Source organism: Ursus arctos, unplaced genomic scaffold (assembly GCF_023065955.2).
Source record: "Ursus arctos isolate Adak ecotype North America unplaced genomic scaffold, UrsArc2.0 scaffold_9, whole genome shotgun sequence".
NCBI classification, from domain to species: domain Eukaryota; kingdom Metazoa; phylum Chordata; class Mammalia; order Carnivora; family Ursidae; genus Ursus; species Ursus arctos.
Window position 1 is genome coordinate 2,719,688 of NW_026623111.1, and position 70,341 is coordinate 2,790,028.

Below are 70,341 nucleotides of genomic sequence, written 5' to 3' on the forward strand. Positions count from 1 at the left end.
GTGCTCTGCTTAGCGACAGTAGCTGACGCTGAGATTCACACTGAAGGGGGGGTCGCACATCTGTCCCCCCCCCCCAGATCCCACAGCCCTTGAAAAGGAAGTCCCCTGGCCGGATGCGCCTCCCCCACAGCGGCCCTGCCAACCTCGCCAGATTAAATGCTCTCCGCCCCTCCCCGGCTACAGCCCCTCCAGCCCCTTCTGCAGACAGGCGCTGGCCCAGCCCCCGGTGTCCCCAGCCAGCTTTTGGGACACACGTTGTTTCCCACGCGAGTCCTCGTGTGCTCTTCCTCCTGTTTTATACCACACAGTTATGTCAGTTAGATCGTCACCACAGAATCGTTTGGGAACAACTGGCAATAGAAGTCAGCAGAAGAAGTTCATGAATAATGAATCCTCCTGAAACGCAGTAGAGCCACACTTGGCTATTTTTCCCTCGACCAGTATTTGTCTTGTGAAACTAGGTTAGCTGAGTGTGCAAGGCAAGGGTACCCACGCACACGACTCCCTCCATGGTTGGGACCTGCCAGAGGGGCCCTGGAGACGCGAGGGGCAGGAGCCACCGTCCGTCGTCTTCGGGTTTGGCGGCTCCGTTGTTTGAAGCACACACATTCGGGTTTGCTACCGCTGCCTGGGGAGGGATCATGGCCTCGTCGGGACGTCCTGTGCCTCCCTGTCCCTGGTTCTGTCCTTGTTCTGAGGTCTGCTTTACCCGCCATCAACGCCGCGTGCACAATATTGTGTGAAGGAGGCTCAGACCCTCTTGCTTTCTTCCGACCCAAGTCCGCATGGTGCGCATCTCCCTTCGTTGAATTTCCACCTGACTTTTCATTCTACGGGAAGTGCGTTTCTTGTACACGGCACACCCTGGGGCTGTGTTTTCTGTCCACGCTGCCGGTCTCTGTCATCCCGTTGGTATATTTAGACCGTTTGCATTTAGTGTAGCTCTAAATGTGTGCACGCTGCCATATCATTTTTTGTTTTGTTTGTTTTCTCGGTTTTTTTCTTTCTCTGGTTTTTCCCCTACTTTCCTTTGGGTTACTTGCACGTTTTTTTTTTTTTTTTTTTTTTAGTTCCTTTGTGACTTATCTGTAGTGACTGTATCTTTTTGAGAGTGTCTACTCATATGGGTTTTCAAATGCTTGCTCTATTATTACATCATATGCCTCCCCTACCCAGGCCACTGCCATCACCATTTTACCCGCTTTGGTGAAGTACGAACACAGTGCCCCCTTTAGGTCCGTTTGCTCTTCCCCATTTATCATCTAGTTGTCTTCAATGTCTCCTCCACATACGCTGAGAATCACATCAGTGTTTACTTTCTGCTTCAGCTGTCAAACATGATTTAAAAATTCGGGAGCAGAAGGAAGGTCTGTCGTATTTACACATACTTTTGCTTATCATGTTTTTCCTTCCTTCCTAATGTCCCAAGGTCCCTGATTTTATAATTTCCTTCTGTTTAGAGAATTTCCTTTACCAACTCTATTAGGCTAGCTCTGCCAATGACAGGCACCCGTAGTTTTCCTTCATCTCAGAACGTCTTGACTGTCCCTTGATTCCTGCAGAGTATTTTTTCTGGGTATAGAATTCTGAGTTGGTGATTCTTTTCCTTCAGCATGGTTTTTGATGAGAAATCTGCTATCTTTCAAATTATGTTCTCCCTGTAGGTAAGCTATCATTCTTCTCTGGTCGCTTTCAAGATTTTTTTTCTTTGCCTTTAATTTTCCGAAGTTTGATGAGGATGTGTCTTGGCATGCCTTTATTTGGGATCCTGTTCTGGGTTCACCTGTCTTGAATCTGGGAGTTTATGTTTTTGCCAAGTCTGGGAGCAGAGCCTCACCTTGGAGATTGTGCCCTTCACCGCAATCCTGCTTCCCCCTCCTTGACTCACATATGACATGCAGAGCCCACCAGGGATCTGTGGCTGTCGCCCCACCTCCTTTCATTTTGGAGGCTGAGAGGTGGCAGTGTCAGGCATGAGGCAGAGGGCAGCCCCACACTAGACAGCACCCCAGCTCACACAGGTGCAGAAGAGTGATAGGCAGGCGGGTGTGCCAGATCAGGCAGCCCGGTTGGGATGGGCTCCCACTGCCTGAGCCGTTCTATCACAGCGTGTCTGCCTGTCTCGCTCTGGCCATGCCTGTGTCATCCTTCCACCAGCCTCCAAATAGGGAAACGAGGGCAGAGAAAACCCTGACTGAGCTCAAGGCCCCTGGCATACTCAGCAAATGTTCAGTGAAGGAGTGATTATGTGCACGAATGAATGGGGAGGAGCAAGCAGACAGACAAACCAATAAAACTAGACCCTAGGAAGGAGGAGCCTCAGGACGCAGGAGGCAGAGGCGTGGTCAGGGCTCCTGACCCGCAGTGCTGTTCCCTCAGCAGTGCCTGGCACATGGCAGGTGTCCAGTGACTATTCACTGAGCAAACCAAATCTCAAGCATTGACTCAGATTGTCAGTTCAGTGACAGTGGGTCCCCCTCCCAGCTCCACCACATACTACGTTAACCATATAGCATCCCTGCCCTGGGCCTCTCAAGGGGAGGATGATTTGCTCATTTGCTATGAGCATAAAACAGTCATGTAGCTGAAGCGTTTAGGACAGAGCTGGGCCCCTGGAGGAAACTTCACGACACGCGCCATTGTCAACAGCCTCCCGTGTAACACGGAGCAAGCTCATTCTACAGATGAGGAAACTGAGGCTCAGAGAGGCTAAGCCACCCTTCTGAGGTCACACAGGAATAAACATTGGCCAAGCACCTGCCATGTGCCAGGCCCCGTGCTGGGACTGGTGCTGCAAGAGTGAACCAGGCCGTCTCCCGCAGGAGTGTACTTTCCTGCCCCTGTCAGTCCCTCTAGCAAGGGGACCAAGGAACTAGCACTCAGGGGTAATATGTGCCCAGCAGTGGGCCAGGGCATTGCAAATGGTGACTCACGTGACCCTCTGCAGTTCCTCTGTGTTTGAAATGTGCTGGAATCTGCTCACCTTTCAGCCTGTTTGCAGCTGCCTGCTGCTTGGACCTGCTGTCCACTGGGACGGCGTGTGAGAGGAAGAGACCTGAGTGGGACCTGCCCTCACCTCCTGATGAGGAGCAGACTTGGAACTCTGCCATCAGAAGAGCCCCTGGGAAACTCTGGGTCTCGTGTGCCCGCCGCTGGGGGCAGGCTTCCGGCTTCTGTGCTCTGACCTTGCTCTGTGTGGAGCCAGGTTACTCCTGCGATGCTCAGAAATTGGCCAGGTTAGCTGGAACCGTGCTCAGCAAACTCTGTTGAAGTCCTAAATCAATTTGAAGTCTGCGGAGTGAATCCAATGGGGTGCCTGTAACTTAGTTAACTGAGGAAGAAAATATGCATTAGTGCCCCCTCGGCCCTAATAGAATGTACACAGACCTTCTCAAATGAGTTATCTGGATCGGAAACGTGGTGCAGGAAAATGCCTTCCACACTCCGGGGAGAAGCAGGCACACAGGCAGCTGTGATAAAGTTTGCATAACGGAAAAGAGAGAGGAGGAGCCCTTGTTGGTGCTGAGCGTGGGTCAGATCGTCCTAAAACTAGCAGGAGCGCTCCCAAGGCAGCCGGCACTCCCGGGCACTCTCCTAGGGTCCTGTGAGGTGCGTGTTCTTTGAATTCAAAGGAAAGGAGATCTCGAGCAGATGTGAGAGTCCCTGGCTGGAGCATGAGAGCAGAAGCGTGGGATGCCTGCTGGTGATGAGGCTTTCTGGAGGCTGGGCCCTCTCAGAGTCTTTTGTTGACCCTCCCGCCGTGACCAAGTGTCTCCTGGGATGGTCACCAGGGATGGCAATGTGGCCCTGCGATCATGGTGCTGCAGGCTGCGGATGATGGAGGGGATGACGGGCTTGCTGTGTCAGCCCTCTGCCACCGACTGCATGCAACCCCCCAAATTCCTCTGCTGAAGCCCTGCAGCAGGGGGGCATTTGGAGGTGGGACAATTGGGAGGGGATTAGGATGAGATGAGGTTATGAGGGTGGGGCCCATGTGACGGGATTCGAGTCCTTACATGGAGAGGACGAGCGCTCTCTCTCTCCAGGGACGCACACCAAGGGGAGGCCCCGTGAGGCCACGGTGAGAGCCTGGCCATCTGCAGCCAGGAGGAGGCCTCCCCAGACCTCATCTGTGCAGTGGCCTGATCTGGGGCTTCTAGTCTCCAGGACGGTGACAGGCAGACGCCTGTTGTGCAGGGCCCCTGCTCTGCGGGATCTTGTTATGGCAGCCCAAGCAGACTGAGATCCTGCCTCAGCTGAGCACCTGCTGTATGCAGGGGCTGGCACTGCATGCTCTGGGCCTGCTGTCTCAGCCAGGTGACTCTGCCACCTTCCAGGCGGTGGGGACACTATTTGTCCCTCTTTACTGAAGAGGACATAGAGGCTGAGGGAGGCCGGACCAGCTGGACACAGGGTCACACAGTCAGTACAAGCAGGGCTGGGATTCCGAGTCACAAAGGGTGTGACTTGGAGTCCTGATTTTCCTGGACCCCAAACACCGGGACCTGGGTGCAATGGGGAGGCAGGAGGAGGCTTCAGGTTCTTCTGCTGTGACCAGGAGGCCCAGGGAACGGTGGCTGGGACCATCACAGGCAAAGGCTGTTCCCTGGGAAATAAGGACATGCTAGTTGGCGGGAACAGTGTTTGCTGTAAAGTGGGAACAGATAACGAGGGGACAAGGGATGTTGTGCCTGGGACCTTGCTGGACATCTGCACTAGTGAGGCAAAGGGGACTGTGGAGGGAGAGCAATCCCAGAGAGGAGCGGAGGCCAGGTGGAGTCACAGGGATGGGGGGTGGAGAGCAGTGTGGAACTTGCACTGTTGTCCTGTAGGCGAGGGGAACCGCCACTGTGTGGCTCTGCTCCCTCCTTGGCCTCAGACTCGTATGCTCGACCTCGTCTCTTAGGACCCTCCTGTCCACCACTTCTCTCCACCTCCATGACGGCTGGTCCATCCCATCACTGCCTCCACACCCCCCCCTCTGATTTGCATGTAACCCTCCCTACACCAGCACCAAGTGGGGTTCTACCAAATTCACATGTGACCTTGAACCTTTGTGTCAATCCCTTCACTCGCTTCCCACTATTCCTGGACAGATCCCAAATACCTCCAGCCCCAGGTGGGGGCCCCTGCCACCCCCCTGAGCCTCTCTCCCACTCCTTGGGCCCGGCTGCCCTGATTTTCCCCCTGTAATGTACCACAGGACCTTTGCACATGCTCTTTCCTGTGACTCAAGTGTGTTTCTCTCTTCCCGCCCAGCCCCACCCTCCAGGAAAACAATGCTCCTAAATTTTGGCTAAAGCCTCCCAACTGGCCTCTCCCCTGCCCCACTCCTGCCCCATCTATTCCTTCTCTACAGCCCACATGACCACTGGAGATCTGACCCTCCCTCATTCTTCTGCACAGAACACAAGGCCCTGCTCTATCAGCTTGTCCCCTGAGATGACCCCATACTGACACCGTTGATAGTTCCCTCAGAGCTGGCCCTCTGCCCTGCTATTGCTGGTGGGAGAAGGGAAGAGACATAGTGCCAGGCTGGGCCTCAGCCTCCAGCCAGCAGGGTACTGCCACCCCGGGGAGCCACGATCCACAGGTAAGAAGTCCCCCCACCCTGCTGGAGAGACCCCGTGGCAGGAGCCCATGGAGAGACCCCAGCCCCTAGTTGTCCCCCAAGGCTCCAGGTGAGGTCACCATGACATCCGCAAGGGACCTCTGTGAGGCTGGCACGGGGACCGCCCGCTGAGCTCTGTCTGCCCTCGGCTCACGGGCGCTGTTGTTGAAGCCGCGAGGTCTAAGCTACGTCTCAGCGATCGGCCGGCGGGCGGGGCAGCCATCGCCTCCTCCCCTGCTCTTGGGCCCAAAGCCCAACCGCAGCCCTGGCTTTCCACGAGCTCCTCACACCCGAGTCCAGGCTGGGGTAGTGGGCTGTCCATCCCAAGCACCTGCTGCCTTCAGGGCACAGTGGACCCCACTGCCCCCACCAGAGAGCCTGCCCTTCCCTAGGGTGGTGGTGGGGTCAGGAGGACCAAGACCGCGTGGCTGGCCCTCCCAGGGCTGCAGGTGGTGCGGCCTCTCCGTCCCGCTCCCCCTTCCACGTGGGAATCGACCGCACTGGGGTCCAGACCCAGCGTCCAGCCTCACACCTGCAGTCTGCTCACCCTTCAAAGCCCGGTGTTTGAATTTCATTTGTTCATGGATTGATTCGTTCATTCGTTGATTCACCCGCTGATTTATTCATATGTTGATTGGTCAACCCTTCATTCATCCATTGATTTATTGATTAATTCATTGATTTGTTCATCCGCCCACGCATTGATTCATTCATCCATTCATTGGTTAATTCACTGATTCACTGGTTCATAGATTCATGGTTGATTCCATCAGTCAGTCACCAGCACTCCCTAGGTGCTCCATGCACCGCGAGCCCGGAGACGCTTCCCTGCGGTCTCTGCCCCTGGAGTGCTCCTCCCCAGGCGGGATGCGCAGCAGGCGGCCCCATCCTCCACGTAGGACCACACAGCACCTGCGCCTCGGGGGCGGGGGGGGGGGGTTCCCAGGGAGGGAGCACGTGGCGGCCCCGGCTTCCTCGTGTCCAGACAAGACCCTCCCTCCCGCCCCGCGACCTCTCGTCCGCAGGCCCACAGTGCGGGGTGTACGCTCCCAGAAGGCTCATCTCTGTGACCCTCTGTGCCCCCAGGCCCACCCAGAGTGGGCAGGAGGGGACGAGAGAGCGAATGATGCTCATTCCTGACACAGTGTGGTTCAGGGGTCACCCAGGGATGCCTCTCTCCCCCCTGGTGTCCAGGGGCCCCTCACGGGGCGGGTGGGTAGGGATGGGAGGCGGGGGGATATGACTGTCCAGGCAACCTGGATCTCACCAGGCTCTCAGGCTGTGACCCAAGGGGGGACACACAGCCCTGCTGAGCCTTCCAGCTGTGTCTGGAAGAGCCCAGGATGGCTGTGGGAATAGGGAGACCCCCAAACAGCCTCGTGAGCAGCTGGGGTGGCATTGGCCAGGCGGGGCCATCCTTTCTGTCCCTCCCAAGAGCTGCAAGGGACGGGCTCGTGTGTCCTCTCGTCTCCTGCACAGACCAGCCTGCCTCCATGAAGGGAATGCTTGGGTGCCTCAGAGTCCAAACCGGAGGGGGCTGGGGGGGGCATGGTTCTCCACCTGCCCCTGGGGAGCGCTCCGCCCACCTGCACCACGTCCGAGCTGCCCTGGCTGGGAGCCCACACGGGGCACAGAAGCCGGGGGGCCCCGCACCCACTCTTCCCCACAGTCTGGAATGGTGTTGTCCTCTGCAGCCACCGAGGCTGGGGTCCCACACCCACAGGTGTCACAAGAACAGCTGCAGAGCATGCTGGGTACTGACCTTCCCAGAGGAGTCGGGCAGGATTCCAAAACAACCCCAAACTGTCCTTAAGGAAAGGGGTCAAATTTTTCAGATACGGAATTTTTAGGGGACTGAAATGAACCTTTCCGGCGTGCTGGGCTGGGCAGGAGAGTGTGTTGGATTTTGGGGGATGCACGGTGTCCTCACCGGGTACTCAAGCTAGAGGCAGCAGGCGTGGCGCGGTTCACCGCCGGTCCGTTAACCGTGAGCGAATCGGGGTGAGACGTACAGGGTGGGCGCTGCTTCTCCTCCCTCCGTTGTTCGGGAGGCTCGAAAGTTTTCAAAATAGAAGTTTGGATCAAAAGAAGCCAGGCTTCCCGTTTGCTCTGTGGTTTGTGGTTCCTTCTTTCTTTTCTTTTTTTTTTTTTAAGACTTTTTTATTTATTTATTCGACACAGATAGAGACAGCCATCGAGAGAGGGAACACAAGCAGGGGGAGTGGGAGAGGAAGAAGCAGGCTCACAGCAGAAGAGCCTGATGTGGGGCTCGATCCCATAACGCCGGGATCATGCCCTGAGCCGAAGGCAGATGCTTGACCGCTGTGCCACCCAGGCGCCCCATGTGGATCCTTCTTTCGCCTGCCCCTGGGCCTTGTGGGACGGCCCGCCGTGACCTTTCTCCCTTGTCAGGCACGTGGGGCAGCCCAGGGGTGCGGGAGGCGGGCTCCAGCCAGTGGGGCTGGCAGGAGGGGGCTGCAGGGACGCGGACGGGAGTCGGCCTGGCTCAGGGACACAGGGCTAGAAAGAACCCCCGGGGAAACTCACGTGGGCCCTTCAGGCCGACCTACGACTGACCCGGCCCAGGTCAGCACAATAAAGCTGCATTTGTGCCCCTGAGGTTTGCGGCTTGCTGGTTATGCTGCATGGGGATGCCCACGGCTAACTGAGGCGGGGTCCCTCTGCTCCCCCAGGACGCGGACCCTGCCCCTGCCGCAGCCCCGCAGCTCCCGAGCACCTTCTCTGGGCCCCGCAGGTGCCCAAGCTTCCCTCCACACCGCCTCACTTGCCACCTGGCCGGCCTTGGAGGGAGCTCATCACCTCCGTGGTGAGCTGTGAGCGCTGGAGGTGGGGGCGTGTCTCTCTCCGGGGGATGGCCGCAGCGTGATGACCACCATCGTGGGGGCCCCGCTGGAGAGAGCCCCACGTGCTCCCTCCTCTGAACCTGGAGGGTCTCGGGCACCACAGCCGGCTCGGGTCCCCACGCGGCATCGTGCTCAGGCCGAGCGTGGGCCGCGGAGCCACAGGATCCCCCGTCTGCTGGTTCCCGTGCAGACACGTGCGTGGGCGTTTGTCTCATCCACGCGCGCCTCTGACGAGGTTGGGCTGGGCGTTACAGGCTCAAACGAGAACAGAAGGCTTCTCCAGAGGTGGACCTACTGAAGATTTTTACTCTGTTCCTCATATTCTTATGTGTAACCAGTGGCCTCTACAGTAAGCACGCTACTTCCTAATCAGAAGAGAGAAAACGGTTCTGGAGACGGAGGGGCGGGGTTGCACAGAAGCGCCCTTGCCGCAGGCCCCTGGGGACACTCCAGCGGGGGCAGCGCCCAAGGCCAGTGTGTCTGTGTGTCAGCGTCTGGTCACAGCACCCCTAGCTTGGGGGAGGAGAAGCTTTGGAAAAGACCCAGCAAGTTGGGGCTTCAGTTCTGGCTCCGTCCCGGCCGAGGGGTGACCCCGGGCAGGTCCCCGCACATCCTCAGCCTCGGATGCCCTGAACGCCCCCACCGGGGTCGTGAGGACCCCCGGAGGTGCCAAACGGGGGCAGCACCGTCCAGCCCCCTGCCTCTGCTATCTGTGTCCAACCTCATCGGGCAGGGGTGTGGCCATCCCTCACCGCACAGCTGCCCGGTGACGGCGAAGCCGGTCTGCAGTCTGTCCATCAACCTCGCTCTGGTGGAGCAGAGAGACCTGGCCCTCACTGCTGAGACACCACAGTGCAGCGCGTCCCGGACTCATGAGACCAGGTCAGGCCTGAGTTAATGAACAAATAAAATAAAAACCGAAATAGAAACATGTGCACAGTCGGGAATCAGGGACAGCCCCTTACCCGGGTGCCACGTGCACAGCTGGGAATCAGGGACAGCCCCTTACCTGGGTGCCGTGTGCACAGTCGGGAATCAGGGACAGCCCCTTACCCGGGTGCCACGTGCACAGTTGGGAATCAGGGACAACCCTCTCACCTGGGTGCCGCGTGCACAGTCGGGAATCAGGGACAACCCCCTCACCTGGGTGCCGCGTGCACAGTTGGGAATCAGAGACAGCGCCATTACCTCGGTGCTATGAAGCTACCTTGAAATCTTCCAGGCTTGCAAGGCCTCAGATCTGTAGCCACAGGTTTGCATTTTAATCGTGTATAATTACAGGTGGGATGGCTGCTCCCCCAGCACAGGGTAGGAAGAGAAACTGATTACCCGGCTTTTATTCCTTCTTCCTATGAACTAGTTACGTTCTTTTGCTGCCAGAGGCTAGGGGACCCCAGGGAGTATCTGGCCCAACCTCCTATTATAGACGGGAAACTGAGGCCTCTCCCTGCACGGTGGGTGAGGGCAGGAGAGGGGCAGGTGCAGGAGTCAGCCTGAGCTGGTTTGAATTAGACCCCGCGTGACCCTGACCTAGCCACTCAACCTCCGGGAGCCCAGATGGTGAGTCATCAGGATGACCACCCCCCCGGCCCCGGGGAGGGGGGTTGAGATTAGGATCAGCAGACCTCTCCAGTGCCCCGCGCTCTGCCCTATGGGTGCTCATGACCTCCCCTGGCCCTCTTCCCAGGTCAAGGAGCCTCAGGTCCTGACCCTCCCAGCAAGGCAGGCCCTCCCTGTCTCGCCCTGAGTCCTGAGTCCCGAGTCCCTCTGGAAGGGGCGTTTTCCAAGCAGGCACCAGCCGCTGTCAAGGAAGGGAGCTGGAAAACCCGATCGGAGGCCCAGCTAAACCTGCCCAGCAGGGAACATGCCGCCAAACCCCGCCGACCACGGGGACCAGGACAGGGAGGCAGCAAACCTTCCCCGGGCACAGCGGGTGGGTGGGTGGGGGAAGGTGCTCAATTGGGGTCCCTCGAGAGTTTGCAGTCGGATGTCCAACGGGGCTGCGGTCAGCTGCAGGCTTGCCCCGGCCCAATGCACGTGATGGCTCTGTCACAGGCTGGCGGCGGCTGCGAGGTCGGCAGGACCGTCTGTTGGAGCGTCTGCAGCTGGCTGGACGGAACGTCCCGGAAAGGACCATTCTGAGTGTGTTCCCAAAGACTAAGACAGGAGCTTTCTAGGCTTCATCGGACCCAGGCTGGGAGCCAACTGGCATCCCCCTGCTGTGTTCCACTGCATCAGGGAGAGCTGGGAGCCAGCTTGGGTTCGGGGGGGACGGGAATCAGACCCCACCTGTCAATGGGAGGAGAACCTGGACATTCACAGCTGCTCTCGGAGGCTGTGGCCATATTCCAGGACAGGGGGTGCCGACGGGAGCCGGGGAAGTGGCCGTGCAGGTCGCAAGACGGGGCTTGGGGTCCAGATTCACAGTGTTCCCCCTTCACCCGTGGGGGAGACGTCCGAGACCCCCAGAGAATGTCTGAAACCACAGACAGTACCGGATCCCATACTCTGTGTGGTTTCCTCTGTGGGTATCCCTAATGTATAAACTGGATGCAGGAAGGGATAAACCCACGATAACTACTAATAAACTAGAATGAGCGTAACAACACAGGGTAATAAAGGTCGCATGAATGTGGTCTCTCTCTCAGAACGTCCTACTGTCCCGCACTCTCCCTTCTTCTTGCGATGACGTGAGGTGATAAAGCCCCAGGCGAGATGGAGGTCAGCGACATGGCATGGCCGAGCGTCAGGCTGACTTCGGACCACCGGCTTCCGGACGACATTGACCGTGGGAAACTGAGACCACAGAAAACAGGACCACAGGTCGGGGGGCCCCTGTATTTTGAAGACAAAGCCGATGGGCTCTGCTGATGACCAGCAGTTTATGTGTGACCCGTGAGGTCCTGCGGCCCAACTCCCACCACGACCGCGTTGCCAGTCCCCGGCACCCAGCCAGGCCACCACGGAGCGAAAGACAGAGAGGGTCTGGCCTGTCCCCACACAGAGACGGTCCTCGGTAAGGTTGTCCACTTGTGGGACAGGCAGGCCCGCCTGGGGTTGGTGCTTAGGGGAGCCCTGGGGGCCGTGTGCATGTCCGGGTGCCCCTCCTGCAAGCCTGGGCAGCCACGCACTGGGTTCACGGCTCCACGTTCACATGTGAGAATGGGAAGACAGGAAATCACAGTCAAGGAAAGGGCTTTGTGCCCCGGCTGTCAGTCTGTGCGTGGGGACTGGTCACCGCTCGGGGACCTCTGCTACCTGTCCATCTGCGGCAGGCCCTGCAGGGCACAGGTCCCAGCTACTGTCTCCAGCTCAGCCTAGTAAACTGAGGCAGCCCAGAGCCCCACTCATACTAGGTGCTCACAGCTGTTGGCTCAGCAGGCTGACCCCAGCACCTAGCCCACACCCTGTACCCAACAGGTGCCCAGGCAGAGGGATCCTCGGACCCAGACCGCAGCAGTATGGGTGGCCGAGAGCCTCCCTCCCTTACGAGGGGCGGGGTGTGGCTGCGCCCTAGTGGTGGGCCGCGTGGCTGGGGCCAGGCCAGGCTGCTGCCCAGCACCCCCTGAGCTCCTCTGGTCTGAGCGCCGGGCTCTGTCTCCACAATGGTGCTGGGGCCGGTGCCAGCGAGGCGCCCCAGAGCAAGGCAGGAGGGGCTCGGGGGCTCGGGGGACCCCAGCCTCCGACGGAGCCAGTGCTCTGCTGCCTCTGTCCCCTTTTGGCTTCCTCTGCCTCGGTCTCCTGTCCCTCCCTCCCCACATGCTGGGGTGCTAATTGAGCTGGTCACCAGCAAGCCCCCTGCTCCCCTTGATGCCCGTCCCTGCCCAGCAAGCCCACGGGACTGAGGAGGGTCAGGTGGGGGGCAGAGGGGGTGAACGTCTCAAACGCATCTGTAGGCACAGGGGCCTCCCTCCGGCCCCGACCGAGTCCAAGCCACCCCGCACACGTTCCTGCAGCCCTTGCCACCCAGGCCAGGTGTAGCCTCAAGGAGGGGGCGCACATGTGGGGAGAGGGAGCCACACATGCAAACAAGACACACTCAGGAAAGGCTGTCCCCGCAGCAGCAACCTGGAGGGCTTCCTGGACGTGACACTCTTTGGCAGAAGGAGAAGAGCTAGGACAGCCGAGGGAACTGCACACGCACAGGCATGAAGGGGGAGTCTGGGGCCCAGGGAACCACGGAAGAGCCGGTGCAGACCCTGGATAACATAGAACGTGACGTTCCCCCGGGGGCACCGGAGCAGGACAGGGCGCAGGTCTTGCAGCGCCTGAAGCAGGGGCTCCTACACGCCTCCGGCCCCTGCGGCCCAGGCTGGCTCCTCCACCCCAGGCAGTCTTGCTTGTCCCCCCCACCCTCCATCTTCCATTTCGTTCGCGACACTGAGGTTGTGCTGATTTAACAAATTAATCCCCCAAATTACTGAATCGATACCTAATTACGGGCACACGCAGTTCTGAGAGCCTCGCGAGCTGGGGCCTGCTGTCACCATCTGCATGGCGAGAAGCCTGGTTCAGGAGGGGACGCGGCCAGCTCTGCGCACGGCTGCTGCGGTAATGCGGGCCGGCGCGGCCGCATGCTGTGGAGGGGCCAGGGCTGGCCGCAAGGAGCCGGCCTACTCCAGGCTGTTTGTGCCCTGCCCCCGGCAGGTGTGCCCGAATCAGTCCTGTCTGTGTCCCCTTCCATCTGGGGACAATTGTGACCCAGCTCGGCAGGGTGACTCAGACAGACATCACTCTGAGGTCACAGCCTGGCCAGGGCCTCTCTGGGCTCTGAACCTACTTGGTGACCAGCTGCCTTGTGATGGAGGGAGCTCAAAGGAAGACCCCCAGCAGAGGCCCTCCTGGGGCTGCCGCCTCTGGGGAGTGGTGGGGCCCCTCCCGGCCCCAGGATGTGCCCTCCGAGGGGAACGGATCCAGTAGGCTGGCCTGCTGCGGGAGTCACGGGGCTGAGTCAGGCAGCTCACTCAGCCTCCGGCGGCTGCCGGCGGCCGCCACAGGTCTGGGGCAGGCCCGGGGCCCCTCCGCCAGAGCTCTGGCAGCGAGGGGAGAGTCCCAGCAGGCTTGGGGAGAGCGGCCTCACCATGAACTCTTGCCTGAGGCTGGCCGCTCTGGGGTGGGTCCTCCCTTACCCCCGAGGTCTGCAGCTGACCAGCAGAGGTCTCAGACTGCAGCCAGGCCTCAGGAGCCCCCGTCCCACGTGAGCGATGATGGTGGCCCGCGCCACGGGGCTCGGGGCGCTTCTCGCATGCAGACCTGGTTCAGGCCTCCCGCGGGCCCCGAGAGAGGGGCTGTGCTCACCCACTGTGCCGACGAGGAGGCAGAGTCATGGGTAAGTTGCCCCGCACACGGACGTGGAGTGAGCAGGGATGTGAACCCAGGCCCGCGGCTGACGGCCGACCGCTGGCCGGAGCAGGGCTTGCGGGACATCCCGCACCCCTCTGGGCTGCAGTGAGGACTTTCGCTTTTGCTCAGGGGGACAAGGGCACTTGAGCAGGGAGGGGCCACGGTGGGGCTTATTTCCCTGAGGGGGCGGGGGGAGCGCTGTGGCCAGCAGGACGAGGCCTGCAGGGGGGCAGGGCCTTCTGCCGTGATCCAGGAGAGAGGCCACGGTGGCTCGGGCTGGTGGGCACCGTGCGCCAGGAGAGGGGCCCAGGCAGGATGGCTGACGGCTTGGATTCCGGGTGTGAGGAAGGGGGTTGCTGAAGACTGTGCTGGAAGGACCACGGGGCAGAGCGGTCACTAGGGTGACCCACAGATGAGAGGCTGCAGGGAGCTGGAGGGTCACAGGAGGCCCGGGACCGTGGAGGGGGCTCGGCCCACCTTGGGGACACGGTCTGGAAGTCCCGGCAGCACTACCACCCAGCTGGGGCACCCAGATGGAGCCGGAGCCCCGTCACGCTGCCGGAGTGAGGGCCTTCTGCTCCCCAGCTCTTTCCGCCCCGCCTGTTGTGACTGGAAAAGGCCTCAGGTGGGTGAGGGGTCTGGGCGCTCCGCCGGCGGAGCGCTGGGCCCAGGGTCAGGGACAGGGGGGTGCAGGGCAGGTTTGGAACTGTGTGAGGCAACAGCCCGGACCAGCCCAGATGCCCACCCCACCCCACGGCACCAGAGAGACCTTCCTCAAGTCCTCGGGGTAAAGCCCTCCCCCTGGCAGAGCACTGGCGGCCTTGACACTGTCATCCCCCAGCCAGGCCCCGCCATGTCCCCTGGTGCTGGCCGTGAGCTGGTCAGTGTCTCTGACTCTGCTTCTGCTTCTGGAATCGGCTCCTCCTCCTACTCCAGGAAGCCTTCCACCTGGCTCTTGGCTCAGCCTGAGCCTTCTCTGTGTGTCCCCCGGCCTCCGTACTGGTCACAATTGGCCCTCACGCTCCGGCCCCACCAGCTGAGAGCCCTGTGGATACGGTATCCATGTGACCCCACTTGGCATCCCCGGGGCCGGGCTGGACGCACAGCAGGAGCTCCTACCCAGCCCTGTGGGGGTGGGGCCGGGGCTGACGCTGGCCTGGGGAGTGCATGCAGTGACCCCTCCATCCGTGTGGGCTGCAGGACCTCTCTGGGCCTCCACTGGCCCGGCTGGCAGAGTCAGCTGGTGGGGAGCCCTGTCCGGGACGATGCCCTCTGCTGACAGCACGTGACGGGGCTTTGGCTGTGGTAACCCAGACGCGCCCAGGGTCAGGCTCACATGTCCTGCGTCCAGGAGGATTGCTGCAGTATTCGGCGGCTCCCTCCGTCTCCCCGTGTGGCACCCACCCTGTGAGGCCCGCAGGGACCCCCAGACACACACAGCCACCCTCCCGCACCTCACCCACCACACACGCTGCGCCTCCACGACCTGAAAGGCCTGTCCCTGCAAAGATGGGCCTGTCTTGTCTGACACGGCTGTGTCCCAGCAGCAGGACAAGAACGGCCCCTGCGTAGCCCTGTCCCTGTCTGTTGCTGCCTGGATGAACGTGGGCAGCAGGTGGACAGACCCAGGATGGACCGGAGCCTGGTGGGGAGACGGGCTGCTGGATTCAGGGGCCGCAAACAACCCCAACTTCCTCCTGGGAGATGCGACGCAGGTGCAAGTCTCAAGACCACGTTTGTGACAAGGCTGAGTGGAGACCGCGGCCGAGAACGGACCAGCTGCCCACCAGCCCTGCCCCTCTGGGTGGATCTTGGCCCAAAGCCAGCAAAGCACAGGGAAAATGGATCCAACCTCCAGCCCCACTGCAGACCCCTGAGCTTTAAACTCAAAACCTCACCTGGCCAAGGACAGGGACCGGCCCAGCTACACACTCTTCCAGCAGTGGGGACTCAGAGGGAGGGGAGAGAGTCTTCTCCCTGCCCTCGGGTCTCAGGCCTGGGTCTTCCCGTGCCCCTTGTGCCCCCACAGGCGTGTGCTCAGAGCGGGACACTGCTGGAGGCTACAGGTGGGGGCCTCGCTGCCTCCCTGACTGTTGGTACCCCCATTTCACAGAGGAGGAAACTGAGTCCCCGGCAGCCAGCCCCCAGCTGGGCCGTCACTACGATCCGTGACTGCCATCCACGCCTGCCGTCCACGCCTGCCGTCCACACCCCCCTCCCGCTCCCGCCGCGGCTCGACCCAGTCCTACTCCTGCCTGATCTGGGGTTTGATCCGCTCGCCATTGTCTGGGAGAGGAAAACAGGTCGAGTCTCATTTCCTGCCCATTGTGGGAGGACGCACACCCTTCGCCAGCCAGCAGGGACGGCCTCCCGCTCCCCTCGCCGGGGTTCTCGATATGAAACCACCACCGTCTGGGCTGGAAATACACCGGTGAGAACATTTCCTCTGACGAGTCCAGCACCGGAGAGCAGCCCAGGCTGTGCTCTCCGTGGGCCTAGGGCAGCTGGAGCCGCGGGGAGCCAGCCTCCCGACCCTGGGCCCAATCCCAACACACCCTGCACACTGCAGATAGGAGCCTGTGGGCCAGGTCTGAATGCCGCCCCCCCACAGACACTGGGCACAGGGTGTGTGACCTCCCTGGCGCCAATGTCCCCAGAGCCTCCACCCTCTTGCTTGTCAGCAGGGCCAGATTTTGCTGGGTGTTCCCCGACCCCCTGCCAAGGCCTTTGGGAAGGGTGGGTGAGCCTGTCCCTGCTCTGGTGAGGGTGGCCACTGTTCTGGGCGCTGAGACTACTGGGGGCTTCGGGAGTATTTCCTTGCTCCTAAGGAGGCCGGGAAAGGTGGTCTTCCCTCTCACTAAGCAAGGCCGTGTCTGCTGTGATCTCTGGAGCAGTGGCAGCCCCCTTGTAGCCATGAGAGGTTGTGTCTGAGGCCTGAGCAGAGAGCTGGGCAGGACCCGGGTCTCGTGCTCTTTCTGCGCTGCTGGAGCCCACCGCCCTCCTGACCTCCCATTCAGCGACCCTGGACGCAGTCTGTCATTTGCAACATTTCAAGATGGGCTTTCTGCTGTTTGCCGCCAAAAGCATTCTGACATCCTCACGACCCTTCCCTATAAACAGAGATAACAATCCACCAAAAACGTCTCCTTCCCGAATAAAATAAAACCCAGAGCTTCCCAGGGCGGGAGACACATTCATCCATCCATCTGTCTGTCTGTCATCCCTCTGTCACCGGGTGTCTGTGTGTCAGTCTCATCATCCGCGAGTCTTCATCTGCCACCTGCATTCTTCATGTGTCCAAGTGTCTGTGTGCGTGTCTCACTCCCCGCGGCTGGTCCTTTCCCGCTCTGCCGCCGTGCTCCCTTCCGCGCCGCCCTGCTTGGCGGGCTCTGTAGTGCACTGGCTCCCAGGTCGCACTGCCGACACCTCCCTCCCTGGAAGGCCCGCTGGGAAGCCGGCTCTTGGAGAGGGCCGCCCCGCGGCCTCACGTGTGCTGTGGGCTCCGCTCTGCCGGAGACGCCCGCCTCACCCGGTCCCCTCCCGTGATGGCCAGGTGTCTGGGCTCTGGGGCAGAGGGGCCCCCTTGACTTCCAGGGTGCAGACTCCGAGGTAGCGTTTCGGATCAGGAAGCCTGTCGGGGGTGAACTTGGGGTCTAGACCAAAGAGCGGGGGCGTGGCTGAGTGGTGCCCCCCGCAAAATGTTGTCCACATCCTCAACCCAGAACCTTCGAGCAGGACCTTCTGTGGAAATAAGGGCTTTGCAGGTGGGATTAGGGAAAGGCCGCGTTGGGTTACCAGGTGGGCTCTACATCCAGTGACATGCATCCTTACAACACAAGACGAGAAGGCACCAAGAGGCCATGTGACGGCGGAGGCAGAGGTCCCTGGATGTGACCACGAGTCCAGGGACGAACCCCTGGCACTAACCCAGGGGAGGGGGAAGGCACACAGAGGCTGACCCCCAGGGTCTGGAGCTGCAGAGAGCCGTCAGAGAGCCCGAGACGCCCTCCTGCCCTCAGGTGTGGTCACGGTCACGGGGCAGGTGCAGCCAGCACAGTCTCTCTCTTGACATCTTAAAAGCTTGAGGGTCTCCCAGCTGGTCTTTTAAAGGAAAATGTCCCCGGAGGCCACACTGCAGGCTTGTGTCCTGCTGCCCGCTCACGAACGTCCTGTTGCCTGTGAGCACCTGGGCAGGTGTGGGGTGCGGTGGGTGGTGTGTGGGGCCAGAAGAGCCCTGGAGGGGGCAGGAGGGAGAACAGAGGAGGATACGGAGGCTGGGTCTGCACCTGCCGCGCCCTAGGCAGCCCTCGTGTCCCTCAGGCCCTCCGCTCGCTTCGGGAAGACTACCTCCCGAAGGGGCGCGTCCTGCCCAGGGAAGAACATGGCGGCTTCCGAGGCTGTGCCCTGCGGTCCGGTTCACCTCCCCAGGGGCGAGACGGCCAGCCCAGCCTTCCTGCCACCTGCCCTCTGTGACGGCCATCAGGCCACGGGCTGCAGGGGGCAGTCACGTCCTGCCCAGGGCGGAGGCGGCATCGATCTGCCCCAAATTGAACAAGACAGAGAACACACCAGACCAGTCGACCTTTACAAATGGCCAGTAATTCAATGATCCCGCCTCCCGGTGCCCCGAGAGCAGCCGTTGATGTAATTAGCAGGAATCGGGGGCGCAGCGGAGCAGGCCGAGGCTGGCAGGAGCCTCGCTAGGGTGGTTGGGGGGGCTGGAGGACAGCCTCCTACGGGCCTCCCTGCCTCCTCCTGGCCTGACCACATCCACCCCTAACCTGGCAGGCAAGTGGAACTTTCCAATTCAAAGTGCAATGTGTCACCCCCACCCCAGCTTGCCCCAGACGAAATCCTGATCTAAAAGGCCCCTCAGTGTGACCACTGCCCACCGGGACCCTTTGCTAGTGGAGGATGACCACGCACCACAGAAGCCAGGGAGAGTGTTGTGGGTCCCGCCGGCTGTGCTTTGCGAGGGGAACCGCAGAGAGAGACTCCCTGCCTAAGGGACTCCCCCACCCACACCCCTCCTCCAGGCCCCTTGATCAGACTCCCTCGACAACCCTAAAGCCCACCCACCTCCCGCCATCCCTATGGCCACCCCAATGCCTGGACCACTGTGGCCTTTCCCACGACCAGAGCAGTGGCTTGTCCCTGGCCTCCAGCCTCACCTGCCCCTCCCGCCCCCGCTTCCTGTCTTCCCTGCATGACCACATCCACGGCTCTGCCACGGGCCTGATGGGAAGGCACAGTCTGGATGTGCTGTCCCCGTGGGTCCCCTCCCAAAGCTTCCACCAGGCTGTGCTCAGCCCCACTGCTCTGCCTTCTCACTAGGCACCTGCCAGGCTCCTCTTCGACCTTCAACACCCACCCCAGGCTGCCCCACCAGAGGTGGGAGAAGCTGTTTTCACAAGGTCCCCCAGTGCACCAGGACCCCTGGGTGACCCTCGGGCCCAACATGCATGCTTCCTGGTGTGGAGCTCAGGACCGGCTTGCCTGGCACGGGCCAGCGAGGAGCAGGCGTCCTCCTGGGACGGTCCCGAGGGGGTGCTTAAGCCGCCCCTCTCTGGAGCCCCATGTGAGTAATGAGGCCAGAGCAGGTCAGACAGGGCTCCTCATCTCTGTGAAGAGTCCAGAGCCTTAGAACAATGGGCTCTTGGTTAACAGGCGGCCCCCACCTGCCCTGAGGCCCCCCAGGGGAGCAGCTCACCCTCTGTCTCCGTGGGAGATGGGCAGGGAGCCCCGAGACACTTGTCCAATGTGGGAAGGGAGTGCGGGCCCAGGAAAGAGAAGCCAGGGGACCAGCCTAAGAAGAACTGCCATCCCTCACGTCTCTGCTGTGTGACCCTGGGCTGGCCTCTCAGCCCCTCTGGGTCTCCATGGCCTTCCCTGAAAGAAGCCAAAACCCAGCTGGCTTCCCAGAGGTGGGTGATACGTCGAGGTGTGCAGGCCGCACCTGCCCCAGGGCCTCTGACAATCTCATTTCTGAGCTGAGCCAGGCGCCTGGGTGAACCCCACCCCACCCCTCCCAGGGGCTCGTGCCCGGACCCCCTCACCTCTGAGTGTGCTTCCTGCTCTCCCTTTGTTTCCCTGTCTGTGGACTTGGAGCCACGTGGGGTTTAAGTCTGACTGCCTCCAGGGACCATGCCCTTTCCCGCTGAAGGGGGCCTGGTGCACAGAGGGCCTGCATGGCCTTGGGGGGGTGGGGGCTGTTCCCCTTTCAAGGGGGCCGTGTTCTGGGGTTTATCTGACCTCACACAGGCCAGAGGCTGGGACCCCAGCTGTGTGCCGAGCCCTCCTGCACCCTACCTTCGCCGCCCCCTATCTTGGTCAGCCCAGGCAGCTGCAGTCGGGCAGAGCAGGCCAGCCCCACATTCTTGGGTCCTCCTTGCTCCCAGGGAGCCCCCCAAGACAGCCTCCAGCGGAGGAGCACTGGCCCTCTGTGATCCCTGTGTGGATGTGGGGGAGAACTCTCGTACTCCCAGCTCCCCCACCCACAGCCCACAATGCCCCCGCACCAGGGTGGCTCTGCAGCCCAGAGCACACCCTTCCTGCCCCGGGGAAGTCCATCTCAGCTCCACCCCCTTCCCCTCCCCAGCCTTCGTGCCCCAGGGCTTCCCTGCCTTGCCCCAGACAAGAAGTGGGGGGCGTCTGCACAGCACCAGCCCTTTCCCTGGGCAACAGACCTTCAAGCTTGCGGCAGGGGCCCCTAGGCAGGATGTGCAGGTCCCCCAGCACCCTGGGTAGTCTGGACACTACTAGACAGAGCACCATACTCCAGAGGTGGTGGTCTGCCCAGGCGATCTCTCCCCAAGGGTCCCCGGCCCACGCAGGCACTAACAGCCAGCCCTCCTCCTGCCCCCCGGCCCAACCACAGCCACTCTCCCTGCCCACGGCCCAACAGCTCTGCGTGTGGGGCCTTCTCCCGAAGCAGCAGGTCATGGCCACTGCGGCCAGTAGCTGGTTTGGGCTGCTCTGGAAGGCTGCCCTGCCTGGTGGCCCCTGAACAGACAGGAGGGCATGCCAGCCAGCCAGGTGGAGACAGGCTGGAGGGTGACCCAGGTGGAGGAAGCAGTGGGACGCCTGCCGCCCAGAGTCCCCACCACACAGAGAGAGGGCTAGGCGGGGCCCGGAGCACCGGGGCCTTCCCGGGAGCAGTGACAGCTGGGCCACTGTAGTGATGGGGTGCTGAGCTGAGTGTCCCCGGGCAGGTGGTGAGTGCAGACGTGCCCATGGCTTCTGCCCCGGGGTCCTGGGCCCCAGGCTCCAAGGGGACAGCTCTCTGGGGAGCCGGAGGATGGGCTTGAGGATGGGCCTAACTCAGAGCCTTCCCGGCAGCTGGGAAGGACCTCCAGGTCAGCCCCTCTTCCAGCCTCGCTTGGACTCCCCCAGAGACAGACAGCTCACTGCCAGCACGATGGTCCACCGTGGCCCAGGGAGTCAAGAGGGGAGCAGGAGGAGGTAAGCAGTTGCGTGGGGCCGCGAGCCTTGGGTATGGGCGCCGGCAGCATGGGGCGGGGGATGAGGGGCCCTCCCATCAGCTCCATCAATGCACTTCCCCTGCCACCTGCTGTACGGGCTTCCTGGGGCCCCCAACAAAGTGCACTTCCGGGGGCTGAGCCCGGCAGAAGTGTGCTCACCCGCGGTTCTAGAGGCCGGAAATCCCAGACCAAGGTGGGCAGGGCGTTCCCCAGGAGGCGGTGGCAGCCCGCGGCTCGAAGACTCCATCCTTGAGCAGTACCCCCCCAGGTGGCTGCCCCCCCTTCTAGGAAGGGCAGGCCCACATCTTACTACATCTGCAGAAATCCTATCTGCAAACCTTCTGAGGTGCTGGGGCCCTTGTGAATCTGGGGGTGGGGGCCCCTAGCCAGCCCGCTGCACTGGATGACAGCGCGAGGGCCCCCTGCGCTGCGCTGGGGCAGGAGACAGTCCTGGGCTCGGGCAGGTGCCGTCCACGCTCCGAGCACAGAGCCCAGGATGGCCGGGGCAGGCTCACCAAACACGAGTAAACACATACATGATGGACCGGCTCGGCTTCGCTGCCCACGACGTGAGGTGCGGCAGTGAGCGGAGCAGCCGTGGAGGCTGAGGCCGGAGTCCGTGGGCGGATAACCTCCCCCGGGAGGATGTGCTCGGGACCGGGAGGGGGGGAAGGCTCCTCCAGGCTCTCCCTCGTCCTCCGACAGGCCAGCGCCCCCCACTTGGAACATCCTCCTGCCTGCGGGCGGCCCCTGTGCGGACACGCTGGGTGCTGGAGAGAGAATGTCCCAGGCTCCTGCAATACATTCTGGAACTTTCTGCCAGAAAGGAGGGCCCTGGTGTCCTCCGAGGCTGAGAAGGGAGCTGAGAGTGAGTCCCCGGAACGTCCGATCTCCCGGGCTCCTGTCAAATCGTGTCAAGGCCTTGGTATTATTGGAACATTTTCATATTTAACTTGGAGGTCACTAGTTGCTCAGCCTCACAGGAAAGGAACTGTTCCTGTGCCCGTCACTGTCAGCTCCGAGCCCCGACTCCTGCCGCCTCTGCCCTCCCAGGCGGCTGCTTCCCACCACCTGCGGAATGCAAATGCCCCAGGCTCCCAGCAGCCCGGCCAGCAGGGACTCGTGGGAATGTGCACCGGAAACCCCCACCTACCAGCCCATCCGGAGCCCCCAGGCCGAAGTGACCCCCACGGTATCAGGGACCCCGCTGTCCTCCGATTGGTCGGCCCGGCTGCTGTTTCAGGAGTCAAACCATGCCCGCATCCCCAGACGCGGCGCCATCCCCAGGTGTCCCTGCCCCCTCTACCCGCCACCTGCCCGTCCACCCACCCACGCACCCAGGGAAAATGCTTCTTTTATTCAGCATTAGACAATCACTTACGAGAGGTCCGTGTAGGAACGCGGTGTCTGCACCCCACTACGAAACGTGTGGCCATCGTCCAATCCACTTGTTACTCTTAATCCTTGGAACAACTCTTAGCATGTGGCCGAGGGGCCGAGCCACCGAGGTCCACGCCGTCCCCGTCCTTCTGGCGCCCACTGCGCAACACCCCAGCCTCCCTCACAGTGAGCTGCCACTGCGTGAGTGAGCTCCGGCCAGGGGGAGACGAGGGTGAGGGGTGCTGTTTCCGGGCCCAGGTGCACCTGCTCTGTGCCCTTCCCTCCCCTCCCCTCAGCCAGCCGTGGGTGATGATGGGAGCTGGGGAGGGCAGGGCTGCAGAGTGGATGGAGTGAGAGTCGACGAGTCAACCCAGGAGGACGCTGCCCACCCACTGTCTTCCTGGGAACGCTCTCTGAGCAGTAAAAACATATCCATCCTGTTGGAGCCCTTGTGTGTTTGGTGTCTTCCTGTTCCCACAGCCAAGCCTCCGCTCACTAGTATCGGGAATGCTTCCCCGCAACGTCCGAGAGAGGAACCTGAGACCCACAAAGGCAAGGGATTGACGCAGCAGGGGTTTCTTGGATTTGACCCCAAAAACAGATGGGGCCAAGACAAAAATAGGCAAAGGAGACCACATCAGGCTAAAAAGCTTCTGCAGAGCGAGGGACACGACTAAATGAAAGGCCACTCGCCGAGTAGGAGGAAATATTTGTAAACCGTACATGTAATAAGGGGCTCGTTTCCAAGATAGAGGAGGAACTCATGAAAGTCCACGGCAGAACAAAACAAACTAAATACAGCACAAAACAAAGAACCCCCTTGAAATGGGCAAAGAACATGAACCGACCGTCCTCCAGAGAAGACACGCAGATGCCCAAATGGTGCGCGGAGAGGTGCTCAGCGTCCTCAGGCACCGGGAAACGCGAATCAGAACCGCAAGGAGATGTCACCTCGCGCGTGTTGGAACCGCCATTCTCAAAAACAAGGAAAGCTGGGGGAGCCTGGTGGTGCTCTCGGTTGAGGCTCGGAGTCAGGAGATCAACCCCCGCATCAGGCTCTGCGCTCAGTGTGGAGGGTGCTTGAGACTCTCTCCCCCTTCTCTCTCTCTCTCAAATAAACAAATCTAAAAAAAAGGAAATACTGGTGAGGATGTGGAGGGATTGCGACCTCGAGCCCTGCGGGTGGGAGTGTGAAACGGTGCGTCCACTGCGGACAAGTCTGGCGTTCCTCAACAACGTGCCAGCGGGGGGGGGGGGCGCCTCATGCTTCAGCGCACGTCCTTCAGGGCATGACCCCAAAGGAAGCGGAATCAGGGCCTCGGACGGTGTCTGCACTCCTACGTTCACTGCGGTGTGTTCACAATGGCCAGAGAGAGACGCCACCAAGTGTCCAGCCGCGGCCAGTGGCATCTGCACACAGGAATATCGTGCCAGATGGAAATCCTGCCTCTGCCGCACGGCACACGGCACTGGGGGGATCGCGCTGGGGGCAGTAGACACGGCACACGCCGCTGGGGGATCGCGCTGGGGGCAGTAGACACGGCACACGCCGCTGGGGGATCGCGCTGGGGGCAGTAGACACCGCACACGCCGCTGGGGGATCGCGCTGGGGGCAGTAGACACAGCACATGCCGCTGGGGGATCGCGCTGGGGGCAGTAGACACCGCACACGCCGCTGGGGGATCGCGCTGGGGGCCGTAAGTCAGCACAAGGGCAGAAACACGGCCTGACCTCACCTCTCTGTGGAATCTAGAAATCCTCCAGCTCCCAGAAGCAGAGAGTGGGGTGGCGGTTGTGGGGCTTGGGGAGGGGATCAGGGAGGCATGGGTCAAGGGCAGCTGACACGCACAGTGCGACTGGCCATCACCCACCCTTCGTCTACTTGACAGCTGCTGAGGGGTGGCTCTCCAGCGTGGTCACCACAAAAAGGGAAAGAAAAGCCAAATGGAACCGTTGCTTGGGCTCACGTCCTTTCGCGGCACGGCGATCCCTCCATGACGCGTGTGCACAGCAAAACAGCACGCTGTAGCGTTACAGCCACCACTGGATTTGCCAGCTGGACCGCAGTAAGGCTGGAAAAGTCTTTTAAACTATTTTTAAAGTTTCAGTTATGTTCGCTGAATAAGCCGCAGAGATCCGCCACGTTCCACGATGCCTGAGTGCGCAGAGCGATGGCGAGCGCCCCGAATCTGTTGGGGGGTCTCCCCTTAAATGCTCTTACTACGAAAACTAACAGACGAAAACAAGCCAGAGGGACCCCCGGAAACTCCGGAACGTGTCAAATAAGCACGTCCGTGACCTTGATCGTGGCGATGGTGTCGTGGGTGTTTCCAAATGTCCACGTGTGGCCCTTCGTACGTCAGCTCTACCTCAGGATGGCTGTCTGCAGACAGCTGAGCACCCTGGCCCGAGCCTGACGTGTCCTCATTCGCTCGGACAGACCCCGGGCAGCTCCGGGGCTCCAGGCCCCGTGCCACACACTGGGCGCAGAGAGGACAGAGCCGTCCTGCCCTCCAGGAGCCCCGGACCTGGTCCGGTCCGTCTCTGCCTTCCCGATGTCTTCCGCACGTGCGTCCCTATATGACCCCCGTGAAGTTTCCTGTGAAAAAGCAGAAAGGCTTCAGATGTCTTTGTTGAAGTGGATGGTGCTAAGGACCTTTAATTGCTGCGACGGATAACCCATTACCAGTCACAGCGATCGCTTGTTACCATCAGGGTCCAGCACCTGCATTTCTCCAAGGACAGTGGCCCAACCCCCCCGACTGGCTTCCCGTACGTGTCACGGAACGCCTTCCGAGTGCTGGGCCCACGGTGCACCGAGGCCCCAGGCCCCTGTCGGAGCCCGCAGACCCTGGCGGTCTGTCCGACTGGCTCTGCCCAGGGTCCCCATTCCCAGATGAGAGCCTGGCCCTGCCTCCCCCTTCCTGGGGGTCCCCAGACAGGCCCCCAGAGGACCCTGCCAGGCTTGTGTCTCACTGCCTGCAGGAGCCTGGCACAGAGGGGCAGAGTAGAGTAGTCCCCAAGAGCTGGGACCCTACACCCCCTCTTAGGCACTGACCAGCCAGAGGGCCCCCCTACTTCGGCCTGCTACAGGCCCTGGGGCACCACATCTCGAAGGTTATACTGGGACAGGGAGTCCAGACCCCCGCCCGCCTCATCTCCCACCCCCCCCAAAGGGCCCCCCCATGGTGAGCTGAGCACAGGTCGGCTCCTAGTCCTCCCAGGGCCAGGCTTTTGGTGTGGTTCCCCCCACGGCTGGTGTGAGACAGAGATCTGAGTGCAAGCCTCTTTGTGGGGCATGGGAGGGGGTGGAGCCACTGAGGGCCAGTTACCACGTGAGGAAAGGGGAAGGAGGGTCCCACATGAGCTGGGGGCTCCGGGCCTCTGGGGAAGAGCCAGCCTTCTAGGCCAAGTGTGAGGGCTCCAGGCCCAGCCCGGTCCTTAGCGCCTACCTCATGGGGCGGCAGATTCAGTGATATGACTGGTTGTGGGTGGGGGGCCCTGTGATCCCCTGGAGATGGCAGGGTGGTGCACCCCACAGAGTCAGCATGTCCCTCCAGGAGTGGAAGGAGGGGTTCAGGCCAGGGCTCCGGGGAGAACCCCGGGAATCCGCAGGGACTCCGTGGTGCCCGTCCTCTGGGAACACGGGAACGAGGGGGCCCGGACACCAGCACAGATTTGCAAAGCACTGCCATACGACCACAAGAGTTTTCAAAGGTCATAAAACATTAAAGCAATCGATGGAGGGAAAATATCGCAGATTTCGTCAGCAAGGCCCTGGCCCGTTTTAATAATATTAACTTTTTAATTAAAATTGACTGCTCAAGACTTTCCAATGGAAGCAAGTTTCACTTCTTAAAATAGAGGGCATGCACATGGGATCCTAACCCAATAAGCTTTCCGGAGACCCGGAGGTGGGGTGGCAGCAGGAGACAGGGGTCCGGGCTGGGAAGGTGGGGTGCTGTAGGGCAGGAGGCAGATGAACCATGGGGAGGGTGGAGGAGGGGTCCTCTGGCCCTCCTGACATCCGCACCCTGCTGTTGCCATCCACGGGGACAGTCCCCTCCTTCCAGAGGAGCACGTCACCTGTCTTCACAGGTGGGGCAGTGGGGAGGGGGGCGCAATCCTTCCCTCCCCGTGTTTCGTGGGTCTGTGTTCAATGCTGATCTCAATGAGACACGCCTCCTCTCAAGAACCATCAGTGGCTCCCCATTAATCAGGATGAATCCACAGCTCTGTAGCCTAGCTCCTCCCCTTGTGAGTTGTGTGACCGTGGCTCTATTCACCTGCTCTGTGCCTCAGTTCCCTGCTCAGTAAATTGGGACTAATGATAAGTCCTGACCTCAGAGCACCGGCGGAGAATCAGCAGAACCCACAGTTCAGAAAATCTGCACAAGCACAATTTAAATTAATGGAAGGGATGGAAGAAAACTCGACGGGACCTCCTGGAACTTGAACCGAAAGACTAAAGAACAGAAAATAAGAAGAAAAGAGTAGACACTTGAATCTCAATGGAGACGCAGCCAGTAGCAGCTCCCGGAGGAGAAACAACGAACAGAGTGGAGTTTCCTAGAAACACCTCCCAGCGCGGGACAGAAGCTTCCAGGTTGGAGGGCCCACACGGTCCAGCGCGCAGGGCTGAGGGGACAGGCCACAGCCACGGCGCCACCGAGGGCATGAGTCTCGGGGTGCTGCCAGCCCCGGGAGCCGCCGGTCGCCTCCGGCCCATCTGGCCTCTACTGGGCTCTCCGCACTCGGGCTCAGGCGTCAGGACTTCGGGGAAGTGACCGCTGCACTGTCAGCAACAGAAGCAGCCCCACGCCCGGGACGCAGCAAAGGGGGAAACGCTGGTTCGTGGCTAACACAGTTGGTGCGCGGACCCAGGAAACTGAGCTCCGAGGTCATGCTCCCGGGGAGGGGGGAAGGTCATACACGAGGGGACACAGGTCACAGGTCCTGCCGCTGCTCGGCCATGTGTAGCATTTCTGTGGTCGCAGTCACCCAGCGCAGCTGGACCTCCAGGCGGAGGTCCCTGCAGGGGCAGGAGGAGGCTGCAGGGACCTTTACTGGGTACCGGCTGACACTCGCGGAACTGGGCAGGAAGCCGTTGTCCAGGACTGTCGCCGTGGAGTGGGGAGATGGGGTGACTCTGAGCGCACGGCAGGGTCAGGCGGGGTCCCTCACCACTGAGTGGAGCAGGGGGACACTTTGGGGCTCTTGCTGGGTGGAGGCCAGGTGGAGAGGAGGCTCGGAGGCTGGCAAGGGTCCTGGGGTGTCAGAAGCGCACCCCTCAAGTGCCGCCAGAGCCATGGACGGAGCATCGGGCGCAAAGGCGGGGAGCCAGGTGATGCCGAGACCTGTCATTTCTGGTGGCAGAACGGTGGGCGGGCGCGGCTCTGTGGGGCTCCGCGTGGCTCCGCGGCCTATGGGAGCTGTTGTGGCAAGTCAGGTACTGCTGGTCCCTCTCGGGCCCGCCGAGCCGCACTTTGCTAACAACAGCATCGGAGAATCGGCTGGAGACCATTGCACGAGGGAGACCCCAGCTCACCGTGTCCCCCGCCCCTTGCAGACCCCTCACAGGCACGTGCGGGGCAGGGACCCGAGCAGAGCACGCATGTTGCCATTTCCCCATTTTACAGATGGGGACACTGCGGAGCCCAAGGGTCCTGGGTCTGAAGAGACCCCGGTTCCCTAGGCTGTGAGGCCACTGCCTCTGTGGGCCTGGAGGGACGGCCGGCTGCCTGAGCACCCCAGGGGAGGGCCCCCCAGAAGTTCCATCCCCTCAGCCTGGGCCTCGGCAAACCACTCAGGAAGACGAGGCTGCCGGGAACCTCCCCGCATCCAGAAGCTTCGGCCAAGTGGTGGGGAGGGCTCAATAGGGCAGAAGTTCCACCCTGGACCCCACTGGGGCCCCTCCCACCCAGGGCTGGCGTGCACCACACGCCCACGGAGACCCCTGCTCCCCAGGCCTGTGCGTGGGCAGAGTCCAACCCGCCCCAGCCCCCCCCCACCCGGCCCCAGGCCCCACAGGTGGTTCTGCCGGTAAATCTGCACACTCACGCCACCACCCCCCCGCGACAGGGCCTGGTTTCCTTCTCCCGAGTTAGCGGTTAGTCCATCAGCGCTGTCTGCTGGCGCCCCAAGGAGAGCCTTGGCTGCCACCTGCTGGCCGCTCCCGGGAGAGGTGGGCCCTGCTTCCACCTGCCCTGGGGGCCGGGGAGGGGAGGGATTCTGGAAGGGAGAGCTAGGCAGTGTTCAGACAGACCCTGGCTTGGATTCTGGCTGTGTGACTTTGGGCAGGTTACTCCGCATCTCTGGGCCTCATTTCCCTTATCTATAAAATGGGGCTAAGAAAGCGCACGTTGGAACGCAGCGGCCATTATCAGGACGCCCGCTGAGGACGCGGAGCTCAGAGCTGGGAGAGACGGTGCACAGGGATACTCCACGTGCGCAGCTGTCCCGCCCCAGCAGGGGCCCCTCAGACGCTAGACGTCTGTTTCTCACCCCAAACTTTCAACTGAACTGAGAAATGGCGCTGAAGGCCCTCTGGGTCAGGCAAAGTGTCCGCCAGCACACAGCCGGGTTTCAGGTTTGTGGCAAGACAAAATGGCCCCTCGAGTGCACGGGAGGAAGGCAGGGAGAAGCGGTCGCCGCGGGGACGGCAGTTGTGGGAAGCCCGCCAGCTCCACCGCCTGATTTAATGACACCTCGGACGCTGTCTGATGATCGCGTAGTCAGTACCGAAGTGACCGCAGGGCACTCTGCCCTCCAGAACTCCAAGGGGGTCAGGGGACGCTCAGCAGACCTGGGAGGAGCCTGTGTCATGCACAGGGAGCTGACCGAGGACCCCCAGGACCCCGGGTCTGCAGAGACCGTGCAGAGGGTGGGGCACGGAGCTGCGCACCTGCTCCCCCAGAGGCTCAGGAGCCCCGAGACCCCACGGTCCCTGCGCAGGGGCAGGCGGGGCCTGTGGGGTGACGCAGGCCTCCCGGTGTCGATTAGGTGTCGGCTCAGAATGCGACGCATCACCCCGGCTGAGCGCTCCTCCTCCTGTGTGGCTTTGCGGGGGTTACACCCCAGGAAGCTGAGAGCAGAGTGAGAGCCGCACGACAGTCGGGGATGTTCCCCAACAACAGACCTCAGCCCCTGGTTCTGGGCCGTGAACACACACCACGCCCATCTGCTCCTTCTGGAATGCTCTCGGCCCAAGGGCTGGGGTCTAAATCCAAGACAGCATTCACGCTTGGCTGGTGGAGCCCTGGGGTCACCAGGGCAGGAGCCTGAGACCCCGGCTCCGGGAGCCCCACCACCTCCTGGCAAAAGCTTCCCTAGAGTGGCACGGCGGTCTGAGGCTTTGCGGCCCCCTCGCCCCTCCCTGTGTCCTGCACAGACTGTCAGACCTGCCCCCTCACCAGGGGCTCCCCGGAGACCACGTCCAGTCCGGCACAGGGCTCGGCACTCGGTAGGACACCATACGCCTTGCCCGAGAGAATGAACTAGAGAAGGAAGGGAGGGAGTCAGGGGCTTCGGAGCATTGAGTGGGGGCCCCAGAAAGATGTGTCCTCGTCCTTAGCCCACACCTGTGACTGGGACCTGATCTGGAAAAGGGTCTTTGCAGGTGAGGTTAAGAATCTTGAGATGAGGAGGTGATCCTGGATTAATCAGGTGGGGGCTACGTGCACTGACACGTGTCCTCGTGAGAAAGGACACAGAGGAGGGGACACAGGAAGGAGGACACATGAGGGGGGAGCAAAGATGGGTGACACAGCCACCAGCCAGGAGCGCCTAGAGCCCAGGGGTCGGGAGAGGCGGGAAGCAGCGTCCCTGGAGCCCGACCCCAGGACTTTGGCTGTGTCTCTGCTAATTTGCTGTGGGCCCTAGGACCTCCTCCAGGGGCTGCTTGAGACCTTGCTCCCCCAGCCCCATCCGCCATCCCGGGCACTGTGTCCTCTGTGGTCCTCACCAGGGAGACCAGGTGATGCTGTCCGTGGGTCGGAAGGCCTGGGTTGCCCTGAACGGTGTTGGCTGGAGCCGGGGAGCAGCCCAGGAAGCCCTGGGAAAGGGGGGGTCCCAGGACCCCCCAGAATGATGACGGGGCCTGCTTCTGTGGGGTGGATCCAGGAAAGGCTCTTGCCACAGACAGGGGCTGGGAGCTGGGACACCCGCCTGGGGCAGAGGCTCCAGGGGAAGGGGTCCTCTCTGCCACTCAGCGTCCCCCCGTGCTCTCACCCTTTGGGCTACTTTGGGTCCCTTGAGAAGTCTTGTTCAACTGCTCCAACCTGCTCTCCGCTGAGCTATGGGGACCAGGGGACTGAGGAGTGGGCTGTGTGGGGTAGAAGCAGCAGGGGAGGCCCGCAGGGAGGAGTCAGTGTAGTCAGGGAGAGAACCCAGGGGGACGTAGATCTTGGGGGACCTGGTGGGATGGAGGTGAGGCTGCCCACTCAGCCTGGGAGAGCCCACCTTGGGGGACGAGGCTGTCTGTTAGGGCGGGGGGCTCACAGGCAGATCGCCGACCCCATCCTGAGGCTGAATAGGGTGAGGGGCTGCAGGGGCCCAGCCAGGAGCTGTCTTCTGTCCGTTCATGTGGCCCAAAGACAGAATCCAGACACTGGAATGTAAGTGACCCCAGCTGAGCCAGCATCTCCAGGAACCCCAAGAAGAGGGGACTTTGCAGACCCTGGGCCTGTCCTGTCTGCTTTGGGGGCTGGGTCTCTGCTAACGTGTCTGTCTGTCCCTGGACGCCTGAGCTCCTCATGGCGGTGGGGCGACCCCGGCGGGCTCCTTCCCTTGGGCCCCAGGGCCCAGCATTCAGCAGAGGTCCCATACATCACTCTGACTTTATCACGCAACTGTAGTTTGGCAGGAGAAAAAATACATTTGAAAACCCAAGTGCGGAAATGGGTGAGAACAGTATATTTGGGGTCTTTTGTGATGCCGTTTGGAAACAACAGATTTGGTCAAACTGAGACCCAGACACACACGTGACAGCTTGCCAGTGGTCACCTGGACAGTTGGCCAGGGCTGGGCCACCTCACTCCCCCCAGGCCAGGCCCATGCAGGAGGGGCGGTTGGAGGAGTCACCCCACGCACCCCCGTCCCGTCCCCACGTTCCCCGGGGCTCCCTTTCCACTGCCCGGCACGCTTCCAAACATGCTCCTGGGTTTTCTTCTTGTCCCTCCGTCCTGTGGACCTGGACACTGTGGGGACCCCCCACTCACTGCCTGGATACCCCTTAGGATGAGGGCGTCGCTCCCTGGCTGCTGGAGAATGGCCCCCAGCTGTCCACCTCTGTGGGCTGAAGGAAACTGCCTCGTCCCATCACTTCTCCCAGGGGCAGTCTGTGTCGGGTCAACGTGGGGGTGCACTGGCTCAGCCTGTGTGGCCCGGTTCCATCCACCTCTGGGGGTCACCTGCTCTGGGGATCCCGTGGGGTCCGTGGGACTTGGTTAGGGCTCGGATGCTGCTGGATTTTCTCTGCGGCTCTGCTCCCACTTCAATGGACGCGGACCCCAAGCCCAGCCCATAAGCCCCAGGCAATCTCTGGCAGAGTCTGCTTCCCAGTTTCACGCACAGGTTTCGTACTTAAATGCAAAGGGCAGCTACGGAAGGCCCAAGGGTCATCTCTCTCTGAGTTGGAGAATCTCCTCTTGTCTGAGAATCAGGCTCTTCCACTGGTGTGGACCAGTCCATTCACTGCGTCGGTCAGCACGCGGGCTCTGTGTGGGCTGCCTGGGACAGAGCAGGGCTCCAGCAAAAACCTCGTCTTCCTGGTACTTACGCCCAGGAGGCCAGTGGAATAGGGAAACATTCTGGACTTCCAGGTCATGATGGGTCCGGGAGGCGGGTAGGAAGAAGGAAGGTACAGGGGTGCACGTGATTTAGCCCACGTTTCAGGGAAGATGACGGGAGCAAACCTGCATGATTGAGAAACCCTGGTGAATATCAGGAGAACCAGCATTCCAGGCAAGGGCACTGTGGGTGCAAAGGCCCTGAGGCAAGAAGAAGTTCGGGGATTGCGGTAGGCAGCCCTCAGACTCCCACCTGGAACCTGGGAATGGCATGGTCACATGGCAAAGGGCCAGGAAGCTGACAGACGGAATGAAGGCTGCTAACCAGCTGTCCTTAAAACAGAGATGATCCTGGATGAGCAGGTGGGCCCAATGCAGTCAGGAGGGTCCTTAAAATGGAGGCAGGAGGCAGAGAAAAGGCCAGATGGAGACCCTGCTGACTTTCAAGACAGAGGCAGAGGCCACGAACCAGGGAGCTGGAGGGGTGGACTCGCCCCAGAGCCTCCAGAGGGACACAGCCCCACCCACGCCGTGATTTCAGCCCAATGAGGTCCTTGTCAAACTTCTGGCCTCCTAAGTGTCGAGGTCAGACATCTGGTTTGTGGGGATTGTTCAGCGGCCCCTGGAAACTAGCAGGCCGCTCTAGAGAGCCAGAAAGAGCACCACTGTTCCCTTCCCCTCCTGGGGCCTCCGTTTTCCCATCCAGCAGGAGAGAGGTATGTACCCACTCCTGGGCATCAGCGGCTAGTGGAAGGATGCCGTCAGGGGCATGGATGGCCCTCGGCTCACCGTCCTGCTGGGTGGCCGTGACGCCCGTCTCCAGGCCTTGGTGGGGTGCTGAGACTGGCAAGGACGGTGACATCAGGCCTGCGCTCAGCGGGGCCGGGCAGGGAGCCTGCAGGTACCAGGTCCTCCCTCAGGGGCGGGACCCGGGCCCCGGACGCCAATGCCAGCCACGTGCTCCCACTCCTGCCCCGGCCTCCCCTGTGCTCCAGCCTCCCTACCCAACTGACGCGTTCACGTGAGCACGTCTGAGGAGCTCCTCAGGCTCGGCGTGCACAAAAGCCCGTCTTCTCGGTCCGCCCCGGTCAGCCTCAGCTGTGGCTAGTCCCTCAGAAAATCCCGATGCTGCGGTCAAGACAAATCTGGGGCCGGGCCCATCTCTCACCTCTACCCTCCCACCTGGCCTGGACCCCACCCCACCCGGCACCTGGACTCTCACAGCCCCTCCTTCACAGGTTCTCCCTGTTTCCACCCACACACCAGTGGGGCCACATTGCAGCTCTCTGCCCACACTTCCAGCAGCCTCAGTGATGCCATCTGAGCTCCTCTCTGATGCGTCTCTGCCCCCCGAGTGTCTCTTCTCAAAGCTACCTGGCTGCCCTGCCTGCCTGTTCCTCAGCACCCAGGCTTTACTACCCCAGGGCCTTTGTGCCTGCTGTGGCCTCTGCCCAGGAGCGTCTCTCCCAGGTATCCGATGGACTCCCTCCTGCAGCAGCCACTTTGTCTGCTGGTCTTCCCTGACCACCTTACTGATCTAACACCCTTCCCCTGAGGAGGCCCTAGAACCCGCCCCCAGTGGTACGCGGTCATGTGGCGCCGGTCCGACTCCCAAAGGCAGGTTCACGCCCGCTGGATCCCGTCTACCCCCAGCACCTGGGACAGTAGGTGCTCGCCAAGCCCTGGTTGGACAGAGAGAACAAACACCCCAGTGGGAAGTGGGCACAAGGGGGCTGCCACCCCAGACGCCTGTCTCCACATCCCAGGAGCCCACCAAGCTGAGGCCCGGGCTGGGCTGTGGCTGCCCTCGTGAGGCCCAGGGCTCTCTGCACGCCGGCCGCAGGGTCAGCCTCCTCTGCCCGTCTCCGCGCTATTCCGGGGGACTGCAGCACACGCCTTCCGTGGGGACCCGGCCCAGGCCCTGTCCTGTCTACGAGCTGTGTGACCTCAGCGAGCCTCCATACCTCTCTGGTGGTTCTCGTCGGAAGGCACGGGCCGTGTCCCCCGCCCGCCTGGGGAAATCCCCGTGAGGCTCGGCCCCGGGGTCAGCACTGAGGTCGCTTGCAGGGTCAGTCAGTCGCGCCCTCCTCCCGTGTAGGGAGGGACCGTGGTTCAAGGCAGGCGCCTTGGAGCCCCTCCAGCTGAGAACAAGGCCCTTGGCCTCCCCCCGCCTCAGGTTCCCCCACCTGTGAGGGGCGATGATGGCCCCGCATTAACGCGGTACCTGAGCCTTGCTGGTGGGACGCTCTTAGCAACGATAGACGTGGTATCCGGGGCTGCTCCGGAGCCCACAAACGATGTGCAGGAGGCCACAGAGCCACCTGACACCCTGAAAGCCCCGGCATCTACTCCACGGCAGGACATCCCTGTCCCGTCAGAGACCCAGGTGAAGGGGAATTTCAGAAAAACCAAGGAGTTGGGAGTATCAGTGTGTTGCAGGCAGTAGTGAGGACACATTCCTCCAGCATCTGACATTCGTGAGCCCTGATTGGGGGTCATCACTGGTGCAGACCCCCCAGCCCAGAAATCCCACCTGGGGAGTATGGCGGTGGGGGGGGGGGTCCTCCGCGTGGTCTCTGGTGCGCCCCCCACCCTGGGCTTACTCACTGCAAGGCTTCCAGGCCACAAGCCAGGCTGTGGTTTGAGGGGCGGCCACCAGGTGGCACCATTGTGCTGCAGACGCAGGATCTTGCGCCTCCTGCCCGCCAAGCCCCCACCCCACAGCCTCACCGGGCAGACCCAGACCCACCGCACACCCTCTCTGGGCCTCGGGTCTTCGGGGAGGGTGGGGGTGCAGCAGGCGTCAGGACGAGCTCCTGGGTACAGGCCCCTCTCCCCAGGCCACCAGGTCGGGCTGGGGGACCCCACGTGCTGAAGAGGTGGAGGAGAGCCCTCCGCATCCCACCCCACCCCACCCCACCCCTAGGAAGCAGTGGCTGCTCAGATCCCCGTCCCCTCCCCCGTCTGTCCCACTTCTCCTGTCCTGTGCCCCAATGCTCCTGCGTGTGCATGCGTGTGTGTGTGCATGCGTGTGCGTGCATGTGTGTGTGTGTGTGTCCGAGTCTCTGTCTCTCTCTCCTTCCAGCCTCCACGTGCCTGTGCCATGGCATCCTGGCCCTGAGCCTCGGTGCCTCCCGGGGGGCTGTGTACCTCTGGAGAGGTAAGCAGGGCCCAGCCCAGAGCCCGCCGCACACGGCCAATGCCTGTCTGGAGGCTCACTGGTGGACTTGGGCCGGGCCTGGCAGGCACTGGAGCACAGAGGGGGCCGGGAGTTCAGGGGGTGGCCGGAAGGACCCCTACCCCACCCGAAGGTTCTGGAACAGCACAGGCTAGCACAGAGGTTCTCCGAGCCCGCTGTGCCCCGGAAGCCCTTTTGTGTGCTAGGGTTTGAAGGGCAAACATGAGCCTGGAACTGCGCCCAGACCCAGGTGTGGCCCCTGCCGGCTCTGAGCCCCAAAGTCGCAGCAATAGGACTGGCCTGGCCCGGTGACGGGCAGATGGCGGCAGGCCCCTTCCCCAACCGCTTCCCGGGCTCAGTACCTGCGGAGTGTGGTGAACAGGACAGGCCAGGGGCATTTCCCAGCAAGCCCTGGGGCGTGTCCCTCAGCCTTCTTTCTGCACGCAACCTGGAGCTCTGCCAGGGCCCAGAGGACAGGTCAGTGGGGTTCCTTGTGCCCCCTCCCCACCCCCAGTCTCTGATGCACCCTTCGGGGCATCCCCAGAGGCCGCTTCCCACCACAGCGCCCACACCTGCAGGAGGCCTCCTCCGTAGGCCTGGACGCCCTCCAGCAGCCGCCCCGCCAGAACCCCTGCGGCTTTAAGTACCTGCGCAAATCACCACGTTAACCACCCATTTCCTTAATGGAGTGCCAGCCCTGGAGACTGGGAGGCAGCATGAATAATGCAGGCCAAGCTGCCCATCACCAAACCAGGAAACGCTGCTGTGATTTTCATCTTTCCCTGAAAGTGCCCAGAAAGGGAGGGGCCTGGTACGGGGTGGGCGATGGGCTTGAGAAGGGCTCTGGCGCGCAGAGCTGGGGCTCGCGCCTTCCAGGAGCACCCCCTCCCAAGGTGGCCTGCTCCTTGGCCCATGGAGACAGGAGTCAGGGCCCCCTGCCCCTTCCCCCCTGGCCACAGCTCTCCAGGTCCCAGGAGCTCAGAGAAGCCCGGACTGCGTCCTGAGCTTAGCAGAGACCCTGTGGAGGCCGCCCCTCCCAGGCCGCCTGCTGGTGCCTGCACTGGGCCCACACTGGTGGGGTCAGAGCCTGGGTGGAAAGCCCGCGGCGGGCAGGGGAGGCTAAGGGCAGCCACAGGGGTTGGGGGGAGAAGGGGTCCATGGCCCTATGTCTGGGCGGGAGGGACAGAACAAACTCAGCAGGCATCTGGGAGGAGGCAGGCTCCTCCATCCTGAGAGCTCTAGGCATCCCTGTGGCTGTGTGGCCTCAACCGTGGCCTACAGCTCTGCAGCCAGCTCTCGTGGACCTGAGCAGCTGCAGTCTGGCCACTGGGCGTATCCCAGCGGGGACCCTGAGGGCAGCCAGGGAGGAGCCCCACAGGGAAGCTCCACACCAACCGCTCTGCACACTGTTTCCAGGTGCACCCCCTTAGCCACAGCAGCCCGCTCCCTGGCTCAGCGCTCCTCCACCTCGCACATCCAAATCCCCACCCCCACCCCCACGGGGGGACCCTAGCAGTGCAGGTTTGGGGGTTTACCACCAACTTCCTTGGCTGGGCTTCCCCCTGGGGCTGCATCCCCATCACGCCTGTGGGGTCCCCACCACAGCATCCCTGGGCCCCCCAGGGCCTGGCCTGCGGCAGGAGCAGGTGAAACCAGCAGGGGGTGCGGCCACCCAGTCCTGCTCCTGCCCTGGGTCAGGCTCGTGCACACTGCTTAAGTCTAGCCTGAACTACCACAGTAGTTTGGGGGTTCTGCCCTAGACACAGGAAGACCCCTTACTGCAGTGACGTGGCTCCTGGCCACGGATCCCCTCACCCCTGACGCCCTGGAAAGGACGCCAGCAGTACAGCTCCGCCTGTCCGGGTATCAGCTGAGCAGGTGTGGCACTAAGCTCTTTCTTCTCTCCCAGCCCCACACCTGCATGAGGCCGGCACACTGTCCGCAACCTACAAATACAGGAAACTGAGGCCCAGACAGCTGGGGTGGTACGCCCAAAGTTGCACGGCCAGGAAGCAGCAGTGCTGGGATTTGAACCCTGGTCCCAGATGCTGGGCGCTGACCCCTGAGCGCTCATGCCTCCCGCTTCTCCGATCTTCCGTGGCTCCCAGTCTGCTCCCTTTACCGGACAAGCCTCCAGTGGATGCCGAGCGAGGTGAGGCCTGGTCTCCATTAAACTCCATGTGAAAACAATTCTTCCCGGAGACGTAACCAGAGGCTGTTCTGTTACAAACAAGGGCTGCTCAGGGGACCCCGCAGCACAGCCTGCCCCCATGGGCCAACCCTGAGAAACAGGGCACGTGGAAAGGGGTGATGGGGCCGGGGGGGTCGGGGGAGGAGGTGACACGGCCTGGAGTCTGCTGGGGACACCGTCATGGAGACACACGGTATGAGGCTGGCCTTAGAGAGCTCAGGGGGCACCGCACGGAGCCCCTAGAGATGGGCTCAGGAACCCCCATGCTTGGGAAGCCAAGAATCAGACAAATAGGCCCTCTCAGAGCTAGGGGGTCTGCGCCAGGGGCTGACAGTGGGCAGGAGGCCTCGAAGCTCCCTGCCCTGGGTTCTAAGGGGTCTGACCCGTGGGCACCTCTCCCTGCAGGGTAGTGCCTGGAACAGCTCCACTCACTGGGGGACGGAGGTAAGGGCAGCATCCTGGCCTTGTTCCTAAATAGTTTCTGTCTCATTCTTCCTGGGAGATGAACTACACTGTCCATGAATTTGGGATCTTTCCAGAACAACCTCGCGCTTCCAGGTCTCGGCCTTACAGGACAGCGAGCGCCCCTGAGGGCCCACCGTCAAAGCCGCCGTGACGCTCTGCCCGGCGGACCCTCCGCAGTATGGACACACGCCCCTTTTATTGGACGGGTAGCGCTGTCCAGTGATTGCCCAGACAAATAATGGTCGCCAGCCGTCTTCGCCGTGCCTGGAGCCCTTCCCAGCTCTCGGCAGGGGAGTCTCAGGAGCCTAGCAGCCGGGGACGAGCGTGCACCTGCTCCCAGCTCACACCCAAGCAGCAGCCTCTCAGTGCCGTTCTGTTGGTGATTCTGTGCCCGACTCGGCCACGCTTCCAGGCACTCAGTCTTGGGAGATGGTGTCTTCATTCCCTGGGGCCACCGTGGGCCATGAGGCTTATACCTCAAAACGAAGTTCTCACAACTCTGGAGGCTGGCCTGCCGAGATCAGGGCACTCTCCCCTGAAGGCGCCAAGGAAGGGTCCGCCTCTGTGCCAGAGTCTGGCCATTCCTGGGGGCACCACCCGTCCAATCTGCACGCGGTGTCTGTGTCCAGAGCTCCCCCGTGGGGAGGACACCGGTCCTATTGGATTGGAGTCCTGCTCCATTATGCCGCCTCCTGACTCGTGACACCGGGGAGACCCTGTTTCCTCATCACGTCACATTCTGAGGTCCTGGGGGTTAGGAGCCCAGCACACGTGCATTTGGTGGGGGCACGATTCAGCCCGTCCCAGATAGTCCCCCGCGGCCGGCCGATGGGAAAATCCTCCTCTACCTGGGGGGCTGTGCAGGCAAAGCGCATGCATTCTCCCGGCAGCCACTGTCGGCGGCAGGGCCGGGGCCCCCAGATGCACCGGAGCGTGTTAGGAGCAAAGATCTGGCAGGAAAGGTTGGTAAATTCTGTGTGGTAAGCAATAGATTTCTTCTGGGGGGAAGGAGAGAGAACGGACGTGGAGCCAGCGTGGGGCTTTCCAGTTCTGCCCCCTGCGCCCACTGCAAGGTCAGCAAATCACCGAAACCCCCATTAAGCTGACAGGTGTGCTCAGAAATAGAAAAATGATTTTTTTATGGCATTTACTGCTCAGACCTATCCATTCAGTGAAGAAAACAATACCCCCTGAAGAATGCAATTTGCTCTGGGTCCCCCGTGGCTTTTGTCCTGTCTAGAATTACACTCACACGGGCCACGTCACCGCCAGGAACTTCCTGGAGACCCAGCAAACATCTGTCACGTGAGTGCTTGAACGAATGAATGAATGAATGAATGAAGGTGGGTGGTCCGGATGCAGGCTCTATGGGACTGCACTGGTCACCTCCATGTCATTCATTGCCGAGAGCCAGAATATTCCAGTGCACGACAGCTCCATCAGGAAGCACCAAGGGCGTCGCTGTGGGAAATATTTGATCTCATGGCTCAGCTCTTTCCAACAGCGGCTTGTGTGGAACGAGAGCGTGGCCAGAGAGAGGTGATGGGGAAGAGGCCAAAGTGTCCTGCCACCAGAGGGACCAGGGAAAGAAGGTCTGGGGGACCCGGTCACTGCTTTCACCCATCTGAAGGGCTGCTGCTGAGGAGGGGACCAAGCATGTCGGATGGGGCTCTGTCTCGGGGACACGGCTAGAGCTGGTGCATGGGTGCCCTAGGAAGGCAGGGTAACAGTTAGCACTGTCCCAGGCTAGAAAGGGAGTCCTCAGAAGATAGTGAGCTCACCATCTCCAGAGGTGTGTAAGAAGGTATAAGAAGGGTCGTCCTAGAGAGGCAGATAACAGCGTTCAAGTGTGGGAAGGGTGCCCTCAAAAGCTAGTGAGATCACTGTCCCCAGAGGCGTGCAAGCCGAGTCTGATCAGGGGTGAGCTGGGAATACTGTGGAAGGCACCAGTGGGCACAAATACGGCCTGGGGGCCACGTAAAGCCAGCACCCAGTGGTAGGAGGCTCAGGAGGGGCTGCTGTGAGTCTTGCCCTGAGCCCTGTGCATGGGTCACATCGTCACTTCTGCTCGCCCCCCAGAGACTGACCGTCCAAAGCTGGCGGGCACCACTCTTTCTATCTCACAGAAGAGAAGGCTGAGTTCCCAGGAGAGCTGGGGCCGAGGCCTGCTGCCGAGCCCTCTCTTCAGCCTTAAGTGTCCTGGTCAGAGAGTCTGGGTGGGAACCCCAGGCTGATCATCCGGGCTCCCCAGCCAGGCCTGGGGCCAGCCCAGTGGCAGCAGGAGCTTGGTGAGAGGAGGGGGAGGAGGAGGGGGAGGGGGAGGAGGATGAAGATGAGGGGAAGGAGGATGAAGATGAGGGGAAGGAGGATGGGGAGGAGGATGAGAGGAGGAGGGGGGAGGATGAGGAGGAAGAGGGAGAGAAGGAGGAGGAGGGGAAGGAGGATGGGGAGGAGGATGGGAGGAGGAGGGGGAGGATGGAGAGGAAGAAGGGGAAGAGGGGGAGGAGGGGGAGGAGGGGGAGGAGGGGGAAGAAGGAAAGGAGGAGGGAGAGGAGGAGGGCCAGCCGCCATGTCTGTCCCTCTGAGCCAAGGTGTCAGAAGAATCCCTGGAATGATGATTGCTTCAGCCTGTCCGGCAGGGCTGTGCTCCCCCAGCTCCTGACGTGCCTCTCCTCTGGGGCGGAGCGGCGGCTCTGGGCTCTTGACGAGCGGCCAGCCTCCACCCGCCAGCGGTGAGATCATGGGGCTGCATCCATACATCCTGTCAGCTCCCCAAATGTAATGGGGAGCAGATGCCCCCAGAGGGGCCCACATGGGGAGGGCTGCCTGCAGGGGCTGGTGGGGGGCCTCCGGGATCCAGACGGGGACTCACATCTCTAAGATGTACTGTCACCTACGGAACCTTCCGTGTATTGCCAGGCGCTCTGCTGGGCCTTTGGGGCTTGTCCCTTCTGTCCCCACCCCCACTGCCGCTGAGGAGGGGAAATGCCAAGTCCCACGTGCTGGAGGAGCAACCGGGCCCTGGGAGGGACACGGGGACACCGACCACACTGATCAGGGCTCGGAGACACCAGAGGCTGGGCGGATCTGAACTCGGATCTTTGGGGCCTAAGTGCAGTCCTCCCAAACCCCCCTCCGCCGGCGGACACGTGCCTGATCAGGTCCTGATGCCCTCTCTCCCCTGATGCAGTCACCCACGTGCACGTCTGGATGGGTCCCCACCCTGGCTGATGCGCTAGCAGAACCAAACAGCCAGCTGGTGTCCCTGGGCTCTGGGCGGTGGCTGTCCTTCCTTCCCTGTCACAACAACATCTGTCCACAGTCATGCATCTGGACGCAGAGACCGTAGCCCCAGAAACGCAGCGGGAGCCTCCCCCGGGGTGGGCCTCCCCCAGCAGCGACAGAATCTGTTTTCCCAGTTCAGTTCAGCCAACACAAACGTGTGCGCACCGGCTTCCATGGTCCCGCGCTGTGGGGGGCTGGGCGAGGCGGGGCAGCCAGAGCGCTACCACGACCAGCAAGCAGGTGTGTTGGCAGGTGGGAGGCACTACGCGGGAAAATAAAATGATGGGTCGCAGGGAGGAGGCTGACATTTGAAGGAGGGTGATCAAGGTAGCCGGACATTTGCACAAAGATCCAAGAGAGATGAGGGAGCAAGCCACACAGAACTCTGCTCGAGCGTCTCAAGCACAGGCACGGCCAGTGCAAAGGCCCTGAGGCAGGAGGGGCCCGCTGTGTTGGAGGGCCGGCCAGCCCAGACGTCTCGGTGCAGTCTGTTTCCGTGGCTGCTGCCACAAGCCACCAAACAGGTGTGGCTTCACAAGGCAGAAACCCATCGTCTCAGCTCTCGAGGCCGAAAGTCCAAAATCAGTGTTGGCTGGGCCTCGCTCCCTCCGGAGGTTCCCGTTCTGGGAGCGTTCCTGGGCTGGTGGCCACATGCCTTGTGCCCGCCTCCTCCTTCCCACGGCACCTGCGCCCAGTCTGTCTCTAACCTCCCTCTGGCTCTCTCCCCTGCAGTCCCTGACCGCGTGCAGGGCCCGCCTGCCGGTAACCCAGGACCATCTGCCCCCCCAAGGTCCTTCACTTAGTCCCCCACAAAACTTTGTTGAAATAAGGTCCCATTTGCAGGATCTGGGGATTAGAATGTGGATGACTTGGGGGGGGGGGGGTGGGAGGTGGCATTTCTCCTATGACAAGCCTGGGTCAGGGCTGTCTCCACAGCGTGCCGGACAGAAGGTGCTCGGTCAGCGTTGGAGGCGGGGGCCAGTGTGGCACTGGCGGGCCCATGCGTCCACCGCGCCCCACTCCGCAGCCATGGCCCTCTGTCCACACTCTGCTGCCGCCCGCGAGGTCGTTGCTTCTCTCTCTACGGTGACTTGAGTTCAGAACTGTCTGTGATGTGGGGCCCCCTGTGCCCTGCAATGGAGGAGGGCAGAGTCGCCGGGGGCGAGCGATACCCTCGCGCCCGTGGCCAGGTGGCTCCTGCCTCCCCAGCCCAGGGGGCCAAGCGGAGCTCCCGTCTAGTCGCTGGAAAACACAATAATCACAGCCGGCGGCCACGTGCATGGAGTGAGCAGCGGGACCGGCTTCCCAAGGCCGCACTCGCAGCCCCGATGCGCTGCAGGCAAACGCAAGTAGAAGGAATTACAAAACGCTCCCCGCTGTTAAAAACTGACAAATACCGCAGACACTAAAAAATCCCGAAAAAATAACATGTGATTTTTATTACCTGCCTGACGACATTAATGATGCTTTTCCCTCCGCGCTTCCCGTCTGCGCCTCGATTATCTCCTCACGTGACGAGACCGTAGCACCACTTTTCCGTAAAGACTGGGGGGCCGGCTCCCCCGCTTCCGCGCGGCTTCCATTTGGTTTTGGCCGTTGTCGGTTGACAAGGTGCCTCGCGCGTTCCGTTCTGTGTTCATCTCACAGGTCCTTGTGGATGACGCCGCTAAGGGCGTGGAGCTTTTTCCCAAACGTTCTCACGGTTGGCTCAGGGGCTCACTCGACCGCCCGGCGGTGTGTACGGTGTGTCCAGGCTGGAGGCCGCAGCAGGCACAGGGCGCACCCCTCGGTGCGGGCGCTGCCCTGGGGGGTGGGCGGCTGGTCCCGCAGCACTGCCGCTGCTCGCCTCTGGTGCGCACCATCCTCCGACGTGCTTCTCAGCCCCATAAGAGGGAAATTTACGGTGGACGGCAAGGTGCTTTGAGGTCCATCCAAACCAGGGATCTGTGATTTCTCACTGCTTTGACTCAACCACTCCAAACTGTCTTTGCAAATTACGGTTTAACCGGCACCTTCCAGCTTCATCACCTTTTGAAGAAGCCTCTGGCATCTCAACGGTGCACACGGGTCCATTCCTGCTGTTTTCGCGCTCGCCTTCTAGTCCCGTGGCCTCGCGGTGCCTCACCTCCTGCCTCCCTGAGGATGCTTGCCCCGGGCTTCCGCCGACAGTGGCTTCTCAGACCTGCCCGGAGCGCAGCCCACCTGCCCGGAGCGCAGCCAGAACCACTGGGAGTCTGGGCTTGGGCTGGTGGGACTGGGACTGCTCATGAGACCTTCGCCATGATGAGTGCCACGGCCCCGCTCCAGCCATGCGTGTCCCATCCAGCATGGCGAGGCCAGCCCGGGGAATAGGGAGGGGCCTGACCCTCTAGGCCAGGGGCCCCCTTCTCCTGCTGTCCCAGGTGCCAGGACATACGTGGAGAGCCCAGGCACCCTCGTCCCTGGCAGGCAAGTCGCGTCTCTGCTGCAGGAGAGCTGGGGCCGGCCGGGGCCTGCCTCCCTGTGTCCTGGGGGGTGGGGAGGGGGCAGGGTGAACTGGATTTCTCTACAAAGAGGGAAAGGCCCCTGGGAGGATGAAGGAATGCAGGTTTGAGAACAAACAGGTGTGGGTTCTAAGCCTGGCACTGTTACTGCCCCATGGCTGACCCCAGGCAGGTAATGTAACCTCTCCATCCCCAATGCCCTCAGGTGGGAAATGAAGCTAAAAGCACGTGCCGGGGGGACGGAACCAGGAAGAAAACGGGCCAGTGGCCGGCCAGGATTGGCTGCGAACCCGAAGCTGCTGAGGTTTGTGTCCTAAACCGTTGCACAGAAAACAGAACCCAGCCCTTGCAGTCTCCAGATGGTGCAGGCCTGCATAGACCCACCCCCACCTGCACGTGGGCCGAGCAGCTGCTGCCTCCTGGCGGCTCACCTGTCTTCGCCCATAATGGCTGGAGGGTTACGAGGATGCTTCCGTCTGGAGCCCTGCTCGGCACCTCAGCCGCGCCATGACGGCTCCTTGCCAGCGCCTGCGGCGAGCCCACCCACCCCACGCTCTCACGTCCCTCCACCCGGCTGACCCTTGGACACCGGGCTGGGTGGGACACAGCCCCGCTGTGTCTTGTCGCGGCCCGAGGACTGGGCCTGTCGCAGGTCTGGCTGCGGGTCACCTGCACTGTCAGTCCCTGCAGTGGGGAACCGCGGTCTGGGGAGGCCGCCGCCGCGCGTCCCCTGAGAGCTCCTCGGTGTCCCAGCACACAGCCAGGCTCCCAGCATGTGTGGGACCGGCAGGAGGGGAGCACAGACAGACAGCGGCGGCGTGCAGACATCCTCTCCACCTGCTGCTTGGTTATTCGACTGAAGTCGGCACCGCACCTCCCGGCAGTGCCTGTGCCCTGAGCTCCCCCACCCCCACCCAAGCAGAGGGCCCTGCACAGGTGTGGTCAGGCAAAGGGTGCAGGTGGACCCCTGATCACCAGGGGCAGGAGGCAGGAGGCAGAGAGGGGAGGCATGAGGGCGGAAGCAGGGGTCAGAAGAGGGAGGATGGATGAGGGGCCGCAAACCTAGGAACATAGGGTGCCTCGTGAAGCTAGAAAAGGGCCAGCAAGGGGTCTTCCCCTGGAGCCTCCAGGAGGACCCAGCCCTGCCCACACCCGGATTTTAGGGCTCCCCCCTCCAGGCTGTAGGCGATCACACCTGTGTGGCTTTCAGCCACCGAGTGTGTGATGATTTGACACGGTGGCCGTGGGAAGCAAACACGTGGGCCAACATCTGCCCTCAGTGGGGGTCCTGCCTCTGCAGCTCACGGCCTGGTCGGGTGGTCCAGATCTGTTCTGCTGAATCACAACCCTGAGACTGTCCTGTGAGAATGTGTGAGCGACCGCCCTGCACTGGACGCCTGTCCGGCACATGATGAAAGTGTCCTCTCGGCCCCACATGTGAGGCACAGAGCCCTGCTTTACAGGCAGGGAAACTGAGGCTCAGCGGGGTGTGGCGGGGAGTGATGGAGAGTCCCAGGGGTGAGCGCAGGCATCGTCAGGGCTCCCCATAGGGGGAGTTGGGGAGCCTAGAGCCAGGGGTCTTCACAGGGGCTGGGGGCTCGGGGGGGGGGGCGCAGACCCCACACACACCCTCAGGGCAGGGGAGGCATGAACCCAGTCCCTGCCCCAGTTCCTCCAGCCTCTCCTTCCCCTCTCCCCTGCATCCAGCCCCCAAGTCTCTCCTGTCCGTCTTTCTGTCTTTCCGTCAGAAGGACAGAAACTTCCACTCGCAGTTAGACAGATTGGATGGGTCCAGCCGTCTGCTGACCATCTCCCCACAGCCGAGGACCCATGAGGGCCCGTCCCCTAGAGCTGCCTCCAGGCCCCAGCTGGGCAGGCACAGAAGCCCTTCGTGGGGGCCACCCAGAAAGGCCCAGGCCCGGCTGGGAGCCGCGATGACAAACCACCCACACCAACCTACAAAAATTGCTTGAAGGGGTCTGGGGATCAGCTCACGTCCTGCCGCTTGGAGGGAAAAGCAGGCCCAAGAATGTGCACTGGCTATGGTCCCTGCAGAGTCGGGCCCAGGGGGGAAATGGGTTTGAAGGTGGCCCCAAAGCCATGGGAGCTTTGGCAAGTTTGCCGTAGAGAAACCGAGTATGGAGCAGTTTTAGCAGACGCCCCCTGGCTGCAGAGGGGACAGCAGGAAGGCTGCCCCTGGGAGCCTCGCCCACAGACATTCTCCTGGGGACCCCCCTTGTGCCAGGCCATGTGCTGAGGTTACACGGGGCAAGCAGGCAGCCTCCCGGCCCCAGAGCCTTAGCACCTCGCAGGAGAGGCAGACCCTGAGCAAAAATCCACACAAACAAATGTAGAACTGTGTCAGGAAGTGGGTGCAGGAAGGCTTCCTGGAGGTGGTGAACACCCAGCACAGATCTGAGGATGTGCAAGACAAGAGGTTAGGGAGAGTCGCAAGGATGACAACACTAAATACGAAAAGGACTCCCCACGGACGATGAGAGCAGCAAGCAGGTGGGACAGCAGGACAGGCGGACCATCCCCCTTCTGAGCCGTCCATCCAACGTCAGGCCACCCGCACGCAGCACTTCGATAGGCATGAAATATTTAAAGCAGAACAGGGAAGGAGCAGAGAAGGAAGTAGGATGAAAGAAAGGGAAGCAGGTGCATTTGGGAAGGAGGCACAGCCCCAAGGCTGCAGCGGCTGAACAGGATCACAGCTTGGAGCGGAGGCTTGGAGGCCTGAGTGCCCGTGGGCATCTGTCCTGAGGCGAGGGGGAGAGGTCGTGGTGGGGCTTGGACCTGCCCAGTTCCAGCACCTTCCTTTCAAGCACGGAATCTGGCCTGGAACAGAGGGATACGGGAATTACTAGCAGCCAGCCCTCCGGCATCCAGGGCGGGGCCGGGCCCGGGCTCCTCACCCCAACCTCCTTTCAGCATCAGACAAAGAACAAACACGGCACACCAGAGACATGCGGCAGACCCTCATGAGCTCCAGACAGCCCACCTGGCCGTGACCCCACCCCCGAGGACGGAGGCCTCAAACACATGGGCAGCACCGCAGGTCGACAGCCCATGTGGGTGCAAGATGGGCCCTCCTGCCTGGGGATCCTCTGTCCCGGGCAGGGCTGTCTTTCGTCCCAGCCCCACCAGGGCTCCCCTCCCACAAGAACAGTGCCAGCCTGCCTGGCGCCTTGGGGAGGGGCAGGTGGCAGAGATCTAAGAGCGCAGGGTCCAGAGGGAACCGTGCAGGGCCAGGGACAGGGGGTGCTCTGCAGCCCCAGAAAAGGGCCTGATCCCAGGACCACCCAGAGTCTCACTTCCGTGGCCCCCACAGCTCTAGGTGTCAGAACCGTGGTCTAAAGGCCAATCCCGTGCACCTGTCCCAGACGTGGCCAGCCACACCAGTGCTGGCACGGCGGCCCATGGTCTCACGCCCACCTCCTCCCCTGCCCTGGCCTCTCTCCAGCTGTGTGCTCTCCGGCAAGCTGCACACCCTCTCGGAGCCTCGGTCTCTTTGTCCATCAAATGCAGGTCACGACCGCACCCACCCTCACAGGCTGCCGAAGGGGCTGCACGGACACTCACACGTAGCGTGTTGAGCCACCCCAGTCGGGTTTATGTTAGTGGAAATACGGTCAGCTGTGAGCAGCCGCTCGATCAGTGGCTTCCTCTCCGCCGAGCACTCTGCTTCTCATCCTGCCAGCTGCCCTCGGCCGTGGCAGCAAACACCTCTGCTATTCGTGCAGGAACTAGAGCTCAGAAGCTGACATGACGGGCACTTGAACGCGTATTTCTATACACGTACCGTGTTCACAGCTGCGCTCTTCGCCACAGCCAAGAGGTGGAAGCAGCCCGAGTGCCCGTGGATATATGGAGGGTGAGCAAAATGTGTCCCATCCGTACGATGGAATGTCATTCAGTCTAAAAGGGAAGGAAATCCTGCCACCTGCTGCCACCTGCCACCACCCGGATGAACCCAGGAGACATCGTGCTCCCTGGAATAAGCCAATCACAAAAAAGACAAATTCTGCATGATTTCACTGAGAGGAGGTCCCCAGAGTCAAAGTCCTAGAGACAGAAAGTAGATGGTGGTCGCGGGGGCTGGGGATAGAAAGAAATCTCCAGATGGATGGTGTGATGGTTTCCTGCCACGCAGCTGTACACTTTTAAGAATAGTTTAAATGATAAACTCAACATTATGTGTATTTTGCCACAGTTTTAAGAAGTTTATGTGGTTTTCTGAGGTCACAGCTCCTGAGCAGCAAACCCAGGAGGGCTCAAACCCAGCCCCCTCCCTTAGGAGAACCCTGCCCACCCTTCCCACACCCACGTGCTTCCACCGGGCTCTCCTGGGCACACTGGCACCCAGACAGCTGACCCCTCCCTGGGCTTCCCTGAGCCTCCAATCCCCCTCGCTACAACAAGACACTCCCTGGCTCTCAGGGCCCAGGAGATGGGAGCCCATCCTGTGGACTGGATCCTCTAGGCATGGGGACCCCACTGCCCTGACAGAAGAGCTCACTCGCCTGGAGAGAGTCGCCCAGATGGAGTAGAACCAGAGTCTCTATAGGGGATGCCTGGGGTAACATCCTCAGCCCTTCTTTCTCTGCCCGGGCACACCTGAGCATACCTGCTCATTCTAGCAAAGCGGCAGGGGAGAGTCCTTCAGGCGGTGGCCATGCACCTCTGAGTGTGAATGGCTCTCTGAGCAGTACATGCCTCCAGGAAGCAGAGCTCAAGGAAGAAGGCATAGAGCCAGGAAAATTAAATCTATCCACGGTTAGGCAAAGAACTAAATGCAAAGATGGTGCTACCATCCAAGGCCTCCTTCATTTAAGACATCTCCACATACATAATCTCTGATGCTGGAGGGGTGGGCAAGACAGGCATGGTCTGGCCTCCTGGAGCCCATGGTCCAGTCATAGCCAAGCAAGTAGCCCCTTGCCTGCCACCCAAAGACTCTGCTCACAGTGCTGACTGCATGTCCCAGCTGGCTTAACCCTGCGGGGCTCCTCCTTCTGTGGTTTGGTTTCCCTGAGTCCTTTGTGATTTTAGGTTCATCCACAACTCCATTGCTGTTGGACTCCAGGGTTGGAGGGGCCCAACTGCCATCTGGCGACATTAGAAGGCACAGGGTTTTGGTCATCACGATTTTCAAGAGAGGTACAAAAGAGAGCAGAAATGGACAATCTCTTCAGAAAATGCTGGTAAAATATGCCTTGAGCATGGATTTCACTTTCCTCTCGACCACCATTGCTGCAAACCCTCAAACTGTGGCATTTCTGTCTTTCAAAAATTAAACATGGAGCTACCCTCTAAGCCAACAATTCTGCTCCCAGGTATATACCCCCAAAGAATTGAAAGCAGGTGTTTGAACAAACACTTGTCCATGAATATTCATTGCAGCAATATTCACAATAGCCAAAGGTGGGCTGTGAACCCCAGTGGATGGATGGATGGGTAGAGAGTGACGTCAGCAAGATGGCAGAGTAGAAGATACAAGCCTTCATCATCACACAGAAACCAACAGTCAGACAGCTATCTGTAAATGGAAATGTCCCTCTTAGGAACCTAGGGCAACACATTAAAGCAAAGAATGGAGAGTAACCTCACAGAAAGGACCCCTTGGGGGACTGGCTCTGCTGAGATGTCTGGAACCCGCCAGGAACGCAGAGGAAGGGTGGGGTTATCTGTATGAGCCCCACGGCAGGTGCCCAAGGGAACCAACAACCAACTGTTGTAGACCCCCTGGAGAAGTAAGTGTAGGGGCAAATTCGGAATACTTGAATACTGTAAGGGTGGTCTATAAATCACTTTAATATAAAGATTAAGAGATAAGAGTATTAAAAATTACTGTAGCTACGATAAGTTGTTAATGGACACACGGTTCAAAAGATATAAATTGTGACATCAAAAACATAAACTGTATGTAGGGGAAGTAAAAGGGTGGGTTTTTTTGTTACGCTATCAAAGAGAAGTTGTTTTCAGCTTAAAATAGACTGTAAGACAGTAAGATTCAACCGCAAGCACAACATATAGTAAATATGCAAAAGAGAAAGAGAAAAGAGGGCAAGCATCCCATTAAGGGAAATCATCAAGTCTCAAAGCAAGACAGCAAGAGATGAAGGAAAGAACAAAGGAAGCAGAAAACAGCCAGAAAACAACTAACACGACCACAACAGTAAGTCCTTACGCATTGGTAATTATTTTGAACATAAATGGATTAAATTCTATCAAAAGACATAAAGTGGCTGAATGGGAAAAAAAATAAGACCAAATTGCATGCTGCCTATAAGAAGTCACTTCAGCTTTAAGGACAAGCACAGGCTCGAAGTGAAGGGATGGGGAAAGTGAACGGAAGCCAAAGTACACAGGGGTGTCTAGACTTACATCAAACAAAGTACGCGTTAGCTGGAAACTGGACCAAGAGACAAAGAAGATCATTAAGTAACAATAAAGTGATTAATTCATCAAGAGGATATAACAATTATAAATATATATGCACCAACATCAGAACACCTAAATGCATTGAGCAAATACCAACAGACCTGAAGGCGGAAACAGGCAACATGACATTGTTAGGGGACTTCCAGACCCCACTTTCAGCAATGGATAGGTCATCCAGAAAGGAAATCATTAAGTAAAAATTACACATGAACTATATTTTACACCAGATGGACCTAACAGACACACCCAGGACATTCCATCCAACAACATCAGATACACGTTTTTCAAGGGCACAAGGAACATTCTCTAGACTGGATCACAGATGGGGTCACAAAACGAGTCTTAACAAATTTAAGAAGACTGAAATCATATCAAGTGGTTTTTACAACCACAATGGTGTGAAACCAGGAATTAATAACAGGAGGAAAGCTGTAGAATTCACAGATATGTAGAAATTAAACAACATACTCTTGAACAGTAATGGGGAAATATCAAAAGGGAAGTAAAAAAATATATTTTAAAACAAACAAAAATGAAAACACAACATACCAAAACATATGAGATGCAGGAAGAGCAGTTCTAAGAGGGAAATTTATAGCCATAAACAACTACACTTAGAACAAAGACAGATCTCAAATAAACACCTAACTGCATACTTCAAAGAATCAGAAAAAAAAAGAAGAGACCAGGCCCAAAGTCATCAGAAGGAAGGACACAAATATCAGAATAGAAATAAATGAAATAGCGCCTAGAAAAATAATTGAAAAGACCAACAGAACTAAGAGCTCGTTTTTTAGATGGACTAAATTGACAAAGCTTTCGTTACACTAATGAAGGAAAAAGAGAGAACTCAGATACATAAAATTGGAAATGAAGGAAACATTACAATGTATGTGCAGAAATACAAGGAATCATAAGAGATCATGATAAGCAATTATATGCCATGAAATTGGGTAATCTGCAGGAAATGGATGAATTTCTAGAAATATGCAACATAACAAGACTGAATCATGAAGAAATTGAACATCTGAGCAGACGAATTACTAGTACAGGGACTGACCTGCAACCAAAAAACTGCAACAGAGAGAAGCCCACCACACGGCTTCCCTGGTGAATTCTGGCAAACATTTAAAGAATTAATGCCAATCTTTGTCAAATAGTTCCAAAAATTTGAAGATAAGGGAACACTTCCAAGTTCATTTTACAAGGTCAGCATCACCTCGATACCCAAGACAAACAAGCCACTACAAGAAAATAAAATTTCAGGGGCGCCTGGGTGGCACAGCAGTTAAGCGTCTGCCTTCGGCTCAGGGCGTGATCCTGGCGTTCTGGGATCGAGTCCCACGTCAGGCTCCTCTGCTATGAGCCTGCTTCTTCCTCTCCCACTCCCCCTGCCTGTGTTGCCTCTCTCGCTGGCTGTCTCTATCTCTGTCGAATAAATAAATAAATAAATCTTTAAAAAAAAAAAAGAAAAGAAAATTTCAGGCCAATAACCCTTATGAACATAGATGCAAAATTTCTCAACAAAATACTAGCAAACCAAATTCAATAGCACGTTAAAAGGATCATACATCATGATCAAGTGGGACGTAGTGTTTGATATAAGTGTGGCTGCCAGGATGGTTCAGCATATGCAGATCAGAGTGACACAAACAAATGCATGCAAATAAACACGGTGGACCACGTTAGAAGGAGGAAGGATAAAGATCATACTATCATCTCCATAGATGCAGGGAATCATTTGACAAAACTCAACATCTTTTCATGATAAAAATTCTCAATAGGGGCGCCTGGGTGGCTCAGTCGTTAAGCGTCTGCCTTCGGCTCAGGGTGTGATCCCGGCATTCTGGGATCGAGCCCCACATCAGGCTCCTCCACTGGAAGCCTGCTTCTTTCTCTCGCACTCCCCCTGCTTGTGTTCCCTCTCTTGCTGGCTGTCTCTCTCTCTGTCAAATAAATAAATGGAATCTTAAAAAAAAAATTCTCAATAGATTAGGTATAGAAAGAACATACCTGAACATAACGAAGACCATATGTGACAGCCAACAGCTGACATCACACTCAGTGGTGGATTCTTCTGGGATCAGGAACAAGACAAGGGTGCCCACCCTCACCACTCCTATTCAACACAGCACTGAGAGTGGTAGTCAGAGGATTCAGGCAAGAAGAAGAAATGAAGGTCATCTAAGTCAGAAAGGGAGAAGTAAAATTGTCTGTTTACAGAAGACATGATATGATACAGAGCCCTTGAAGACTCCACCAAAAAATGGTTAGAACTAACCAACAAATTCAGTCAAGCTGTAGGATACAAAACGAACACGAAAAAACAAGTTGCACTTCTCCACACTAACAATGAGCTATCTGAAAGAAAACTTAAGAAAGCAATTCTGGGGCACCTAGGTGGCTCAGTCGGTTAAGCATCTGCCTCCAGCTCAGGTCATGATCTTAGGGTCCTAGGATCAAGCCCCACATCAGGCTCTCTGCTCAGAGGGGAGCCTGCTTTTCCCTCTCCCTCTGTGACCTCTCTTGCTTTCACTCTCTTTCAAATGAATAAATAAAATCTTTTTTAAAAAAAAGGAAGCAATTCCCTCAAAAATAATAAAAAAGAGGGGCGCCTGGGTGGCACAGCGGTTAAGCGTCTGCCTTCGGCTCAGGGCGTGATCCCGGCGATCTGGGATTGAGCCCCACATCAGGCTCTTCTGCTAGAAGCCTGCTTCTTCCTCTCCCACTCCCCCTGCCTGTGTTCCCTCTCTCGCTGGCTGTCTCTATCTCTGTCGAATAAATAAATAAAATCTTTTAAAAAAAAATAATAATAAAAAAGAAAACACCTTAGGAATAACTTTAACCAAGGAGGTGAAAACTCTGTACATTGGAGACAGTAAGACATCGATGAAAGAACTTGAAGGAGACACAAATAATGGAAAGGTATACCATGTTCATGGATGGGAAAAATTACTATTGTTAAAATGTCCACACTACCCAAAGCAATCTCCAATGGCATTTTTCACAGAAATAAAAAAAAAAACCTCTAAAATTCATATAGAACCACAAAAGACTGAAAAGCCAAAGCATCTTGAGAAAGAAGAACAAAGCTGGAGGCATCATATGTCCTGATGTCAAACTACATTACAAAGAAAGGTAATATGATACATGATGAAATAGTATGGCACTGGCATAAACACAGATACACAGGAGCACCTAGGTGGCTCCGTCAGTTAAGCCACAACTCTTGATTTCGACTCAGGTCATGATCTCAGGGTCCTGGAATCAAGCCCCACGGTGGGCTCCGTGCTTAACAGGGAGTCTGCTTCAGGATTCTCTCTCTCCCTCTGCCCATCGCCCTGCTTGCTCTCTCTCTCTCTCTCTCTCTCAAATAAATAAGTCTTAAAAAAAATAACAGATACACAGACCACCAAAACAGAATGAGAGCCCAGAAATAAGCCCACACATATATGATCAATTATTCGAGGACAAAGGTGCCAAGAACACACAATGGGAGAAGATGGTCTCTCAATAAGTGGTATTGGGAACACTGGCTTCTCCCCATGGAGAAGAGTGAAGCTGGACCCGTATCTTACACCACTTACAAAATCAACGTGGAATGCGTTAAAGACTTAAATATAAGACCCCAAACCATAAAACCATTAGAATAAAACATAGGCAAAGTCTCCTTGAGATGGGTCTTGGCAGAGATTTCTTGAATATGACCCCAAGAGCACAAGCAACAAAGTAAAAATCAACAAGTGGGACCACATCAAAGCTTCTGCAGAGCAAAGGACATAGTCAACAAGATGCAAGGCAACCTATGGAGTGGGAGAAAACATTTCCAAATCGTATATCTGATATGGGGTTAATATCTAAAATATATAAGAAAGTCAATAGTTCAATAACAAGAATCTCCTCTCCAAATAATCCAGTTTAAAAAAACAGGCAAAGGACCTGCACAGACTTGTTTCCAAAGACAGGCAGATGGCCAACAGGCACGTGAAAAGATGCTCCACATCACTCATCATCAGGGACATGCAAGTCAAATCCACATGAGATACCACCTCCCACCTGTTAGAATGGCTATTACGCCAAAGACAAGAGACAGCAGGTGTTGGTGTGGACGTGGAGAAAAGGGACTCTGTGCGCTGTTGATGGGAGTGCAAGCTGGCAGGCCCACTGTGGAGGACAGGATGGAGGCGCCTCAGAAAATTGATACATCAGTCCTTTTTCTGGGAATGGAATCAGTATCTCGAAGATGCTCACTGCAGCATTAACATATTAGCACAGCCACGAATGAGACCATCCCAGCGTCTGTGGAGGGATGGAGAGACTGCGGTGGGCATGCACAATGGAACGTCGTTCCACCACAATGAAGAGAATCCTGCCGTCCGTGACAACACAGATGAACATGCAGGGCATTTGCCAAATGAACGAGCCAGGCAGAGAAAGACAAATACGGTATAATACTGCGTATATGTGAATTCTAAAAGAATTGTGCAAATTATACAATTCTAGAATCAGAGACTAGAATGGTGGCCAGGGACTGGGGTGGGGAAGGGGAGATGTTGGTCGAAGGATACAGGCTTTCAGCTACAAGTTCTGAGGACCCAAGGCACAGCGTGGTGAGTATAGCCAGTAACACTGTATTTGATACTTGACATTTGCTAACAGAGTAGATCTTAAGTGTAGTCACCCAAAACAAAAGTAAAAATGAGGTGATGAACATGTTAATTAAGTATGGGAGTCATTTCAAAATGTATTTGCATGTCAATCACGACATTGTACACTTTAAACATATGCAATTTTACTTGTCAATTATACTGCAGTATAGTTGGGGGAAAACAGAGGAATGTCTACGCGGAATGCGGTATATCCAGACACCGTGTGTGTGCGCAGTAATACGCAGCCGTAAAAAGGAATGGGGTACTTCCACATACTGTAGGATTCCATTTATGTGAAATATCCAGAATAGGGGCATCTGGGTGGCTCAGTCGGTCGAGCATCTGCCTTCGGCTCGGGTCATGATCTCAGGGTGCTGGGGTCCATCCCCGTGTCGGCCTCCCTGCCCAGCAGGGAGTCTTCTTCTCCCTCTCCCTCTGCCCCTCCCTCTTCTTGTGTGTGCGCGCTCTCTCCCAAATAAATAAATAAAATCTTTAAAATTTTTTTAAAAAAGAAATACCCAGAAGAGATAAATCCAGAGAGACAGAAAGTAGATCCAGGGTTGCCAGGGGCTGGGGACAGGGCTGCGGATGGGGGGGATAGAGTGAATAGGGGCAGGGTCTCCCTCTGCAGTGATGGAAATGTCTGGAAAGTCCAAACTAGAAGGAGGTGCTGGTTGCACGACATTGTGTCTGTGTTAAAACCCCACTGAGGTTTACACCCTACAGGGGTTAATTTATGTCGTGTGCATTTCATCTCCATCAAGACAGCCACAATGAGATACGACCTCACACCGGTCAGAATGGTTAAAATGAACAAGACAGGAAACAACAGATGTTGGCAAGGATGCGGAGAAAGGGGAACCCTCTCACACTACTGGTGGGATGCAAGCTGATGCAGCCGCTCTGGAAAACAGTATGGAGCTTCCTCAAAAAGTTGAAAATAGAGCTACCCTATGCCCCAGCAATTGCACTACCAGGTATATACCCCAAAGATACAAATGTAGTGATCCGAAGGGGCACCCTCACCCCAATTTTATAGCAGCAATGTCCACAATAGCCAAACTGTGGAAAGAGCCCAGATGCCCATCGATAGATGAATGGGTAAAGAAGATGTGGTGAAAATATACAGTGGAATATTATTGAGCCATAAAAAATGAAATCTTGCCATTTGCAATGATGTGGATGGAAATAGGGGATATTATGCTAAGCGAAATAAGTCATTCAGAGCAAGACAATTATCACACAATCTCACAAATATATGGAATTTAAGAAACAAGGCAGAGGACCAGAGGGGAAGAGAGGAAAAATAAAACAAGATGAAATCAGAGAGGGAGACAAACCGTAAGAGACTCTGAACTCTAGGGAACAAACTGAGGGTTGCTGGAGGGGAGGTGGGTAGGGGATGGGTAACAGGGGGATGGGCATTAAGGAGGGTCCGTGACGGAGTAAGCACTGGGTGTTATATGCAACTAATGAATCACTGACCTCTACCTCTGAAACTAAAAAAAAAAAAAAAAGACAGCACTTGTGCCCCCCGTCTGGCATCTCAGACGTCTGCAGGAGGCCCCTTCTCCCTGGAGCGTAGCCTGTGCCGGCCCTGGGGGCGAGCGGCTGGCAGTGCTACTCACCATCTCAGCCCCTGTGTTCCTCGGCTGTCCTTTGCCTGAAAGCGCTTGGTTTCCGCCCAGTGTCCGGCTGTGTGGGCTGCAGGCTTGTGCGTGTTGGAAACAGGGTGTTGCAGCCTCTCCCACCGGGAGGCGGGGCCCGTTTCCGTCCCCCTGAAGCTGGGCTGACCCCTGGCTGGCTTTGACCTAGGCGGGCGGAATCGGCACTGCCGGCCTCGGAGGACAGGCCTGGACAATGCAGCCCGGAGAAGGGCTGGCGCAGGGGCCCAGCATGGGCGGTCTCGGCCCCGGGGTGGGAGAACGGGGCCCCTGCAGGAGTGAGCAGGGTTAGGGGCCTGGCGGGGTGAGGAGGGCACCAGGGGCGGTGCCACAATGCCCAGCATAGCGCACTGCTCCCGTGGGACGAGGAGGCAGCTCTGGCTCTCCGAGCCCAGAAGGGTGAGCAGAGGCATCCTCCGTGGGCGTGGCGGTGTGGGGTGTGCAGGAGGGACGTGCGGTAGGAGGCAGAGAGGCTGGCGTTCAAGGGAATGATTGCTTCGGTCAACACGCCGAGGATAAGAAAACGCAGGGTTCCACGCTCACTGGTGGGACTTACGGAAACAGAGGCAGCAAACAAGAGCAACGCCTGGAGCGTCGGATTTGTACCGGGATCACAGGTGCAAAGTCACGGTTTGGGGTGTACGGAGAGATGGAGATGCATGTTTATGTGAGCGCGCGTGAGCTTATGTGTGTGTGCGTGGGCGTGCGTGGGCGCATGCGTGCGTGCGTGTACGTGTGTGCCTGTGCGTATGCGTGCGTGCGCGTGCGTGTGCGCGAGAGGCATCCACATGCACTCCCCACGCCGCTCACCGAGAAGCCCTGGCGCAGGAACGACCCCGTTCTAATGGCTTCTAATTCCCGTTCTCCGTCAACAGGAACTAGGATCCTGAGAGAAGGGGCTGATGCGGGACCGGGTCGGGAAGAACCAGCTGAACCTGGGCCGTCCTGCTGCCTTGGAGAGTAAGGAGGCGCTCCGTGCAGGGACTCGTCCGGCGGACACGGCCAGCACCCCGGCAGAGCCCCCGCTGGCCGGGACGGGGTAATTTACGCATGAGTCAGTACCGTTCGTGATGGAGTGTGACCTACTGAATAAAACAGGAATCTGCGGGCCCTCCTGTTATAAATTAAGGGGCCGCTAACTGTAAGCACGATCGAGAACAGGATATTTCCTCCATCTCAGTGTCCCTCCCTACTAAATACTTACTGATTTCCGGGAGAAAAGGAGAACTTTGCAGTGGGGACACCTCAATCAAGTGATCAAAGGTACCGTCACCAGGAGTGGGACAGATCACGGGTGGGAGCCACGTGGTCAGACGCAGCGAGGACGGTAACAGCATCACTCCTGTGATTTTCCTGCCAAAGATGTAAAACCTCAGTGGACTCACGAGGACCATCGCCCGTCGCCATGCAGAGGCACCAAGGACGCGTCCTGTAACCGGCAGCCGTGAGCAGAAGTCACCGTGTAATGTCGCCCATGTAGCTTTGGAGCAGTAGCCTTGCCGAGTGAAGAGGTAAATACATACTCGATTTTGCTGGAAATTCAGCAGTGCGTTTGAAGGTGTATCTTCCTCTGATACTGGGCAGTCAGCAAGGAAACCGCTTCTCAAAATGACTCCTCCACAATTACGCTGCAGTAGGAAATCCTCTCCTGCTCTTGCCTCAAGACAGCTGGCACCCCCAACCAGCCCCCGGGGCGGCTGGGTCTTGAAGGGCGTCCCTTTAAAGGTATTCCGGTACTAGTGGTAGTATAACAGAAGTTTACTGCCCGGCGGAGCTGGAGGCCAGGAGTCCAAGGTCAAGGTATGGGCAGGCAGGGTCCTTCTGAGGCCGGGAGGGGACCCTGTTCCAGCCTCCGCCCTGGCTGCCGGGCCTCTGGGGAAATCTGCGGCCCCCTGCGTCCGTCCTGCTCATTACCTCAGCTGGGCCCCACCTTTGTCCTCACACAGCGTTCTCCCCGTGTGTGTCCCGCGTTCCCCTTTTACAAGGACACCTGTCCTATTGGATTAGTACGCTCCAGTGTGGTCTCCTTTTAACTAATTACATCTGTAAAGACCCTATTTCCAAATAAGGTCACATTGTGAGATTTGGGGGTGAGGATTTCAATCTATGAATTCTGGTCAACCCAAGACATTTCCTTCCAGGACAAAGGGCTCCTTGAGCCCTGTGAACAGGGGCACAACTTTCTCCAGCCTTCAGTACCAAGAGGCAAAGCCTATTCATAATTAATTGTTGCAGGAAGCCACCGTAACTGCGGTGGCATGAGACGGTGGTCATTTACTAGCCCGTGGTTCTGTGGGCTCAGCTGGGCAGTTCTGCTGCAGGTGTCCCCGGGCTCGCTCACATAGCTGGGCACTGGGCTGGACGGCCCAGGGCGGCCTCCCGTGCAGGTGGAGTGTGATCCTTAAAGTGGCTGCACCTTGGTCTCGGCGTGGCTTCTCACCTGCTGGAGGGCGAGCTAGGGCTCCTTCCCGTGTCCACCAAGAGGTCCCCAGCAGAAGGGACAAGACCTCAGAGCTCCTACAAGGTCCTCATGCCATTTCTGTGAGCCCAAGCCAGTGGCCCAGCCAGACTGAAGAGAAGAGCTCCTCCTCCAGACGGGGAGAGCAGGCCAGCTCTGGAAGAGAATGTTGGCCGGGGTGGCAGGACACGGTGGGCTGACAATTTCCAATCCTGCAGCACAGAGCCCATACCACAGTGCCACCCCGTGGGTCCTCCTGTGGTTGAGGTGGCTGCGCTGTGTGGGTCAACGGGCCTGCCCTCCGTCCTGCACAAGACCCGCCCCAGGCCCAGTCTGCAGGCCCAGCCCTGTCGGCACCCCCAGCTGGGGCCGGCACACACTCTGCTCTCAGGGCTGCAGGACTGTTGCAGGGCTACGTGGATGCTACCTGGGGGTCCCCTCGCCCTGCGATAAGCAGTAAGCCCCTTCTTTTCTGCCTTTCGTCTGCAAGGGTTGGGTCCCAGCTGGCTAGGGGCCAGCCCACCAGGAACAGAGCCCCGTGGCCCGCTCCCACGGGTTGCTCTGACCCCAAGCTGGCTTCTCGGATGTGACCTCAATGCCCTTCTCTAATTTGTAAAGCAAACTCCGGAGAGGGTGGGGAGGAGGGGTGCGGATAAGGACTCTTCACGGGCCGCTGGGTCCTCTCTGCTCCATTCAGGACAGATTAGGTAGCCATCCATCAGCGGCCCCCGCCAGGGGCCTGAAGGAAAGAAAGCTGGGGAGCTGGGCAGGGAGCCCGCCCCTGCCTCAGACCCTCGTAGCCCCTGCTGGGAGGTCACTCGGCGGGGTGGGACCCCGGCCTGGCTCAGGGCCAGCCCAGCCTCAGCCGTACCGCCCCCTCCTGGCCCCTGGGCTCCGTGACTGGGCACCGCTCCCACTGATCCCGAAGCCCTGGGACTCCAAGGATTTCTCTCCTGGGCCATTTGTTTCTGAATGGCCGCGACTGGTTCCCTGGGGAGGTGAGGTCCCTCTGGAGCAGCCTCGAGGTGGGAGGGGCACTTAGTGCCAAAATGGTTGCAGACCAGCCTTTTGGAGTTGAGGCAGAGAAGCCTCGGGGTCTGACATCTGCCCTCAGATGTGAGAAAGAGAGTCAGGCTCCATCGCCCAGCCCAGCCTCCGCCCCCTTCTCTGGCCCAGGTTCCCACGGAGCCTGGCCTGGAGCCTGGGGATGTTCGGAGCGTCAGGCAGCGGCGGGCAGGGAGCCGTGGGTGTGCCACCTGTTGGGCACCCAGCACAGCCACGACCACCCCCAAAGCTCAGTGACCCTCCTAATAGCCAGGAGGGCCGGCATTACCAGCCCATCACGGAAAAGGAGCAGAAGCCTGGAGAAGCCGAATGCTGGCAGCCGAGGCGGTGGGAGGGGGTGGGCCAGGGGCCATGGCTCCTGTCTGAGGCAGCCACGGCCACGGATGCCAGTGATGCTGCGCGAGCAGGCACTCCAAAGGCCACGCGGCCTCACTGGCTCCTGGTTCCCTGGTGGCTGCTAGCAGCGGCTGGGGGCTGGGCCCGGGGACCACGCTCAGGAACGTGGAGGGTGAGCTGCCGCGTGAGTGGGTGGACGGGTGAATGACTGGATCCATCACAGGTGACGACGTGCAAGGTTCTAAAGAGGAAGGACAGGCGTGGCTAAGGTTAGTGGGAAGGAGGGGAGCAGACGGGACTTCTGGGATGGGTCTCAAGGACGACAGCCTCGTGCATTGGTCCCTTTGTGCTCCCATGGGTCTCCCGTGACCCTAAAAGAGATGGGTCTGTGTCCTAACCCCCGGGACCTGTGAATGTGACCTTATTGGAAAAAGGGCCTTTGCAGGCGTGATTACGTTCCAGATCTCCACATGAGGTCATCCAGGAGTAAGGTGGGCCCTATTCCCATTGGCTGGTGTCCTTATGCGAGTAAAAAAGGCAACTTTGGACACGAAGACACACGGGTGTTGTGGGGGGCATGTGAAGACAGAGGCGGGGATGGGGCCAGGAGCAGGAGAAGCCCTGGGAGCTGGAAGTCAGGGAAGTTGCTGGGCAGTTTTTTCCCCTGCAGCCCCTGAGCTCAGTTTTGGGCTCCCCCCTCCCCCCAGGGGCAGTCTCCTGGCCCCTCAGACACCAGTGTGGCTGCACCCCCTCCCAGGTCTAGGTCCCTGTCTGGCTGCTGAGTTTAAGTCCCTCCCCCCTCTTGGAGTCCTTGTCCCAACCCTGGGGGTGCAGGTGGCTGTCTCCTGACCTCTTAGGGTCTCTGTTTGCCTTTCCAGGTCTCTGATGCCTGGTTAACTGTTCTTTCCAGGAAGTTCTCCCTGTGAAAACCAAATGGAGTGTCTGCCTGGAGGGGACCCTGCCTGGGGGAAGTGATGAGGGCTGGGGGCTGTCTGTGGCCTGGAGTTTGGGAAGCGCAGGCATAGCCTTCACTCTGGAAAGGCCCTTTTCAAAGAGGGTCTCCAGCAGTAATCAGAGGTCTGGGGGAAGGGACACCTGAGTAGTCACAGGATCCTTTTCCCAGGGAGCCGAGCAGGACCCCTGTTCCACAGAGCACGTCTCTGGAGATTCAGGTCTTCAGGGGGCCAATGGGACCCGGAGCTGGAGGCCTGGATAGCTCAGCTGCGAATATTCGAATATTCGAATATTCCTCCTGGAGCCCAGGGGGGGGGGGGTCGGGGGTTCGCTGCTCGCTTCCCGGTTCTCCGGTTCCAGGCACAGGGCCCATCCCTCAGGTGCTGGAGGCTCTGTCCCAGGGCTGAGCAACCTGAGGCCCACCACGGGGGCGACACCTCTGAGCCCAGCGCAGGGGGACGAGGTCTGGCTGCAGTCAGACTGGCCTCCCCTTCCCCTCATCTCTGAACAGGAGTGCACAGGGCGCGATTTCCAAGAGCCAGTGCTTTGCGCAAGCAGCAATTTCTCTGTCGGTTGGCAAGCTTCAGAAAGGCTGAGCACACACACCTTTCCTGCGGCAGACTTCCCTGAAGACGGACCTCCCGCTCTCGGTCTGTCCGGGACAAGAGCCAGGCCCTTCAGCCCAGACCCGCAACACTCACCACAGGCTTAGTGAGTAAAATCCAAACAGAGAGGGGACCTGGGTCCCCCCGCACCCACTACCTGTCAGCAGGCAGGGGCTCACCTGTCACCCTCAGAAACTGAGCCATTAAACTCTGGGTTTCCAGCACCCATGATGAGACAGGTGCCAACAGCTCTGAAGGGACCTACTTTACCTGCTCCTCACAGTTCGGTGGCTCTGGAGGTGGCCGAGCACGTTTTTAAAGTATAAAAAAATGATAAACAGTACCCAGATGTCTCTGTTTCCTCAAAAAAAAAATGTAGCATATGACAATGAAATCACTCTGAGCAAGCATGATCTTTACGCGGGGAACGGTTTTACCTCCGTCAAGACACTTTTTCTTAAATATCATTCCCAGACAGGAAAAATATACTGTTGTTACCTTTAGACAAATATTATGCTAATCTCAAATCTAGAGCCAAAAATATGCTCCGACAACAATAGGGATGCTGTTTTTTTCTGAGTTTCCTCCCACGTTTGATCAGCAGATGCAAACCAAAGGGCTTTTAGCTCCTAAGGGGTGCTGGAAAGTACCAGAATGTAATTAAAACCACGGGTTGGGACGATGTGGACTGGGGAGAATGTCCTCCTTCTGGCTCCCTACTGTCCACCTGCCTGCCTCAGGCATCCAGGACACCCTCTCACTATAATTCTACCCGAGACTTAAGGCCAGGTGCACTCCTGTCATCCCGGTCCCCAACTCACTAGACACATGTCCTCTTCCTTATCATCGCTCCCCTCTCCCTTCCTGCTTGAGAGGCCATAAGTGCATTTGCTCCACCAGCCTACACTGAAAACAGAGGCCCCTTGCCTGGGTGCTGGGGGGTGGGCAGGAGAGTGGGGGAGGGCACGGATCCCCAGGGACAAAGACCAGGACAGGACGAGCAGGGGAGGCAGACGTGGACCAAGGGAGTGGAGACTCTCCCTGCACAGAGGGACAGGCAGGCTCTCAGTGATGTTGAGAGATACTTCCAACGATGAGCGGGCTTTCTAGGGTGGCCAGTAGGGCAGGCGAGGCAGAGATGGTACCAAAGGCAGAGACACAGAGGTGTGGGTCAGCGTAGCCCGCCGGGACTCGCAGGGAGGGTCTTGCCCAAGCTGCTGGAGAGGGGGCTTGGTAGGGAGCGCTTGGGGCCAGGTGAAGGAACCCATTTGCTGGGCGACCTTGGGAAAATCACTTCACCTCTCTAGAGCTTGGCTCTGCTTCTCTTAAAGGAAGACCGTGAGTCGCCCCACACACCAAGGTGTGATCTCCAGGCCAGGACTTCCACGCAGGCAGGCACTGCTTGCTGGCTCGCTGGCTCGCTGCGGAAACCAGACGGTGATTGGCACACCCCAAGCGCACAGTCAAGATTCTTGGAAGGCGGGCGGGGGAGGACACGTGTGTAGCTTTTTGCTGGGAATATGGAGCTGTTTGGAAATTGCAGCCGGAGATTCCAAACCCCTCTGGGTGAATGATCCCAAAAACTGCTCAGTTGAAAAAAACCAGACTCCTTAGTGGGGGGTGGGGGAGGTTAAACCCCTCCAGGTTTCCCTGGTAACACCCATTTGCCAGCAGAATGGGAAGTGATCTCATGGAGGACCCAGTGATTCTGGAGACATCTTCCCAAGCGGAGAGACCCCCGGGAGAAGGGTTAATAGCTCTGCCAAGTCCTCTTTAAATCGGTCCTGTTCTGTCCACCCAACTCAGAGCTTGCCTGTGCTTTTCAGTGACTTGACTGGGGCGGGGCCGGTTGATTTGTTTTTCCCGGACTTATTTCCATTTAAATCAGCTGCCCTTCGGAGCCCCAAGTCTTGCATAATGCAGGAGCTCTTGAAGTGAAATCAATGGCGCTCGAAGGAAATGGATTTGTATTCGCATCTTCTGGGTCGGGCTCTCTGCCCCGCACCTCCGATCGGGGTGTTCACCCCCAACGGTGCGAGTGTGAGCGTGCACACGTGTGCAGAGGCTGGGCGCCAGAAGGCAGTCAGTGTCCCGATTCCAATCCATTGCTTCCTGCTGCTGTGTGGCCTTAGGGAGTTCCCTAACCTCTTTGCACCTCCATTTCCTGATCAGTGAGCAAACGAGGGAGGCGACCCTTTACTGCACCTGGCTGTTGAGAGAACACGGCAGGTTTGCAGAAGGATCCCCCCCAGCCCCCCACCCCATCCCACCTCCCTGCGTGGAGTGGGGAAAGGACGGCTTATCTTGGGCGCTGCCTCATCCCACGGGTCCCCAAGACCAGGTGCAAGGTCAGTGACTGGGAGCCCTGTGTCGGTGCGGCTCAGGCTCTGTCCAGGCTGGGGCCTGGCTTCTTGTCCCGTCAACCCTCCCGCAGCCCAGCTGGAGGCCAGGGAAGCCAAGTCAGGTCTGGTCCCCAGTGCGGATGCAGTTTTTTGCAGGCTCCTGGAGGCTGGGCGGGGGCATCGGGCTGGACCTTGGACTCTAGGACCCAGGAAGGCTGAGCTGAGCTGCGAAAGTGCCAGGGCCCTGTCAGTGCTGACACATACCCACCAAACCCCCTAAGTTCCTGGAACTGCCAGGAGCCCAAAAGCCTTTCCAGCATCCACATCCGTTAGGAAGGTGTGGGGTATGGAAGCGTCAGTGTCGTGAGGGTTCACCCCACACATGTGTCCTTTCCCAGGAGGGGGCTCAGAAAATATGTCCAGGTTAAGGTCTGCTTCATTCTGCAGCCCTGGTACCACCTGCCCCCACCCAAGCTGGAGAGACAAGCAACAGTCCCACCCAACCTCCCCTTTACAGATAGGGAAACCGAGGCCCCAAGGGGCCGTCTCACCCCAGCTTCTGCGGAGCTGGGGTTGGGTCACTTCCCTGCCTGTGTGCATCTCGGTCCCCAGACGGGAGAACAGAAGCCCCTACAGGCTGGAGCAGAAGCCGTGGGCTCTGAGGACCCTGGGACAGGCGCAGGCAAGGCAGGGCAGAGTAGGGCGGGGCAGGGCGGGGCAGGATGGGACAGGGCATGGTCAGGCCTCAGCCACCTCCAGGCTTTCTCCTGGCAGGTCAGGTCGTCCACAGGGAGAAGGAACTGATCTCCTGCCGGGTGGTCGAGGCGCCTGGCTGTGGGTGTCCGCGGAGGCTGCCTGGGTGCCTCAGGCTTCCCAAGCTCCATGGGGTCCCCGGGGCCACGATGTCAGGCCAGCACAGCCAGCGCCCAGCACCAGCAAGAGGTCCGGGGTGTTAGCCAGCTCCTCTGCACCTCCTTTCCTGGCCCCCGAATGACCGCAAGCAGTCTCTTGAGGCTAAAACAGGGAAAGTCTGTGTGTGAGGTTCGCAGAGCAGGGCTGCCCCGGGACCGCATGCTTCCCGCACGTCGGCGCTCCCAGCACGCCACGCCTGGAGCCACATTACTTCCCTCCTTGTCCAAAGCCGCAAACTCCTAGCTCAGGAGAGAAGTACCCAGAAATGCACAGTGCGGTGGACTCGGTCCGAATGTTTCTGTAATCATAGGACTCCCATCTGGAAAACAGAGGAACATAGAGCAATGTTTGCTTTAAAAAAAAAAAAAAAAAACAGAGCCTATGCACTGGTGAACAGCTGTATTGGCCTCCCCAGGGCCTGGGAAGGGGCGCTGGCCATGGACAGCCCCTGGAACTCAGCCTCGCCCCACCTCCGCGTTCACAGGGAATCCACCTTCGAATCTGGCTTGGCAGACCCCTCCCAAGGCACCTTCTGCCGCCCAGGGGCCCCCAGGTCTGGGTGCAGGCAGGCTGGGCGTGGAGCTGCCCGGTGCTCCAGAAGGCCGTGCCTCGCAGCCTCTGGGCCCCCTGCCTCACCTAGGACCCCACTTCCTGTGCGTACTGGGTCCTCTCTTAAGCCCACACTTCCCAGCCTGGGCTCAGCTGCACCCACACTTCTGGAAAGGTTGGGCTGGGCTTAGCTCTGGCTGGGAGAGACCCCACGGCAGCCTGGGCAGCCTGACAGGGGACACATGCCCGTGGTGGCCTCTGAGCCGAAGGGACTATGGGGAAACGGGGGGGCGGAAGGGCTTTGGGGGGAGGTCTTGGAGGCTCTTCAGGCACCCAGCGTCCCTGCCCTTGGCCCAGCCAGTGCTCCTCCAGGGTCTCCAGCGCAGGCGAAGACACCAGCCCACAGGCCACCTGGGGGGCTGTCTTGCAGGGACTGACCCGACGCCACCCAGAGCCCCCAGCACGGTGGACCGCGGAGCACTTGGTGCAGGGCGGGGCTTGGGAGAGGTCCAGGGGGGCTTGGGCTGGAGGCAGGGATGGTTTCTGGGGCTTATGGGGACCCCTACACTCACACAGGGCTCTGCTTCCTGCTGAAGGGCCCTTCTTCCCTGTCACTGCTTTGAAAGTCAGGACGCTTAGTCATTTGCATTTGCATTTTTCCCCGGAATTGTGTAGCCCCAGCAGCTGGAGAGGAGGGCGCCTCAGTTCCCGAAGAGATGTCGAGCTGGGGAGCTTGCCCAGGGCCTGGGGTGCAGCTAGGCCTCCCACCCGGGGCCTGGGCCTCCATCGATGGCGACTGCGGAGGGGACGGTCTGTCACTCATGGTCCCACCTCCACCCCACAGGCAGCTCCTGGCGGGGTGCGGGGTCAAAACTGGGTGGGAAGGTTAAACAAGCAGACATGGGTGGGGGGGCTGCATGGGGAGAGTTGCAGCCTTCCCAGCTCCCGGCAAGTTCGGGGCCTGCTGGGGGAGGAGAGGTCATCCGCTGGAGCAGAAGGCCCCCTGAGGCCAGGGTTGGCTGCCTGCCCCATGAGGCCCAGGGGTGATGAGTGCAGAGTGAGGAGCGTGGAGCAGCGGGAGCTCAGGGCCCGGGCTGGCCCCGGTAAGACTGGGAAGACCCTGGCTGGGCAGGGGCGGGTGGAGGCGGCGGCCACCGGGGAATCCAGGCGGGGCAGCAGGAGAGGGACAAAGGCCTGAAGGTCCAGGCGCCGCCGTCTAGGTGGGAGAGGGTGACCTCGTTTGGGGGATCTCAAAATGCTGGGAGAAGATGGAGCCCTGAGTGCTGGGTTAACAGCCACGATCTGAAGGCAGAGGCGGGGCACAGGGGGGTTAGGGTCACTCTTTGTTTTTGCTGCTGATGCCGCCTTCCCATGACAGGGACCATGCCCAGCGCTGGTGGCCCGCAGAGTGTTGGTTGAGGGCAGCACTGGCTCGCGGTTTCCCGGGGCACAGAGCCACAGCCAGTGGCTCCCCACCACCTGGGCTTCGGGGTGGCCTTTGCTGCACCTGCCCGCTGAGCTCTGGTTGGCTGGGGGGGGCGGTTAGGCTGTGGTCCGCAGGCAACACACCCTGCCCCACTTTAAAGACAGTATCCTGAGGTCCCCTTGGGGAAACTGAGGCACTCGCAGCCTCTCCTCCCCTCTGCTAAGACTCAGATTCTCCGTCTGGGACATGGACACCCAAGGCAGCTCCTGGAAGCGTGGCGAGGAGGACTCATGCTGGCCACGGGGCAGGCAGAGGTGAGGGTGAGATTGCTAACGCCAGCAGCTCCGGCCCCGCACTCCAGCAAAGGCCCAAGACGCAGTGGGAGCACCCATTCCTGGGACAGGAAGGGCCGGAATCCTGCTCTGAAGGCCCGCAAAAGGCTGGGCTACGGGCTCAAGCTTCGGGCAGCAGCGAGTGTGTGACCAGAGGACTCCAGTTGTCCCGGGCTGGGACGAAGGGTAGGTACTGGGGCCATGGGACCATGAGACCAGCCACTTCCACCCACAGCTGTGCGTGGCCCTGGAGAGCAGCATCGGGGCCCAGAGCGGGGCCAGGAAGGGGGCGGTGGTGGGAATCGAGGAGCTGGTGCAGGAGCCGCCCCGCTCAGGTAGTTTCCCAGAGCTGTTTCTCCCTCAATGCTTAGCGCTCACTGGGCACCCTGACACCCAGCCGCACCTGGCCCCACTCGGTCCTGGGTCCTCCCTTCCTGCTTTGTGCCCGGGCGGAGGGCTGGCACTGGGAGATTCAGCGGATGGACCCTAAGTGCCACCCCGGGTGAATGGCCTCGGGACAGGTGCTGGTGCCTGGGGAACTTGCCACCGCGGTGTGTGCCTGTAGTGCGTGGTCATGGGCCTGCGTCCCCACGGGTCGTCCTGTCAGCAAGGTGCCGGGCCCCCAGACTCCCCTCTGCTGAAAGAATGGGAGGAGCATTTTCTGGAGCGAGGCGGGGACCTGTGGGTTGAGGGCAACTCATGGCCGTCAGTCCCAAGCTGCCTGCTGTCCCCGCAGCCTGGGGAGTGGGGGGTGCAGCTATGGGTGTCCTCCTTGGAGAGAGCAAACCAAAGTCCAGGGAAACCAAGAAAGAAACCTAGATACTGCGAGGGACGCCTCTGATCCTGCTTAAAATGTGTGCAAACACTGCAGGATGGACAGGTGGGGAGTCACGGTGGAAGACCCCAGGGGATTCGGTGGATTCGAGCCTTTAGCCCCGGCCACCGCCTCAGAACTCCCAGCCTGAGCACAGCATGTATGCGGGTGGCTGCCAGGCGGGGTGTGGCAGGAGCCCTGTGTGGTTGGCGGGTGTCTTGAGCCCGCAGCTCTTAGAGGGGGGTGGTGTCGGGGGAGGGTGTGTTTCCGGGTCAGGTCAGTGACCGCGCCACCGCCCCACAAGAGGAGCTGTCGTGAATGGGCCAGCACCTTCTGCAGGCGCCTGTGTTTGAGGGGTGACGCTGCGCTCTGAGCACCCAGCCTCAGTCTTGGCCTCCGTGAAATGGGACATCACAAGGCTACCTGGTGACCTGGGGTGCACAGGGGCTCACCGGGCTTCTCTCACTCCCCTACCGCCCCCCAAGGTCCCAGGAGGGCCTGGGGCCAAAACAGACACCTGCCTGCTCTGCAGACACTCCGGTCTCCCAGCCAGCGCCCTGCCCTGGATTCCAGGCACCATGCTGGGGAACACCTCCAATGAGACCAGGCATGAGCGGAGAAGGAAGAGCTAGGTGGATTTGGGCTCAGGGAGGGAGGGCTGCCTGGAGGTGGTGGTGTGCAGGCTGCACTCTGGAGGTTAGTCCCTGATGCTGAGTGTTGCCTCCCACCAACCCCCCCGCCCCCGCCGTGTTCCCAGGTTCCCTCTGTTTCCCCGCTGAGGACACTGGTGGCCTTAAAACAGGTGGCCACCAACTGGGATTCACCCCTTTCGTCTGCAAAGATTTTTTTATCATCTTTCTTGTTCCCCACAAGGTTCTAGGCCCTGAGGACAGGCAGGGAACTAAAGCCAGTCAGGCAGGAAGCAGGTGCGTGAGTGCACACCGCACAGTGTGAGGGGTGGGGAGGTGTCCGGGAGGGAGAGAGGAGGCCTTTGAGCTGGGCCGCAGGGACAGGGAAGAGCCCTCGTGCCACGCTGGGGGTCGGGCGGAGACATAGCTGGAGTAGAGGAGGCACAAGGTTCAGTGTCACCGTGCCCACATGGTGGGGAAGGAACAGGCCATGGTGAATGCCAGGCTCCCGGAGGCAGGTGGAGAGGCTGATCCCCGGAGGCGCCCAGGCCCTGGTCAGCACCCACACCCACGCCTGGAGGGAGATGCGGGGTGGCCTGGCCCTGCCTCTGACTCTGCCTGCCCTAGGTCAGCGCAGGCTTGGGGCAGTGGGTCACCCAGCTCCGGCAGCAGCCCCGGGAGGTCAGGATCATGGTCCCCATTCTCTAGATGAGGAAACAGGTTCGAGTTGCTCAGCAGAATGGTGTTAAACACAGTGGAAGGAGGTGCACCTGGTTTGGGTGCCGAGCTCAAACCATTCGGGACACACCTCACAATCCAGGGGACACTGAAACCCACGGAGGTCAGGTTCCGCCCAGAGAGCCAGCAAACTCAAAGTGGAGCAAGCTTGAGGCTGCGGGGCCAAGGGGGGGTCTGGGGAAGGGGAGGGGGAGGTCCCAGAGGCCCCACCGTGCCTGCTGGGCTGGGGACAGGCTCTGGTGGCCCTAGGACAGCACTCCCACCAGGGGAGGGGAGCTTGCGGGGGGGGGGGGGGCCTCCTGGCCCAGCTGGGGTGGCTCCCGGATGCTAAGCCCTGGGTCAGAGCCTGCTA